Source organism: Urtica dioica, chromosome 6 (assembly GCF_054948205.1).
Source record: "Urtica dioica subsp. dioica isolate 48M chromosome 6, U.dioica_male_clone48M_v1_H2, whole genome shotgun sequence".
NCBI classification, from domain to species: domain Eukaryota; kingdom Viridiplantae; phylum Streptophyta; class Magnoliopsida; order Rosales; family Urticaceae; genus Urtica; species Urtica dioica.
In genome coordinates, this window is record NC_142761.1 from 13,592,891 (window position 1) to 13,664,979 (window position 72,089).

General features: G+C 44.4%; 1 long non-coding RNA gene and 3 other non-coding genes across 4 annotated transcripts; 3 read left to right on the plus strand and 1 right to left on the minus strand.

Annotated features, from left to right (window-relative positions):
- Window positions 1-13,241: 13,241 nt before the first annotated feature.
- Window positions 13,242-13,345, plus strand: LOC149393419 (small nucleolar RNA R71). Its single transcript, XR_016299972.1, has one exon. It is a non-coding gene; the product is annotated as a small nucleolar RNA R71 (small nucleolar RNA).
- An 11,883-nt stretch (window positions 13,346-25,228) lies between these two features.
- LOC149393420 (uncharacterized) lies at window positions 25,229-26,370 on the minus strand. The gene is made up of 2 exons (XR_016299760.1): window positions 25,926-26,370; window positions 25,229-25,624 (listed from the first exon to the last, which is right to left on the minus strand). It is a non-coding gene; the product is annotated as an uncharacterized LOC149393420 (long non-coding RNA).
- Window positions 26,371-27,866: 1,496 nt separating this feature from the next.
- On the plus strand, window positions 27,867-27,970 carry LOC149393421 (small nucleolar RNA R71). The gene has a single exon (XR_016299966.1). It is a non-coding gene; the product is annotated as a small nucleolar RNA R71 (small nucleolar RNA).
- Window positions 27,971-69,900: 41,930 nt separating this feature from the next.
- Window positions 69,901-70,004, plus strand: LOC149393422 (small nucleolar RNA R71). Its single transcript, XR_016299980.1, has one exon. It is a non-coding gene; the product is annotated as a small nucleolar RNA R71 (small nucleolar RNA).
- The last annotated feature ends 2,085 nt before the right edge of the window (window positions 70,005-72,089 follow it).

The window sequence follows — 72,089 nt, forward strand, 5'->3', positions numbered from 1 at the left end:
TGACTCCGCTGCTACTAACCATATTTGTTGTTCCTTGACTAGTTTCAAGAAAACCATAAGCTTAGAGGAACGCGACTTCTGTTTTAAATGGGGTGATGGGAGCCTGGTGTCTACGAAGGCTGTGGGATCTATGACGATGTCTTTTGAAGATCGCTCTTTAAATTTGAATAATGTTTATTATGTTCCTTCCTTTGGGAAAAACCTAATATCTGTTGCTCAACTTTTCGAGCAAGATTATTGTTTAAAGTTCATTAAGAATGGAATTCGTATTTCGTTTCCTAATAATTCTTTTGTCACTGATGCATGTATGAAGAATGGTCTTTTTTACATTTATCCCACTCAACCTTCTCTTTTAGACACCGAAATAGATAATGATCTAGTTAGGGAGCCAAAGAGGATCAAACTATATGAATCCTCTGATCTAATAAAATCAACATATGTCTGGCACTTAAGACTTGGTCATATCAGTCTAGACATGATTAAGAGACTTGTGAGGGACGGTCCACTCCAAGCCTCTGCAATAGGTTCACTACCTACTTGTGAATCTTGCATAGAAGGAAAAATGACCAAGCGACCTTTCTCTGATAAGGGTCGAAGAGTCACTGAGTTGCTGGAACTAGTACATTCTGATGTATGTGGTCCGCTCAGTCAACAGGCACGTGGTGGATACGAATACTTCGTTACATTCACTGACGATTATGTTGGGGAATCAAGCGCGTATCAGACACGAACAATCGTTCTGATATTACTCGTTGGAGATGATTCTACCATATAACCATATTAATGCGGAAAAATAATTAATTACGCTGATCATAAGCTAATTAAATTATGGTTATAATTAACAAGATCTAGTTATGTTTAATTAATTTAATTCACGAGAGCATATTTATCAAGCAAACAATTTGAGCGAAAAACGAATACTTGCATTGATTTTCGGTTTAGCTACAGAACGCTCCTAAACCAATCGCGTACTCCTTGCGTCGTCTTGATGAAGGACTCGAGGATGACACCTTAGTCTTCCGAAACGTAATCTCCGAGACGAATAAGAAAGATGAGTGGACACAGTCTTTATCTCACTAGATGAGAAACATGGTGTTTCAAATATCGCTCTTATTTTACTCAGAATGGAACGAATTTCCGAGGGGAAGAGAGGCAGAAAATTTCGCATGTCCAAGAGGGAGAGCCACAAAATTATTAGGTCAAAATCCTTGATTTTTTCCTTCTCATGAACCCCTATTTATAGTAGTAAAAGGAGATATTCACGGAATCTTCAAGAATATTTTATTTCCTTTTATTGTGTTCACACTGGTGGATTAAATCTAGGCCCTTGGATCTCAACAAGTGAACCCTACTTTTTCTCTCATCCATCAGATCAATATCTATGGGATATTATTCTCTATTTAAATAGAGAATATTTTATTCAATGAGAGAATAAAGGAGAATATATTATTTCCCTTTAAATATATTCTCATATATTCTCCTAAATACTTTCCTTTAAATAAGGAGGAAATAAAAGACAATATCTTATATTATTCTCTCTCCTTTATTTAAACAACTAAAGAGAAAATATTGGTAAATACCAATATTATAAAAGTCTGTTTTTTAGGCACATGGCCAAGGTGATTTGCGTAATTCATAGTTCCAAAAAACCTAGTTCGACTTTTCCATGTGTGCAACGCCCAATTGCTTAAAACCCAATTAATCATTTATTTACTTGGTCCAACAATAAACAAATAATTAATAATTGTTTATTTACTTGATCAAACAATAAATAAATAATTCTACCATAAATCTTTATTTAATTCTGCGAATACCCGTTTTCCAAAATTAATGCTGTCAATCACAATTACAGCAAGTGAGATTAATAATGATAAACATTATTATACGAAAGTTCTTATCCACCTTTATCAGAGCCGAATCGGGGACTATGGACCTAGTAATAGAAGCTTAACAAATCCGATGAAACAGACGAAATAGTCCTTTCTCTTTTTTCATCGATTCGTCTAATCTTGGTCAAATACTCCACTTTGTAAGCCAAGACTGAACTCTCCTTTATACTAGAATTATATTTACTCATCGTGACGAGTGTCCACTGATATAGTCAGTTCGTGATCAAGATCCTCCAGGTTCAACCCATATCAAGAGAAGTCAATTTATTCCGTTATACTTCCCTTGATACATATCAGCCCTAAGCATTGTTGCTTCCCCAGGGAAAGATTCTTTCGAACGTTACTTACTTCGAAAGTGCTAGCAATCTATCGGTTCTGGAATCAACCCTTAGGTGAGAGAACATTAACCTTCTTTCAGGAAGACTGGATTCCGTATCTGTAAATCACTTCCCACTCGAATCATGCTCTGAGAGACTCCCAAGACATAAGCTGTGATTAGCATGGATAGCCTTTTAGCGAATGAGTCAAAGAGCTCAGTAACATGACTCAGTGTCCATGATCACTTCAGGATTCAGATCAAGTCTCACTGTGACCATCATAGCGGCCTCGGTTAGTGTGTCGTAACGATCCTTAAACGACACATCTACAACCAAGACCTGTCCAAGTCGTACACTTACCACAAGTGTAGAATGCTCCCACATAGTGATCAGCCTTTACCTACGTGTTCCACATATATGACTTTAGATATAGCTTTCCAAGCGTATATCAGTCATCGACCTCGTTTTAGCTCACCGCCCGAAACTCAGGTGCCCAGCACGTGACTCAGTTAGATACGGAGGCTATGGAAGATAGTTGTTATTGATTCTAATTGTTTAGAACTCAACCCACTAATCATATAATGCTAATAAAGTAATCTTATTATCGAATTTAGCAATCATTTATTCATTATCTTCAAGTGGGCAATATTCCCAACAATCTCCCACTTTGACCAGAGAAGATAAGTTTCCTTCAGCCAATTTAATTCTTTGCCATCATTATAGACGGTTTAGACCTTGACCCAGGATTGAGATTCCCATCATATGGATTCCCACTTTTATCTATACTCTATCATTTATGTCGATCTGACATATGTCCCATTTTCATATTATTCTAGTTCATGCATTTTTGCAAGTGATCTTTGACTTACCATTTAAGGTAAAAAAAAATTGTTCATAGTAAATAAATTTACTTTAGAACAAATTAACACTTCGCATAACTTTAGATTATACACCAAACTTTATATCTAAAGATAACAAGTCTCCCTATCAAGGTGTACATCCCTTTGGTACCAAAACAGGTTGCACCATTGCATGGTTTGACCTTATCACCACTTACTATAGTGTGATTTATTGAACGTGTTTAAATAAGAACTTTATTGACCTATTTCCATTACTTGGTTATTTATAGTTCATCCTTGTTTGTCGTGTTCATATTCAATATATACACATGACTTTAAGGATCTACTATATTTAAATAAGTATCTCACTATTTCCAGAAATTACAGTGTTTACAACACATGTAGTTATTCTTGGAAATACGACATTGTCTAAGGTCTAATTATTAGTCCTTTTAAAGTCAATGTCAATAGCCTCAACATTGAGCTCATACCTTATATCAATAAGTATGTTTGAGACATAATGGAACGAGCATGTCGTTTCTAAATTTAATTTTAGAAACGGTTAGCTCAGTCAATGTACTTGTGTCATAATGAGGTCTAGAACTATAATAGTAATGACTTTATTCATGACACTTGTTTAGGAGCTACACTTATCGATCATTCTCAAAATATTGATTATAACAAACATCCATGTACAATCATGATTAGTTTGTTAAGTACTTAGGATCTACCTTTCATATTTCAAAAGGTTTAGTAGTATAACTACTTCGATCCATGTCTTTATGTTATTGGAACTTCATCCTCAAAGGACAGTTGATCTTCAATTTTGAAGATCCCAAATGAAGTGGTTCGTGGTATCCAAAAGAAGAGTATCATTGATGATAATGTCTCTCCTTAAGGGCTCAATCCCTTACCTTATAGCTTATTAAAGCTTAAACCATTTCATTAATCCTTTTATAGATCTCTCTATTCCTTTAAGCTAATAGCTTAACAGGTAGATCTATTAAATATGGGCTAATAACTTTCAGACAAGTTATTTTGATCGAGAGTGATATCTCAAGATCATGTCTTTCCATTTAAGGAAAGTTTATTGTTGATAAGAGTGACAAGGATCCATTCTAGGATGCTCCCACTAGGTTATTGATTTTAACGACAAGATAATTCAAAATTATTCTTCCTTTCAATTCATTGATTTATGTGGCAAGGTAATCATTGATTACTCTTCCACTTTAATTATTGAATAATAGCATATACATTCCGGTTAAGGATGCCATCTTCAATGATGGGTTTAATCCTATGAAGGATGTTGCTATTTATTGTACAACAAGTGGCTAGATTTCATTAAAGAAAGCTCCCACTCTTTTTTGAACAATAGTGACTAGAATCCAATTAAGGATGCTCCCACTCAATAATATTGGTTATTTAGTGACTAGGTTCCATTTATGGATGCTCCCACTATGTTAATGAATAAGAGCAGCTAGGTTCCAACTAAGGATGCTCCTACTCGATTATTGAATTTTAGAGTGGCTAGGTTCCAATTAAGGATGCTCCCACTCAATCAATAAATCTAGAGTGGCTAAGTTCCATTCAAGGATGCTCCCACTCAATCAATACGAATATTAGTGACTACGTTCCAATTAAGGAAGCTCCCACTAATTTAATTCATCATCAACACTAACTTTTGGTTGTGTCTCCTTTATTACTTATTATTCGCACAAGTCATTGTCGAATAATGGTAATAATTATTTAGACGCTTTCAAAGCTCTAAATAGTTTTTAAACAATAAAACATATTCAACATAAGAATTTAATGAAGCAATAAAAGCTAATTAAATTTTAACAGAGATAATAACTTAGAAAATATTTATATTTATTTATTGTGCTTCTATATAGCATACGAACGGAAAAAAAAGTGACCTTCATATTCTATACCTTTTTTCATAAGGACATAAGCATTCATGCATATTCAAATATCATAAAAGCTATCAAGGCATTCAATTATAGAAGGAAATATTTAAAGACACAACCATGTGTTCATAAATAATGTAATAAAACATAAAGAAAGAAAGATTCATCCCATGTTCAAAAATAAATCCAAAAATGAAAGTAATAAAACTAGCGGGAAATTCGATCTTCAAACGGAGCATGAGCTTCTCTACAATTCGGGCTTGAATCCGACATTGTTTAGCAAGATCGTCTACACACGTGTGCTCCATCAGATCTGCTCTGCAACAAGAAAAGAAGTATGCTCATGAATAATTATCCTCAAAACATTTTTAGGATATCTTTAATCATGAATTTTAAGGTACCATACCAGCATTCTTCTTGTTTTTCTCAAGCTCAGCCAAGTACAAAGGACAGTGCCTCTTCCAATGGCCTTCAGTGTTGCAGTGGTGGCATTTACCAATGCTTTCTCACTTCTTCTCTTTTCCTTTTTCACTTCTCTTGAAGTTCTTCCTTTCCTTCTTAGCGGGACCTTTCCCCTTTGAAGTATTCGGGCGTGCCTTAGATGACTCAGCACCAGAAGTCAACTTCTTCTTGGTTTTAGGCGAAGAAATCTTGTCAGCATAGAAAGCTGACCCTTTGTTCTTCCCATGTCGAGTGATAGACTCGAAAGTCTGTAGTTCATTCAATAGCTGAGATAGTCCATACGTCAACTTGTTCATGATGTAGTTGGACGTAAACTGTATGAAGTCACTCGAAAGGGAATTCAGGATTATTCCCACCCGAGTAACCTCATCCATCTGTGCCCCATGGAGTTCAGCTTCGGTGAAGTAGTTAGTCATCTTCATGACGTGATCCCTCACCGGAGTTCCCGCAGTCATCCTAATGCTAGTGCACTTACGGGTGAGCTCAATACGGGCTTGCTCGCTTTCCATCCCAAACATTTGTTGCAACGAGTCAAGGATCTCCACAGCGGTCTCCTTCCTTTTCGTCTTAGTTCGCAACGCATCAGATATGCTTGCGAGCATGTAGGCCACCGTCTTGTTATTGGCAGTAGTCTACTTGTCATAGTCCTCCCTCAAGTTCTTGGAGGCACCATGAGCAGGAAGAGGAGGTCTGTCTTCAGTGAGGATAAAGCGAATGCTTTCACTCACAAGCACAATGTTGAGATTCGACTTCCACTTAGGAAAGTTATCTCCAGTCAGGACGTCTTTCGACAACAGGGCCATAATAGGGTTCGACATGATTACTAAAAACATAAAAGTACATTTACTAGCAATATGAAAAGAAACAACCATCAATATAATTTAGGAAATAAAAACTATAATGCAAACATGCACGGGATAAAATACTAATCAAAAGAACCCAATTTTTATATTCCAAGGTAATTCGACTAATAGCCACAGTCCATTTCACTCTGGTGACGTAACGGAGTGCACCTAGTGAAAACGAGAACCATCTCAGATTAGTGAGCAATCATAGTACATGCACCTTAATAACTATGCTCACTAACTACCAATTTTATAGGAATCTTTGGCCACATGAGCAACCACCAGTTGGTTCATGCATGAGTCAACCCAACATTCACTACTACAAATGTTGGATTATACAACCCACTTTCTACAACGCTTATGACAAGCGTTGTAGAAACTATGGATTCTACAACGCTTATGACAAGCGTTGCAGAAACTTGGTGTTTCTACAACGCTTATGGATAAGCGTTGTAGAAACACCAAATTTCTACAACGCATATGGTTAAGCGTTGTAGAAACTTGGAGATTCTACAAAGCATATAGTTAAGCGCTGTAGAAACCTGGTGTTTCAGATTTCCCACAACGCTTCAACAATCCGTTGTAGAATCCCCGCCTCGGCGCCATGTATTTTATGCCGCGGCGAGAACTTACTACAACGCACAGTAAAAGCGTTGTTGAAAAATGTAATCCACCGCGGCGAAATTCCTCTATCGCCGCGGCGGGTGGTTTCTACAACACTAAACAAAGGCGTTGTAGAAACTACCCGCCGCGGCGAGGTATATATCTCGCCGCGGCTAGAAATATTATCCGCCGCGGCGAGTTGGATACCGTGGCCAAGCAGGTTTTTAAGAAACTGTCTCGCCGCAGCGAGACGTTCCTACAACGGTTATTATAACCGTTGTAGGAACGTCTCGCCGCGGCGAGGTTTTTTAGGTTTTCACTATAAAAGGCCGTTTTCAGTTTTTTTTCTCATTTTTTCCAATACCCACACACGAGACAACCATTTTCGGCCGCATCTTTCCAGTTTTTCTTTTCCAAAATCCCTCGCCACGTCCTCGCCGCCCAAAAATCTCGCTGTCGCCTTGTCCTCGCCGCCAACTCTCTCTCGCCTTGTCCTCGCCGCCATTTTTCTCTCGCCGACTCCTCGCCGTGCTTCCACTCGCGCCTCTCTCTCTCTCTCTTGCCGCCTCATTGTAAGGTATGATTTTAAAAGTTTTTTAAGGTGGTTTATTGATTTAATTTCGTGTTGTTGATATGGATTTCTTGTTGTTTACCCGAATTGCATATAGTTTCATTTTTTTAATTCACAAATTTAGGGTTTTGTTTGATTTTCTCTTTTTAGAACAAGAAATTAGGGTTTAGGTTAGTGGAATTTGAATGAGTGAATTTAGGTTAGTGGAATTTGAATGAGTGAATTTAGTGAAATTATGGTTTTGTTGATATGAATGAATTTGTATGAGAATTTGAGTTAAATTGAAATGTCCGGATTGTGTTTGACATATTGTTACATAGGTTAGTGGTTAAAATGGTTATGTATATTAATGTTGAGATTGAATTGTTTATGAATTTGTGATTGATCGAATTGTTCATGAATTTGTGATTGGTCGAATTGTTTATGAATTATTTGTGATTGTTGGAATTGTTTTAATTTGTCATGTTTAAATATATATTCTTGGAATTGATATATAATTTGTTATATGTTAATTGTAGAATTGTTTATGATTATGTTTTGTAGGAGCTTGAAAATGCGTCGAACTAAAAACACGGCGGTCCCCAAGGCTCCGATCTCTTCCAGAGGTCAGAGTAAAGGAAAAGGCAAGCGACCTCGTCAACAGTCTCCCGAAGAGGAATACAACTCGAGTATCTTTACTAGCAAGGTCGCGGAGGAACGCTACGACAAAATCTTGCCGCGTAACATTATCCATGAGAGAGGATTCAATGTAAGCAATACGTCGGATATACGAAAGCAAATCCGCAACAGCATAGTTGGTCATGATTGGTGGAGGTACTGTGATGTACCCAAGTTCGATTCGAACGTCAACTTCGTGTACGAATTCTACGCAAACTTGCCGGACTCCCAAGGTGATGTTGTGACGGTCCGTGGGAAACCGGTCGATATGAGTATCGAAGCTATCAACGATCTTCTTGGGACCCCACATGTGCCTTTCGAGAACGAGGGCTATCGAGAATGGCTAAGAAGTTGCAGCCATCAGGAGATGTCGCGGGTGTTGTGCATTCCGGGAGAGGATTGGGTCACTGAAAAAGGAAAAAGGGTACTCAAGCGTGACCAACTCACGAGGATCGCTAAAGCGTGGATTTACTTTGTTTGCGCTCATCTCTATCCGATCAAGCACTTCACCACTCTCGACGAGGATCGTATCCAGGTGTTGTTCTGCATTGTTAAAGGCCTTTCCATTAACGTCGGCCGATTCATCTATAATTGGATGAAGAAACTCGACTATACTAACGAACAACACGGTTTGCCATATCCGTCGATCATTACCGGCCTTTGTACAAATGCGGGGGTACCACGCTCGAAAAGGGATACGATCAACAGTCCAATGGGGCCTATTACGGATTCCATTATCGAGCGGTACAAGATTAGGGAGGATCCACAAGCGGAGGAAGCGGAGGAAGAGGGGGAAGAGGGGGAAGCGGAGCCACTATTGCGCTTACATTAATCGACCCCGCCACCATCGACTACATTGCTCATTGCTCCAACTATCTCGTCGGCGGGTTCCAACACACGCAACAGTACATGCACCAACAAGCGGAGTATGGCGCCTCTCACATCAACCAATTGAACGATCTCCACTCTCGGTGGGACATCAACCAAGAGAATCAGTTGTTATTTCCTCCATATCCTCAGTACTCTGACTATCCGTACCCACCACCACAGTGGCCACCGCATATGGCACCTCCTCAATATCCGGCGAACCCACCACCACCACCACCGAATGACGAGTAAATTTCAAGAACCAACAACAACGACTCTTCCATATAAATTTCAAACTCTTTTTAAATTTAAGTTTCAGTTTAAGACTCGCTTGGTTTGTTTATGTTTATGACTAGATTACTATGTTTTATTTGTGTGTTTTTAGACTTCAGTCATTGTTTGAGACTCGTTTGGTGTGTTTTGTTTCATATATGTTTGAAACTTGATGTTATATGTTTAAGACTAGTTTGGTTTGATTTATTGATTGTAGAAATTTTAATTGAATGATCATTTGTAGTTGGAGAACAGGTAAAATATTGGAAAAAAAAGTGAATGATTAGGTGGTAGAGTGCTTCTTCGCCGCGGCTAGGTACATTTCTCGCCGCGGCGTGACTATTCTCGCCGCGGCACCGTATAGTCCCCGCCGCGGCGAGTGCTCTACGCCGCGGCTAAAATATTACTTCGCCGCGGCGAGGTTTTGATTTTTTTAATACCGTGAGTCTGTGTTTTTTAAGAACTTGTCTCGCCGCGGCGAGGTGATATTCCCGCCGCGGCGAACTAACCTCGCCGCGGCATGGACTATACGTTGCCGCGGCGAGGTTTCTACAACGCTTGTTTAAGCGTTGTAGAAAGCCTCTCGCCGCGGCAGGATTTGTATACTGCCGCGGCGAGAATTTGTTTTTTTATACCGAGACTCTGGGGTTTTTAAGAAGTTGTCTCGCCGCGGCAAGGTGATATTCCCGCCGCGGCGAACTTTAGATAAGGAGAAAATAAAAGACAATATCTTATATTATTCTCTCTCCTTTATTTAAACAACTAAAGAGAAAATATTGGTAAATACCAATATTATAAAAGTCGGTTTTTTAGGCACACGGCCAAGGTGATTTGCGCAATTCATAGTGCCAAAAAACCTAATTCGACTTTTTCATGTGTGCAAGGCCCAATTGCTTAAAACCCAATTAATCATTTATTTACTTGGTCCAACAATAAATAAATAATTAATAATTGTTTATTTACTTGATCAAACAATAAATAAACAATTCTACCATAAATATTTATTTAATTCTACGAATACCCGTTTTCCAGTATTAATGCTGTCAATCACAATTACAACAAGTGAGATTAATAATGATAAACATTATACGAAAGTTCTTATCCGCCTTTATCAGAGCCGAATCGGGGACTATGGACCTAGTAATAGAAGCTTAACAAATCCGATGAAACAGACGAAATAGTCATTTCTCTTTTTTCATCGATTCGTCTAATCTTGGTCAAATACTCCACTTTGCAAGCCAAGACTGAACTCTCCTTTATACTAGAATTATATTTACTCATCGTGACGAGTGTCCACTGATATAGTCAGTTCGTGATCAAGATCCTCCAGGTTCAACCCATATCAAGAGAAGTCAATTTATTCCGTTATACTTCCCTTGATACATATCAGCCCTAAGCATTGTTGCTTCCCCAGGGAAAGATTCTTTCGAACGTTACTTACTTCGAAAGTGCTAGCAATCTATCGGTTCTGGAATCAACCCTTAGGTGAGAGAACATTAACCTTCTTTCAGGAAGGCTGGATTCCGTATCAGTAAATCACTTCCCACTCGAATCATGCTCTGAGAGACTCCCAAGACATAAGCTGTGATTAGCATGGATAGCCTTTTAGCGAATGAGTCAAAGAGCTCAGTAACATGACTCAGTGTCCATGATCACTTCAAGATTCAGATCAAGTCTCACTGTGACCATCATAGCGGCCTCAATTAGTGTGTCGTAACAGTCCTTAAACGACACATCTACAACCAAGACCTATCCAAGTCGTACACTTACCACAAGTGTAGAATGCTCCCACATAGTGATCAGCCTTCACCTACGTGTTCAACATATGTGACTTTAGATATAGCTTTCCAGGCATATATCAGTCATCGACCTCGTTTTAGCTCACCGCCCGAACTCAGGTGCCCAGCACGTGACTCAGTTAGATACGGAGGCTATGGAAGATAGTTGTTATTGATTCTAATTTTTTAGAACTCAACCCACTAATCATATAATGCTAATAAAGTAATCTTATTATCGAATTTAGCAATCTTTTATTCATTATCTTCAAGTGGGCAATATTCCCAACAGATTACTTAAGATACGATTTTGTCTATTTGCTCAAACACAAATCCGAGACCTTTAACGTATTTAAGGTCTTTAGGGATTTAGTGGAAAAGCAAACTGGTAAAGTGATCAAAACCCTTCGATCCGATCGAGGTGGTGAGTATATGTCTGGAGAGTTTGATGACTTTCATAAAGAAGAAGGTATTGCTTCTCAGCTTACCGCACCTGGCACACCTCAACAAAACAGTGTGTCAGAGAGAAGAAATCGAACTCTTATGGAGATGGTTAGATCAATGATGAGTTACTCATTACTCCCTCTTTCCTTTTGGGGATATGCCCTCGAAACAGCCGCTTACATTCTGAACCAAGTTCCGTCTAAAACGGTTAGATCAATGATGAGTTACTCAAAATTTAGTGGAATGAGGTTTGATGTTCCCTCACTCCGCATGCACCTTCAAAACAGAGAAAATGACACACAAAGTTAGGAAACGCGTAACGAATTCAAATGGAAAAGTAGATTATTTTTCGACGCTATTGTAAAAAGTCCCCGGCAACGGCGCCAAAAACTTGTTGCGATATTTTTATAACTAGCACGCAAGCAGACGTATCGAACAAGAAATAATATTACATAAGTAACGGATATCGATCCCACAGAGACTAGTTACTATAGCGACGTTAAACAACCTAAAGTGAATTGATTTAACAGTATGAAAGTGGGTGGTGCAGGAATTGACTACAATTAAACTAACAAAAACAGAAACGAAAATGTAACACAAAAAGTGGTACGCGTGGAGAGTGGTACGCGGGTGCCTTACGGTCCGATCTGCTAGTTGGAGAGTGGTACGCGTGGGCTTTAGCTCACCCACCCCGAGTTTGTTGAAGATGGCAGAAGGTATAAGGTATATGCCCGAACCTGGATCACATAAAGCGTTCTCGATGAAGATGTCTCCAATAGTGCACGACAATGTGAACTTGCCCGGGTCTTCTAACTTTGGCGGGAGCTCTTGTTTTAGTAGTGCGCTACATTCAGCGGAAAGCGCCACCATGAGCTTTTGCGAGAACTGGAGTGGTGGCTTATATGTATGGACCAGCGAAGGCGGCTTGGGAGCTTTAGTGACAAGGGAAGCCTCTTCTTCTTCTTCTTCCTTCGAGCTCTCGATAACTGCGACGTGTTGATGTGAAATGGCATTGCAGTGCTCCCTTGGATTTACTTCGGAAGTGCTTGGAAGTGTGTCTTGGGATCGTGTGTGGATGGCGGTGGCGAGTTGCCCCACTTGCGTCTCGAGATTCTGAATTTGAGCCGATTGGTTCGAGAGAGACGTCTTCATTTTGTGCATGAATTATGTGGTGGAATTTATGACGGCGGTTGTTGACGTGGCCAAGTTGGCGATGAGCTCCTTTAGGTTGATCTCGCCCTTGTACACCCGAAATGGAGGAGCTTGGTATGGCGGTGGTCGGGGCTGATTCTGTGGTCGACGAGGCTAGGCTTGAGGCGAGGGTTGCATCGGCATGTTGTTTTGGGGACCTCTCCATCCCCCATTATGGTAGTTTTTCCTTGGGCCTTGATTGTAGTTGTCCTAGGGCGGCCTGTTCTTGATGAAGTTGGCCTGTTGGCCATTGTCCCCATAAGCGCACTCGTCACTATTGTGCTGCCCGTTACACCAGAAACAGACCTCAGGGGTGTGCACGGCTTGAACGGAGGCCTTCTGTCCCTAGACTGACTTTGTGAGATCCGCCACCTGTGCCGCCAGTGCCTTCATCAGCTCCATCTCGGGAGTGACTAGCATATTCTTCAAGATGCGCCGCTCGGACGGGCATTGTTCGTTGTTGTAAGCCAGCTCCTCGAGAATGCTGTGAGCTTACTCCTCCATCTTATGAAAGAACGACCCTCCAGCGGCCGTGTTGACTAGGGTGCGAGATGATGGTGAGAGACCTCCATAGAAAATCTGCACCATCATCCACCCTTGGATGCCATGATTGGGGAATCTCCACTCTAATTCCTTGAAGCGCCCCCATGCTTCAATTAAGGACTCCTCGTCGTACTAAGCAAACGAGTGGATCTCGTTGCGTCTCTTGTGCATCTTCTCGAACGGGATGAACTTTTAGATGAACCCAGCGGAAGGGAGTTGAGCCACATCTTGGCTCAGTCCCGTAGTGAGAATGGGAAGGGGCAGAAGCGGATGGCTTCGTAGGACACGTTATGGAGCTTGAACGTGTTTGCGATCTCGACGAAGTTTGTCAGATGGTCTTGCGGGTCTTCGGCAGGTGATCCAGAGAATTGGTTCCCTTGGACCATATGTATTATGCCGGTCTTGATTTTGAAATTCTAGTTACCCGCAAGAGCCGGGAGAGCAATTGCCGATTGCACGGCGTCAGCTGGTGGTAACCCATATTGAAATAGGGTCTTTGGCTCTTCGTTCGCCGCATTGTTCGTTCTTTCTCTCATTGCTCGTTCCTTTGATTGCTTTCTTTTCGTCTTGCAGAATTTTTCGATCTCAAGATTTAGTGGAACGAGGTTTGATGTTCTCTCACTCCGCATGCACCTTCAAAACAGAGAAAATGACACGCAAAGTTAGGAAACGCGTAACGAAATCAAATGGAAAAGCATATTATTTTTCGACGCTATTGTAAAAAGTCTCCGGCAACGGCGCCAAAAACTTGTTGCGATATTTTTATAACTAGGACGCAAGCGGACATATCGAACAAGTAATAGTGTTACGTAAGTAACGGATATCGATCCCACAGAGACTAGTTACTATAGCGACGTTAAACAACCTAAAGCGAATTGATTTCACAGTAAAGTGGGTGGTGCAGGAATTGACTACAATTAAACTAACAAAAACAGCAACGGAAATGTAACACGAAACTTTGAATAAGAGAAAATGGGGGTTACGACTTCACCGGAAAATTAAGCCTCGGGGGTTTCAGGTTCGAACAACTTGACCTACTCTACTCACGCTAATCTCTTTCTCCCTGTGATATTACTAGCCTCTCTCGAGTGATCTAGCAACCTACGTAATTGACAGATATATCCTCACGGCCTCTAATCCTATTAAAACAATTACGAGCAATAAACACGAGAATTCAAACGATTATATTAAGCTTAAGCCGTCTAGCAACCTAAGAACAAAACGAAGCATGCATTATGAGCGTGAGTTTTCGCCCTCTCTCGAGTGACAGAAAACTCCTTAAAATAATCCTAGAGATGGCCAATCTAAACAACGCATTAAGAACACATCCACACAAGCATGAATAATTAAATAAATCAAAGCATAATTTCACCCTAACGAACCCCCCAATCCAATTCAATCCGGCTACATCGCAACCCCGCTAAAAACCTAGCCTCTAACGGAATCCTTATTCAATAACATAATGATCAAGACAAGAATCAACATAACCATAAATAAGCGAAACACTTTGAAATTCATGACGGGAAGAATGAAACTATCAATTAATGAAAATTCGAGTAATAGAGAATAAGGGAAAGAAGGAAAAACTATTAAAAACGGGAGTTCACGGTTGCTTGTTCATCGGATCTTCGACTCAACTTCGCTCCCAAGCAAAAGCTCTCAAAGAAAAAGTGCAAAAAAGTAGAAAGTAAATTCTCCAAAAACTAGAATGAGTTAATTAGGTTACAAGAGGTGTTTTTAGCCCTGAATGTGTGTTTTTCGGAGTTATCTGAGCCTTCCAATTCAATCCAAGGGTCAATAATCTTCAAAAAACATTAATTTCCTATTCCAGCAATCCGGTGGTCGATGCGCGGCACGCGGACCACACTCCAGGTTACGCGCGCTTCGCGCATAAGACTCTCTGCGTTTTCACGGTTTGTGCCCCCATTTGCGCGGCGCGCGACAAGAAGCCCGCGGCGCACGGTCTCGAAGTCTGTCTTTGCGCGGCGCGCGTAGTCTCCAATTTTCTTGCTTATCGCTTTTTTACTCTATTTCGACCGTTTTGTCTCCAAATCCCGTCCTCTTTCCACGAAATTGATTGTAGACGCTCTATTGGTCCTCTGAACCTGAAACTACTAAAAAACCTACTAAAAACCATTATAATACTTGAGGACTCATCGGTTTTTGGTTCGGAAAATAGGAGTTTTACGCGTGATTAACGCACCTATCAAATCCCCCAAACTTAAACCGTTACTTGCCCTCAAGTAACAAAAGAAACATAGAAACATAAAATCACACAAAAGAAGTTATCCAAACTGAAATTGGTAAATTTCGATGCCTTGACTACCTTGATCGACTCATGCTTGCCTCAACCTCAATCCTCTAGACTTACATCGACATAGGCATCTGTGGTTTTAAACTCCAAGTCAACTACCAAGTTTAAAAGAATCTTTACAAATTCGTGTTAGCCCTAGCCGTTTGCAATGTTCTTTTGTCTCGATTAACGTTTTCTTCCTAAGTCTCGTGACCTTCCCAATCCTAAGACGCAACCACAAGAATCGTTTCTTTTGTCTTGACGATTTCTTCGATTCGAAACATCATAAGCCTTCTCTTCCCCCTTGATCTCCACTAATGCGCACATGTCATTCCTAGCTTGTCAATAGGTCTTAAAGGCTTGTAATGTTCAGGCTTAGGTTCGGGTGAGGAAAGGAATTTTTAGTGGTTTAACATTAACCTTAGCGACTCCATCCTCACCAAAACATCACCCTATTTCTTCACTCACTCATTTTTTTTCAATGTTCTTGGCTTTGAAAATGCCTTTCGAGAACATCTTACTTCTTTAGCCTTTCTTCCCAAAATCCCCCCGAACTTTGACTCAACAACGACCACACTCCTCAAAAGAACATAGACCACCACGTCATAACTACAAACACCTCATTTAGGCACGTTTATGAGTTTTTTTTACGAGATATAACCAGGTAAATCACCGGCGTGGTGTCTAAAAAAAACTAACAAACACAGAGAGTGTGGTCATAGTACATATCACACAATTGGAAGAATTCACTCAAATACGTCACTCAAGAGTCGCTAAAGTTAATTGGGTTCTTTGTGGGATTTCAAACTTATTGGCTCGGCTTTTTCTGACTAAGTATCGAGAGAGGACAAATTTTTCGGCTTTTTGTGAGTGGGTTCTACTTGATACATATTTCTGGGTTGGCTTTTTGGCTTGAAGGGTTATTCCTAATGCCTATATCACTCTCTCCAGATCAGCATGCGCTCAATTTCGCCTCCACTAGGGGTCCGAAGAGGTTCTTAGTGTGTTCGGTGGTCACTTTTTAGGACTAGTTAGACTACTACTCAAGGTCATCTAAGCATCGAGACAAACATTATTCGGGCTTTAGGCTATACACAGAAATCAACAAGATTCTTTTTCACTTAGGAATTCATAGATCTTTTCAAATATCTATAGCTCAAGACTATCCATATCATCGGCAAACATTTATCAAGTCAATCAAAGCAGTCAAAACACTGATTCCTACCAATTATCCTAAAATACACAAAAACCTAGAAAATTAACTACTAGTATATGAAAAACAACCCCCGCAAGACAAACAAAACTCCCCAAACTCAAAACTTACATTGACCTCAATGTATCTATGCCAAACAGTGTGGAGGAACATACCTTGTGGGGGTGGTCGAGCGCCCCTACTCGTCGCCGCCGTGCTCAGGCAGCGGTGGATCTTCTTTTACACGCTCTTTCTTCCTCCATACCTCTTTGAATGGTTTCGGCCAATGTCCTCGCCATGGCTTGAATGAAGACTTCAGCTTTGTACTCTTGCTCGCAGTTTTTGTTGATTTTTCTGGAGGAACACGTGGCGGAGGTGTGGGTGGTGGAGTAGTGACTTCGTTAGTCTCGAGGACATAGATCTCTTCTTTTTCCGTCTTGCGCTTTCGGGCATTGAAGATTCTGAACGTCTCTTCCTCGTTCTTCATGCGCGTCTTTAGCTCACCTTTTTGCACGACTATGCGAACACCACAAGTGGCCAAGAAAGCTCTTCCAAAGAGAATGGGAATATCACGATCTTCGTCCATGTCGATGACGTAGAAATCAGCCAAAAAAGTGAATGTTCCGACTCCAACGATGAGGTCCTCCACAAGGCCGCGCGGGTGCCTTACGGTCCGATCTGCTAGTTGGAGAGTGGTACGCGTGGGCTTTATCTCACCCACCCCGAGTTTGTTCAAGATGGCCGAAGGTATGATGTCACGACCCGCGAGCCTTAGCTCGCCCGCGAGCCGCGGCAGATTTCTCCGTATCTTACTTGACATAAATAAAATTCATAAAAACTTTGGTGGAAGCGCTTCCTGAAAACATTTTCTAGAAAAACTTTTAAAATATTTACATAAACGTCTCAAAACTATGGGCGAATTTTTCGTTTTTTCTACAACATACTATTTAAAATTTTACAAACAAAAAGACTCGTCTCTTTTTAAAAACAAAACAGACTCAATCGCCCTTGACTTAGCCACAGGTCGGCAGCCGTACATACACACGCCTACTTACTTACCGGTTTCGCTGATGCTCTGCTCAGTCTTCTTTGGCCTTTCCTTTATCTACAATATCAAGATAATAACTGTGAGTCGAAAGACTCAGTAAGCGGATATCTACATATCTAATGCACAATGCACATAACACATAAACAATACATAACATGAGTTCATATCTTTTCATAACTTGCGGAAGTATCGGCTTAGGTCCCGATAAATCCACCTTACTTGAGAATCAATCGGCTTAGGTCCCGATAGATTCATCTTACTTAAGAACCAATCGGCTTAGGTCCCGATAGATTCATCTGCTTAGGAATCACTCAGCTTAGGTCCCGAGAGATCCCCCTTACTTAAGAATTCACCAGCTTAGGTCCCGGTGATTCACATCATAAACATACTTGCTTTAATCATAACTATGGAATTACCAGCTTAGGTCCCGGTAACTCCTCTTACTTGAGAATATGCCAGCTTAGGTCCCGGCAATTCCCATCATACAATACATTTCCTGCTCGGGATCCCTTAATGATATCCGCACGACACATGTCTTATTGGCGCCAGACAGGAGGGTGCACAGTCTCCTGCCTAATCCCCATGTGGTACCAGCACGAAGCATAATAGGTACCTGCTAACAAGGGGTATATGTCGGAGGCGGTACCATTCTATGTTTTCTCTTTAATTAACTTAACATGAGAGACTGCTTAATTCGGGTTTAATCCCGATCTTAACATATATTCTTTTCGCTTATTAACTCGTGAATTATAAGATCTTGAGATGCGACTCCCAAAGATCCTATCATAATATTCTCGCTTTTGAATACGAGTCTTAGCTTCAGTCTCTCATAATCCAGTTCACTAGGACTGGATCTCTGGAAGGTGGCTAACTAAACACATAGCAAAGGCTCGGGTTCCTAGTTACCTCTAGCCATTTTTGTTAGCCGGACTAATTCCGTTTCTCAATTCGTTAGCGGCTTAAAGCCCTTAATCTTGATAGTGAATTGTCTTTTGGTTTATCTTACTCTTGCTTACTAGAAAGCATATAGAAAATGCACGTACAATATATGTATATATATAAAGATATATATAATATTTCTTGATATTGTAGGTGCCTATAATCCACTTACCTGGTTAACGATTCTTTCGAATCCTGAGATCTTCTCTTCCAGATAAAAGGGTTCTTCTTAACTTCACGTACAACCCAGTCCTCGTAAGCTTCTCCTGCTAATCCTTATAGCAATCTGGACGTATCTATGGAAGAGAAAGATCGAACATCAAGCATACTCAGTATCTCGTCCATTGATCTACTAACGTACACACTTCTACTAAAAGAAAGCTCATAAGGAACGTATTCAAAACGTCCTCCTAGTCACGCTACTCAGAGCGTCTAAAAAAAAACAAACATCGGGGAATACGTGACAGAACAGAGACGGGAAAGAATCGACGCCTAAGAACAAGGCCTTAACAACTTCCCTAATCTAGGCTAAGAAACGCCCCGCTATTCGACCACCTATTCTTTTGACGGGACAAAGCCCATTGCTTAGGATAGGTTCCCGAAGGTCGAAACTAAAAGAAAAGAACGTATAAAGAAACTCTTACTAACAATCTATAGAATACGTAAGTTATATGAAAATAACTCAAACCGACACTTCTCAAATGTGGTTTAGAAAATCTTTTATGACTTGTCTCTTTTTATTGACAAGTTATAACGTTTGAGAACGTAAATAAAACATTTCTCGTTGATATTCGTTTTCCAAATTAAAAGAGTCGAGCTTATAGTCGAACTCGATTTTTAAACATAATTAAGATAAATATACTAAATAATTACGTGAATTATCAACGAGTTTGATAACGATACATATTAATTTATTTTTCTATTAAACGAGCTTGACTATAAAACATAATAATAATAACGTAGGATAACTCAAACGAGACTACTTGAACAACATAATAATTAGTGAACCGTAAAAACATAATAGTACTTATACATCACGACACATAAACTAAAAAAAACGGTTCGCGACTAGAGTCGAGACTCGGGAAATTTCTCGACTTGCTAACACTAAACCGAGACTTCGCGAGTCTCCGAACGAAAACCCGACGGCCGTTAATAGCCCTCGAGAGCCGCCACAGCGTCACTGCCGTCCCCGGCCCAACAGCTCGTCCCAACCGAGCCGATGAACCTCGCTGACCAGCCCCGCTCCGTCGTCATTCGCGCAGCAGCTCTACCACTCTTGGACAGCGCCCTCGCCGTCCCGAACCGCTGCCCCGAGACCTGTGCCGCCCACCTAGACCGAGTCTAACACTCGACACAAACTCGCAACCAAAAAAAAACAACTTAACAAATCACACACACAAGAACGAGAGCATCGAGCGCAACCCGACACCAAAACATACTCAACGAGCACACTCAGCCAGAAAGAACGAACATCAGAACCAAATCAACACAAACACGAGCTCAGTTTCGTTTAACATTACATCTCACTATCAAAATCATCATCGAATCAACCTTCAGAACCGTTAAATCCGAACAATAATCTCACTCACGGAAAAACCCCCAAAATCCAAAACTAAAAACCCTAACTTCCAGATTCGAAATTGGGGTAAAACGTCTCACCTTGTTTCTGGAGGAATTGAACCATCCAACGTCCTCTCTAGCTCGCGGCAGCTCAATCTTCACGGCGGTCGCGCGCGCAGCGAGGCTCAGTGGTCGGCTGGATGGCGCGCGCACGGAGCTGGGGTCTCGGGCTGGTGCTGGTGGTCGCGCGTCCTCTCCCTCGGTCGCTCTCCTTCTCAGTCTCGCTCACTCGCTCTCTCGCTCTCTTCTGCTCTCTCTCGGCCTTTCTCTTCCCCGAGCTCTCTCTCTCTCCCTCGGTCTCTCACTCTTTCTCTTCTCTTCTTCTGTTCTTCTTTTTTTTTTTTTTTTCTCGCGTGACTTGTTTTTTTTTCCCCGTGGGTTTGTTTATTTCGGCTGGAGAGACTTGATAGCAAAGTAAATGATGAAGATAAGTGTTGGGTTGGCAATGATAGAAGCGTGACACATGTGTGATGACTAGGCAAGGCTTAACAATTATCCTTTTATTCTCAAACCAATTTCTTTTTCTTGTTTTCTTTCAAATGGGTCCCTTAAAATTGTTACAACCACGTCTTTTTCATATAATTATTTAATTAAATCCATCACCGAACGGATTATAATTATATGATTTGAACCGAGAATTTTCTCGTTCGTTCTCGAATAATTTAAATATATTTAAGGTTTCTCGGAATTAATTCTCATCCTTGAGAATTTATTTCTTAAATTAATTTCCGAAATGTTTCCTCGGAATTAATTTATTAATCAAGATAAACTCGATAATTCCTTTACTCATTCCGAGATTTCCATAACCTTAACATATTTAAAATTAATTCGATAAATCCATTGGAGTATAATTCACTCGAGAATTTAGTTGTAACAACGGAAACTCGTTATTTACTTCCAAATCTCCAAATACGAGTGACGCAGAAACTTGTCCTTACAATCCCTACCCCCTTAAGTTAGTTTCGTCCTCGAAACTTAAAGAAAAGCAGGGTACTCCTTTTGCATCACACTATTGAGTTTCCAGATAATTTTCCATCTTCAGAAAAGAAGAGAGGATATAACTTCCTCTAAACATGTCATCGCCTAATGAACAGCAGATTGATTCTGGTCTTAAGATAGTCACTTCCTAACCGTTAGATATAACTAACCAGGAATCTACTCCATCATCTACCAAGATCAAGAACTTGACTAGGACACAACAAACGAACATGCATAGTTCCCACATACAGGAATGCATAACTGAAGAGTAAAGGATAGGAATCTAACCGGTTCTTCCAGACGATGACTCCTTTACTTCTTCTCCATAGATGCTAAAGACGCGAGCTTTGGCCTTAGGTTGATTCTTCAGGTAAGCGATCTTCTCTTCTGAAACGTGACAATCCCGTGCAAAATGACCTTCTAAGCCACACCGGTAGCAGCTTGAGGTTCCTATGCGACACTCGCCTGAGTGCTTTCTGCCGCACTTGTTGCACGTAGGGAAATCATTAACCCTTGGCCTCTTGTACTTGTTCTCGCTTTGATTTCCTCTGTAGCTTCCTTCATTTCCCTGCGCCCTAGACCTGGAGTTTCTATCCCAACTCTTTTTCTTCTTGTCGATGAAGTTCTTCTTCTCGACTTCCGCTACAGATTCCTGTAGGATGGTCATTGACTCGCTAGCTGGATTGACTTGTGCTATACGCCAACCGTCAATCCTTAATGCCCTTTGAACGGCATTCGCATAAGTTCGTGGCCCAACGTCGCCACTATCAACCTGACGCACAATTTCCACATTGAGTCCATGCATAAACTTCATCTTGCGCGACTGATCCGTCGGTACCATAGAGGGCGAAAACTTTGCAAGCTCATCAAACTTGGCTATATACTCAGCTACAGAGAGCTTCCCTTGCTTAAGATCCATAAACTCTCGTACCTTACCCGAGAGATTAGCTTCACCCAGGTACTTCTCATAAAATAGGTTGATAAAACGATTCCATGTAATATGAGAAACATCATCATAGAGTGCGATTACTTCCCACCAACTTCGAGCTTCAAGTTCCAGCTGGTTCACAGCACATGCAACCCTCTCAGCATCTGTAAGTTGCATGTACGTGAAGATCTGTTGGATCCTTTTAATCCAATTTTCCGCAAGGGAAGGATCAGAATCTCCATTGAAAGTCGGTGGTTTCTGCTTACGAAAACGCTCATATACAGGCTCCCCGACAGTCGGTGCCATTATCGGAATCTGGAACAGCGGAACCTCATCTGGCGCCATAGCTTGAGCTTGTGGTGGCGCTTGTACATTCTGACCATCTGGATTCCTATTCATATTTGGCACGTGCTCACCTTGTCCTCCAGGTTGTTCTGGTCGATGCGCCTGGGGTTCAGGGTCTTGTTGTCCCTGTGGAGGTTGCTGCTCATTCATTCGTGCAATAAGTTGCGTGATCAACCTGTTCTGCTCTTCTATTTGAGCATCCCTTTGACGAGCATCTTCTGCTTGGCGCTCTAAAGCCCTGCTAATCTCAGTCATTTCTTGTGAAAGATTCGTCTGCGTTTGCTTCTTAGGTCCCATTCTTAATCTCTACTTCACCTATAAGTAGGAATGGGTAAGCACACGGTTATCCTAATATAACCACTATCTTTCACAAAGACTCAACAAGATATTATAGATAAGGCTATCTTGGACATCAACTGACTTATAAGTAAGTAAGATAGTGTATGTACGACCACAAGTCTACAGAAACGGCTCAACCTGGGCTCTGATACCAAAAATTCTGTCACGACCCGCGAGCCTTAGCTCGCCCGCGAGCCGCGGCAGATTTCTCCGTATCTTACTTGACATAAATAAAATTCATAAAAACTTTGGTGGAAGCGCTTCCTGAAAACATTTTCTAGAAAAACTTTTAAAATATTTACATAAACGTCTCAAAACTATGGGCGAATTTTTCGTTTTTTCTACAACATACTATTTAAAATTTTACAAACAAAAAGACTCGTCTCTTTTTAAAAACAAAACAGACTCATTCGCCCTTGACTTAGCCACAGGTCGGCAGCCGTACATACACACGCCTACTTACTTACCGGTTTCGCTGATGCTCTGCTCAGTCTTCTTTGGCCTTTCCTTTATCTACAATATCAAGATAATAACTGTGAGTCGAAAGACTCAGTAAGCGGATATCTACATATCTAATGCACAATGCACATAACACATAAACAATACATAACATGAGTTCATATCTTTTCATAACTTGCGGAAGTATCGGCTTAGGTCCCGATAAATCCACCTTACTTGAGAATCAATCGGCTTAGGTCCCGACAGATTCATCTTACTTAAGAACCAATCGGCTTAGGTCCCGATAGATTCATCTGCTTAGGAATCACTCAGCTTAGGTCCCGAGAGATCCCCCTTACTTAAGAATTCACCAGCTTAGGTCCCGGTGATTCACATCATAAACATACTTGCTTTAATCATAACTATGGAATTACCAGCTTAGGTCCCGGTAACTCCTCTTACTTGAGAATATGCCAGCTTAGGTCCCGGCAATTCCCATCATACAATACATTTCCTGCTCGGGATCCCTTAATGATATCCGCACGACACATGTCTTATTGGCGCCAGACAGGAGGGTGCACAGTCTCCTGCCTAATCCCCATGTGGTACCAGCACGAAGCATAATAGGTACCTGCTAACAAGGGGTATATGTCGGAGGCGGTACCATTCTATGTTTTCTCTTTAATTAACTTAACATGAGAGACTGCTTAATTCGGGTTTAATCCCGATCTTAACATATATTCTTTTCGCTTATTAACTCGTGAATTATAAGATCTTGAGATGCGACTCCCAAAGATCCTATCATAATATTCTCGCTTTTGAATACGAGTCTTAGCTTCAGTCTCTCATAATCCAGTTCACTAGGACTGGATCTCTGGAAGGTGGCTAACTAAACACATAGCAAAGGCTCGGGTTCCTAGTTACCTCTAGCCATTTTTGTTAGCCGGACTAATTCCGTTTCTCAATTCGTTAGCGGCTTAAAGCCCTTAATCTTGATAGTGAATTGTCTTTTGGTTTATCTTACTCTTGCTTACTAGAAAGCATATAGAAAATGCACGTACAATATATGTATATATATAAAGATATATATAATATTTCTTGATATTGTAGGTGCCTATAATCCACTTACCTGGTTAACGATTCTTTCGAATCCTGAGATCTTCTCTTCCAGATAAAAGGGTTCTTCTTAACTTCACGTACAACCCAGTCCTCGTAAGCTTCTCCTGCTAATCCTTATAGCAATCTGGACGTATCTATGGAAGAGAAAGATCGAACATCAAGCATACTCAGTATCTCGTCCATTGATCTACTAACGTACACACTTCTACTAAAAGAAAGCTCATAAAGAACGTATTCAAAACGTCCTCCTAGTCACGCTACTCAGAGCGTCTAAAAAAAAACAAACATCGGGGAATACGTGACAGAACAGAGACGGGAAAGAATCGACGCCTAAGAACAAGGCCTTAACAACTTCCCTAATCTAGGCTAAGAAACGCCCCGCTATTCGACCACCTATTCTTTTGACGGGACAAAGCCCATTGCTTAGGATAGGTTCCCGAAGGTCGAAACTAAAAGAAAAGAACGTATAAAGAAACTCTTACTAACAATCTATAGAATACGTAAGTTATATGAAAATAACTCAAACCGACACTTCTCAAATGTGGTTTAGAAAATCTTTTATGACTTGTCTCTTTTTATTGACAAGTTATAACGTTTGAGAACGTAAATAAAACATTTCTCGTTGATATTCGTTTTCCAAATTAAAAGAGTCGAGCTTATAGTCGAACTCGATTTTTAAACATAATTAAGATAAATATACTAAATAATTACGTGAATTATCAACGAGTTTGATAACGATACATATTAATTTATTTTTCTATTAAACGAGCTTGACTATAAAACATAATAATAATAACGTAGGATAACTCAAACGAGACTACTTGAACAATATAATAATTAGTGAACCGTAAAAACATAATAGTACTTATACATCACGACACATAAACTAAAAAAAACGGTTCGCGACTAGAGTCGAGACTCGGGAAATTTCTCGACTTGCTAACACTAAACCGAGACTTCGCGAGTCTCCGAACGAAAACCCGACGGCCGTTAATAGCCCTCGAGAGCCGCCACAACGTCACTGCCGTCCCCGGCCCAACAGCTCGTCCCAACCGAGCCGATGAACCTCGCTGACCAGCCCCGCTCCGTCGTCATTCGCGCAGCAGCTCTACCACTCTTGGACAGCGCCCTCGCCGTCCCGAACCGCTGCCCCGAGACCTGTGCCGCCCACCTAGACCGAGTCTAACACTCGACACAAACTCGCAACCAAAAAAAAACAACTTAACAAATCACACACACAAGAACGAGAGCATCGAGCGCAACCCGACACCAAAACATACTCAACGAGCACACTCAGCCAGAAAGAACGAACATCAGAACCAAATCAACACAAACACGAGCTCAGTTTCGTTTAACATTACATCTCACTATCAAAATCATCATCGAATCAACCTTCAGAACCGTTAAATCCGAACAATAATCTCACTCACGGAAAAACCCCCAAAATCCAAAACTAAAAACCCTAACTTCCAGATTCGAAATTGGGGTAAAACGTCTCACCTTGTTTCTGGAGGAATTGAACCATCCAACGTCCTCTCTAGCTCGCGGCAGCTCAATCTTCACGGCGGTCGCGCGCGCAGCGAGGCTCAGTGGTCGGCTGGATGGCGCGCGCACGGAGCTGGGGTCTCGGGCTGGTGCTGGTGGTCGCGCGTCCTCTCCCTCGGTCGCTCTCCTTCTCAGTCTCGCTCACTCGCTCTCTCGCTCTCTTCTGCTCTCTCTCGGCCTTTCTCTTCCCCGAGCTCTCTCTCTCTCCCTCGGTCTCTCACTCTTTCTCTTCTCTTCTTCTGTTCTTCTTTTTTTTTTTTTTTTCTCGCGTGACTTGTTTTTTTTTCCCCGTGGGTTTGTTTATTTCGGCTGGAGAGACTTGATAGCAAAGTAAATGATGAAGATAAGTGTTGGGTTGGCAATGATAGAAGCGTGACACATGTGTGATGACTAGGCAAGGCTTAACAATTATCCTTTTATTCTCAAACCAATTTCTTTTTCTTGTTTTCTTTCAAATGGGTCCCTTAAAATTGTTACAACCACGTCTTTTTCATATAATTATTTAATTAAATCCATCACTGAACGGATTATAATTATATGATTTGAACCGAGAATTTTCTCGTTCGTTCTCGAATAATTTAAATATATTTAAGGTTTCTCGGAATTAATTCTCATCCTTGAGAATTTATTTCTTAAATTAATTTCCGGAATGTTTCCTCGGAATTAATTTATTAATCAAGATAAACTCGATAATTCCTTTACTCATTCCGAGATTTCCATAACCTTAACATATTTAAAATTAATTCGATAAATCCATTGGAGTATAATTCACTCGAGAATTTAGTTGTAACAACGGAAACTCGTTATTTACTTCCAAATCTCCAAATACGAGTGACGCAGAAACTTGTCCTTACATATGAGGTTGATGCCCGAACCTAGATCACATAAAGCGTTCTCGATGAAGATGTCTCCAATAGTGCACGGCAATGTGAACTTGCCCGGGTCTTCTAACTTTGGCGGGAGCTCTTATTTTAGTAATGCGCTACATTCAGCGGGAGTGGTGGCTTATATGTATGGACCAGCGAGGGCGGCTTGGGAGCTTTAGTGACCAGGGAAGGCTCTTCTTCTTCTTCCTTCGAGCTCTCGATAACTGCGACGTATTGATGTGAAATGGCATTGTAGTGCTCCCTTGGATTTACTTCGGAAGTGCTTGGAAGTGTGCCTTGGGGTCGTGTGTGGATGGCGGTGGCAAGTTGCCCCACTTACGTCTCGAGATTCTGAATTTGAGCCGATTGGTTCGAGAGAGACGTCTTCGTTTCGTGCATGAATTCTGTGGTGGAATTTATGACGGCGGTTGTTGACGTGGCCAAGTTGGCGATGAGCTCCTCTAGGTTGGTCTCGCCCTTGTACGCCCGAAATGGAGGAGCTTGGTATGGCGGTGGTCGGGGCTGATTCTGTGGTGGACGAGGCTAGGCTTGAGGCGCGGGTTGCATCGGCATGTTGTTTTGGGGACCTCTCCATCCCTCATTCTGGTAGTTTTTCCTTAGGCCTTGATTGTAGTTGTCCTGGGGCGGCCTGTTGTTGATGAAGTTGGCCTATTGCCCGTTGTCCCCATAAGCGCACTCGTCACTATTGTGCTGCCAGTTACACCAGAAACAGACCTCAAGGGTGTGCACGGCTTGAACGGAGGCCTTCTGTCCCTAGACTGACTTTGTGAGATCCGCCACCTGTGCCGCCAGTGCCTTCATCAGCTCCATCTCGGGAGTGACTGGCATATTCTTCAAGATGCGCCGCTCGGACGGGCATTGTTCGTTGTTGTAAGCCAGCTCCTCGAGAATTCTGTGGGCTTCCTCCTCCGTCTTCTGAAAGAACGACCCTCCAGCGGCCGTGTTGACCAGGGTGCGAGATGATGGTGAGAGACCTCCATAGAAAATCTGCACCATCATCCACCCTTGGATGCCATGATTGGGGCACCTCCACTCTAATTCCTTGAAGGGCCCCCATGCTTCAAATAAGGACTCCCCGTCGTACTGAGCAAACGAGTGGATCTCGTTGCGTCTTTTGTGCATCTTCTCGAACCGGAAGAACTTTGAGATGAATTTGTTGTCAATGGTGCCCACAAGAAGAGTTGTAGTCTTTATTTTGTACATTTGATGTAATAAAGTCTCATGAAGACTCTTGCTTGTAATTGCCTATCTATTCATTAATAAAGTGGAAACGTTCATTCATTCTTTCTTTGTTTGAAGCTTTATGATAAAACCTTAGTCTTTTAGTCCATAAACAAACTTAACAACTTACGAAGAGACAAATGTAGATTTGCATGAACAAACTCTTCGTAGTTTGCTTAAAACGATATATTCGCAATCTTAGGGTCAAAGGACTATTGACCTTAGTATGATTGTTAGAAGAATCTATGATGTCTGGTTATGAGGCATTGAGAGTTGGGGACTCTATAGTTCTTCTAGGTATCTTCCGAAGGTACTGAATTGACCAGTGCATTTCTAGAGACAATATAAGAACAAACCATTTAACCTCTTATGTCTCGAAGTCACTATGTATGAATTGCATCATGCTTACCTTAATCCTGAAATGAGACATGCCATTTTACACCTTAGTATTCTCATTTGAGAAAGTCAAAGTTCGGACTCACTATGTGATTCCGAACAAGGCCTATTGGTGAAGTACTAAGTTGTGAGTCTGTCATGAGTAACTTTGTGAAGTTCTCATAGATATGGAATTCATGTACAAGATTGCTGAAATGCAATGTATGTCACCTCATGCTTTGTTCCTTGGAGTGTGAATAAATGAACTGGCCAGTGTCCAAATTGAGTCCTGACTCTTTTGGATGAAACAATGTGACTTGTTAGCTCCTCGTCAATACATTGTTTCTATCTTATTCACAAGCGACAAAGGAGTTGAGGAAATAACAGCTAGAAGGGTAAAATGGTAATTTAGTAAATCCCGACTAGCTGATGACATTCATGAAGGGTAAACATAGATAATATTCAGTGGATCCGCTCATCATAATTAGGTGAATTCTTGAGTAGAAAATAAATTCATTTGAACCGAGAGATTTTCAGTGTCAACTCTTTAGTGGAGTCAGTTGGCATTAAGCTAAACTTGGAAAAGGTTTGTGAACTTTTGAGTCCAAGTGTTTAGCTCAAGCTTTGTTCATTTGGGTCCATGAGGTCACTGTCACGAATCACATCGATAGGAATAGTTAAACTGGAAGCTAAGTCAAAACGAGAACGAAAATTATCAAAAGGGTATTTTTGTCTTTTGAGACATATGATGAAATGAATGTCAATAAATTTTTTGACAAGTTCATTTGATGACTTAATGTCACTCGGCCATAACTTGATTATTGGGCCTTGTGAATTAATTTCATTTCATAAGAATTTTATTGAAAATTCTTAATGGGCTTTTCTCATGTTGTCATGAACAAATAAAGAAGCTTCTAGAAGCTCCTTCTAGATGAGAGATGGGCGCCCAAAATACCCAAGAGAAAGATAATATTTTGTGCATAAATGTATCAAGATACTTGCCAAAAGAAAAAGAGAAAACAAATTTCCTATGCTTGCCATAAGGAAATTCGGCCAACACAAGCAAAGAAGAGGAAACAAATTAGGAAACAAATCCCTTAAAGGGAATGAGATGTTGGGCGCATATGGAGAAAAGGGCAATAAGAGATTGCTCATGAATGCTTGGAAAAAAGAGGAAACTCCCATTTCTAAGGCTAACCCTTCTCCTATAAATAGGGCCCTCATTCTCATTGTTTTCTCATTCCACATAAGTTAGAGATTGAGAGCTTCTCTCTCTAGACCTTGTGGTGGCCGAACTCCTCTCTCTCTCTCTCTTTCTAGTTTATTTTCGATTTTTCTTGTTTTGGCACCTAGGTCCTCACTCGACCTAGTGTTTAGCTCTGCGACTTCGAGACTCGTTCTTAAGTCGTAGTGTTAAAAAGTGCCCACTCACTGATTCCTTCTTTTCGAGTGATTTAGTGATAGAAACTTTCGTGGTTGCTCGAGGTGCCGAGGAAAGGAAGTGAGACGTGCTGCGAGGGGAGACGAGCGTTGCAAACTTTCCACAAGCTTCTTCATAGTTCAAGCTTCAAGAAAGGTTAGTAAACTTCTAGCTCATATTGGTTTTTAATTACATGTACTTGCACTTGTCTAGGTTAGTAAAAACTGTTTTACTTGTAAAAGAAAATTTTTAAAATTCCGCCGCTTACCGAAGCGTTAATTATTTTCTCAAACCCTAGATCGATTCCAACAAATGGTATCAGAGCTATGGTCAAAGAGATGCATGTACATGTTTTTAAAATTATGAGCTTGAAAATCGTTTTCGAAAGTTTACTAATTTTGTGACAAGTTAGAATTGTAATCTTAGAATTTTTTTAATTTAATGCTCTTGTCTTTAAATTAAAAAGCATGTTGATTTTCTATGAGTTTGGGATGTTTTTAAAGCACATTAGAATCAGTTCTAAAAGTTTTTAATTTTTTATATTGAAAAACGTGTTTTAAAGGTTTGAGAAATTTCGGTAAATTTTGTGACTAGTTACTTTGTCTTTCTAGTTTCTTTTATTTACCGTATTCGTTTTATGCTTGTTGTTATTTCTTTTATTCTATGTTATTACGCTGCTAATAAAACACAAATAAAAGCTTTAAACAACATCTTAAAACGTTCCGTTACACTTGATTCTTTTTCGCACCTAAATAGGACCAAGCTTTAATTTATTTCTTTTTTCTTCGAGCTGGAGTAAACCCGCATTAAAAGTGGCATAACTCTCTGCTAAGAAATCGAAATTTAATGATTCTTTAATCAAATTAAAGCTCTGTCTGTCCTCTGTCCAATGCCACCGGTTTCGGCTCAAAAGGACATCGGAGCCGCCAGATATGGCGATTTTACTCCGAGGTGCGCGGCTGTCTGAAACTCCAGTTTTTTAGAAATCCGGATTTTTAAACCCCACTACCATGAGTTATAGAACTCTAATGAGAAAATTTTCTTGAGCAAAAATGTTTTTCATATGATTATAAACATGATGTGTAAGATTAAAATTTTTTGATTTTTGGAAGTTTAATTGAAATTGAATTTTTACGAAACTAGTTTGAATTTTGAAAAACCGTTTTCACTTTCAAACTTGAAAATATTTTGTCATCCAAATCAAATAAATTTTCAAAATGTTTTCAAAACTATATCTATATCACATATGTTCAAAATCTATATGCTCTTGAAAATTTAAGTGGGAGGTCTCTTTGTAGACAAGCCGAAAAATAAAAAGATGTGTAATCTCAAACTTTCAAGTGTTCGAGTGAGTTGAAGTTCACACTTCCCTCACGCACTTTCCCGAAATAGAAAATAGGAAAAGATCGAGTATGTACCTTGTGCCTTTATGCACTAATACTGCTCTGAACATGTCGATCTAGGATTCTCTTCTAGTTGTCCGCTCTGTCGCTCTCTAACTAGGAAATTTGTTTCCGAAATTTTAAGAATCGATGAACCAACTCCAAAAACTAAGTGGGAGGGTTATATTCATTGTTTGTAACCCACGATCCCCAACACTAATGAAAGATGCAATAACGTGGGACTAAGAGCCGCTCTTGCGACCCTCACTTAAATGTGAGTACTCCAAGGCGTTATTGCTTCGATCATTGCTCAATGAGCTACGTCCGAGAGTGATGCAATGATGGCAAGGCCTCCCCTTGGGGGATTGTTTTTCAAAGCTGATCTTTTGGACTAAGTGGTTGGTTGCACGCTTAGGCTCAATCCCTAGTATCCTCCCTTGAGGCCCTACGAAAGGATGTGAGTGATCAAACCAATTTAAAAGGTGGCTAGTCAAAATAGATGTATTGACATCTTGGCTTAGCATTAATGATGTGTCATTTACTTATAAATGGAGATTTTTTGCGGCCTTCTCTTGAGGGAGTAAATTATCGTTTGGTTTATAACACCTTTGGATTTTACAAAAGTCTTAATAAAACTTAAATCCTAAACCAAAGACTAATCATAAACTTGTTTCAACTTTTATAGGCAATATGTCTCTCAACCCTCTCTCTACAATTCTTTCCTCGAATAAACTCGAAGGCGACAATTACGTCGACTGGAAACGTAACCTCGACATAGTCCTTACTGTCGACAAGCACAAATGGGTTCTCACCACCCCCTGTCCTCAAACGAATGAAGATTCGACGCAAGAGGAGAAAGACGCCCTGGCGGCCTGGCTTCGATCCGATGAGATTGCGAGATGCTATATTTTGGCATCGATGAACAATGTGTTGCAACAACAACATCGTGATTATGAAACTGCCACCGATATGCTCTACAATCTCCATGAGATGTTTGGAGGGCAAGGACGTCAAGCTAGGCAACAAGCGGTCCGACAATTCATGAACTGTCGTATGAAGGCTGGAACTCCCGTTAGAGATCATATGATGCTGATCATTAGCTATCTCAACGAGATGGAGATTCTTGGATCTGAGATTGATGGGGAGACTAAAATAGATATGATCTTGGAAACTCTCCCCGAAACCTTTGATACCTTCAAGTTGAATTATTCCATGAACAATCTGGAGTACACTGTTACCGAGCTCATGAAGGAACTTCAAACCGCTGAGGCACTCACTAAGAAAAAGAGGGCTCAAGGAGAAGTACATGCTACTGCCTCCACCTCTGGATCTAAGAAGAGACCTCGCAATGCCGAGAAGAAGAACCAACCTAAGGTTCACACGAAGAAGAAGGCGCCAAAGGCTCCGAAGGTGGACAAGTCTAACGACAAGTGCCACCACTGCAACGAGCCTGGTCACTGGCGTAGGAACTGTCCTGCCTACCTCAAAACCAAAGCAAAAGGTATTGTACTTGTTACTGAAGCCTGTTTAGTAGCTGATAATGTATCATCGTGGATTATTGACTCCGCTGCTAATAACCATATTTGCTGCTCCTTGACTTGTTTTAGGAAAAGCAAAAGTTTAGAGGATGGCGACTTCTGCTTCAAGTGGGGTGATGAGAGCGTGGTGTCTGCGAAGGCTGTGGGATCCGTGACGCTGTCTTTTGAAGATCGAACTTTAAATTTGAATAATGTTTATTATGTTCCTTCCTTTGGGAAAAACCTAGTATCTGTTGCTCAACTTTTCGAGCAAGATTATTATTTAAAGTTTATAAAGAATGGAATTCGTATTTCTTTTTCTAATTCTTTTGTCACTGATGCATGTATGAAGAATGGTCTTTTTTACATCTATCCCACTCAACCTTCTCTTTTAGACACCGAAATAGATAACGATCTAATTAGGGAGCCAAAGAGGATCAAACTTTCTGAATCCTCCGATCTAACAAAATCAACATACCTCTGGCACTTATGACTTGGTCATATCAGTCTAGATAGGATTAAGAGACTTGTGAGGGATGGTCCACTCCAAGCCTCTGCAATAGGTTCACTACCTACTTGTGAATCCTGTATAGAAGGAAAAATGACTAAGCGACCTTTCTCCGATAAGGGTCGAAGAGCCACTGAGTTGCTGGAACTAATACATTCTGATGTATGTGGTCCGCTCAACCAACAGGCACGTGGAGGATACGAATACTTCGTTACCTTCACTGATGATTACTCAAGATATGGGTTTGTCTATTTGCTTAAACACAAATCCGAGACCTTTAACGTATTTAAGGTCTTTAGGGCTTTAGTGGAAAAGCAAACTGGCAAAGTGATCAAAACCCTTCGATCTGATCGAGGTGGTGAGTATATGTCTAGAGAGTTCGATGACTTTCTTAAAGAAGAAGGTATCGCTTCTCAGCTTACCGCACCTGGCACACCTCAACAAAACGGAGTGTCAGAGAGAAGAAACCGAACTCTTATGGAGATGGTTAGATCAATGATGAGTTACTCGTCACTCCCGCTTTCCTTTTGGGGATATGCCCTCGAAACAGCCGCCTACATTCTGAACCAAGTTCCGTCCAAAACGGTTCCTGGTACTCCTTATGAACGATGGACTGGCCGTAAAGTGAATCTTGGCCGCATCCGAATTTGGGGTTGCCCTGCACACGTGCTGAGGCAAAAGACTAGCAAGTTGGCTAGTAGGTCAGAATTGTGCCTGTTTGTAGGATATCCGAAGGAAACCAAAGGTTTTACTTTCTATAGTCCCGAGGACGATAAGACTTTCGTTAGCACGAATGCTCGTTTCCTTGAGGAGGACTTTATGAAGGATGCGAAACCTAGAAGCAAAATTGTGCTTGAAGAAAAGTTGGGTGAGGAAGCTTCTACCTCATCTGTAAGAACTGTTCTTACCCCAACTGAACCACAACCTAACTCATCAGAATCTCGTCAAGTAGTACTTCGACGTAGTGGGAGGGCTGTTCAACAGCCTGACAGGTACATGTCTTATGGAGACTCTCTTGTAGCCGTCTCCGACATGGATGACCCTGTTTCCTATAGCCAAGCGATGGCTTGTTCTGAATCAAACCTTTGGCTTGACGCCATGAAAGTTGAAATGCACTCGATGTATGTCAACAAAGTCTGGAAACTTGTAGACCTTCCTGAAGGGATTAAACCCGTAGGGTGTAAGTGGATATACAAGAAGAAAAGGGGTCCTGATGGGAACGTCGAGACGTTTAAAGCACGACTTGTGGCGAAGGGTTATACCCAACAAGAAGGGATTGACTATGAAGAAACCTTCTCGCCAGTCGCGATGCTTAAATCCATCCGCATACTCCTATCCATAGCTGCAGCTCTCGACTATGAGATCTGGCAAATGGATGTCAAGACAGCCTTTCTGAATGGCAATCTTGACGAGCGCATTTACATGGCTCAACCAGACGGTTTCGTGGATAAAGGTCAAGAGACCAAGGTTTGTGAGTTGCTTAAATCCATTTATGGACTAAAGCAAGCATCTAGGTCATGGAATATTAGATTCGATGAAACTGTAAAAAGCTTTGGCTTTGAACAGTCGATAGATGAGCCTTGTGTTTACAAGTTAATACACGAAGGAAAAGTTGTGTTTCTGGTACTATATGTCGATGATATACTACTCATTGGTAATGACGTGGGTAAGTTATCTGAGGTTAAGGTCTGGCTGGCAAAGCAATTCGATATGAAGGATCTAGGAGAAGCCGCATACATTCTGGGAATCCAAATCTTTCGAGATAGGAAAAACCGGACCCTGTCGCTCTCTCAAGCATCTTATATTGATAAGGTGATGGATCGCTTCTCGATGCAAGACTGCAAGAGGGGTCAAACACCCTTTAGGCATGGAGTTTCACTCTCTAAGGACCAGTCTCCCAAGACTGCACAAGAGATTGAAGACATGAGGAAGATTCCTTACGCCTCTGCCGTAGGAAGCCTCATGTATGCCATGCTTTGCACTAGACCTGACATCTGTTTCACCGTTGGCGTAGTTAGCCGTTTCCAATCCAACCCTGGACCCAAGCACTGGATTGCTGTTAAGCATGTTCTTAAGTATCTTCGAAGAACTAGGAACTTGATGCTTACATACTCAGGTACTGACCTGACTATGACGGGATATACCGACTCCGACTTTCAAGCGGATAAGGATTCCAGGAAATCCACTTCGGGATCTGTGTTCATCCTTAATGGTGGAGCTGTTGTGTGGAGAAGTATTAAGCAATCTTGCATTGCTGACTCCACAATGGAAGCAGAATATGTGGCTGCTTGTGAAGCATCCAAAGAGGCTGTATGGCTTAGAAAGTATTTGGAAGTTGTTCCAAACGTCGACGAGCCCATGACCCTTTATTGTGATAATAGTGGGGCTGTCGCTAACTCAAAGGAACCTAGAAGCCATAAGCACTCTAAGCATATTGAGAGGAAATACCATTTGATTCGAGAGATCGCGCAACGCGGAGACGTGGAGGTGAAGTAAATCTCTGGCAGATCTATTCACCAAGGCCCTAGCGAACAAGGTCTTCGACCAACATCGTGAGGGATTAGGCATGAAAGACTACACACATCTTCTTTGAGTCAAGTGGGAGTTTGTTGTCAATGGTGCCCACAAGAAGAGTTGTAGTCTTTATTTTGTACATTTGATGTAATAAAGTCTCATGAAGACTCTTGCTTGTAATTGCCTATCTATTCATTAATAAAGTTGAAACGTTCATTCATTCTTTCTTTGTTTGAAGCTTTATGATAAAACCTTAGTCTTTTAGTCCATAAACAAACTTAACAACTTACGAAGAGACAAATGTAGATTTGCATGAACAAACTCTTCGTAGTTTGCTTAAAACGATATATTCGCAATCTTAGGGTCAAAGGACTATTGACCTCAGTATGATTGTTAGAAGAATCTATGATGTCTGGTTATGAGGCATTGAGAGTTGGGGACTCTATAGTTCTTCTAGGTATCTTCCGAAGGTACTGAATTGACCAGTGCACTTCTAGAGACAATATAAGAACAAACCATTTAACCTCTTATGTCTCGAAGTCACTATGTATGAATTGCATCATGCTTACCTTAATCCTGAAATGAGACATGCCATTTCACACCTTAGTATTCTCATTTGAGAAAGTCAAAGTTCCGACTCACTATGTGATTCCGAACAAGGCCTATTGGTGAAGTACTAAGTTGTGAGTCTGTCATGAGTAACTTTGTGAAGTTCTCATAGATATGGAATTCATGTACAAGATTGCTGAAATGCAATGTATGTCACCTCATGCTTTGTTCCTTGGAGTGTGAATAAATGAACTGGCCAGTGTCCAAAATGAGTCCTGACTCTTTTGGATGAAACAATGTGACTTGTTAGCTCCTCGTCAATACATTGTTTCTAACTTATTCACAAGCGACAAAGGAGTTGAGGAAATAACAGCTAGAAGGGTAAAATGGTAATTTAGTAAATCCCGACTAGCTGATGACATTCATGAAGGGTAAACATAGATAATATTCAGTGGATCCGCTCATCATAATTAGGTCGAATTCTTGAGTAGAAAACAAATTCATTTGAACCGAGAGATTTTCAGTGTCAGCTCTTTAGTGGAGTCAGTTGGCATTAAGCTAAACTTGGAAAAGGTTTGTGAACTTTTGAGTCCAAGTTTTTAGCTCAAGCTTTGTTCATTTGGGTCCATGAGGTCACTGTCACGAATCACATCGATAGGAATAGTTAAACTGGAAGCTAAGTCAAAACGAGAACGAAAATTATCAAAAGGGTATTTTTGTCTTTTGAGACATATGATGAAATGAATGTCAATAAATTTTTTGACAAGTTCATTTGATGACTTAATGTCACTCGGCCATAACTTGATTATTGGGCCTTGTGAATTAATTTCATTTCATAAGAATTTTATTGAAAATTCTTAATGGGCTTTTCTCATGTTGTCATGAACAAATAAAGAAGCTTCTAGAAGCTCCTTCTAGATGAGAGATGGGCGCCCAAAATACCCAAGAGAAAGATAATATTTTGTGCATAAATGTATCAAGATACTTGCCAAAAGAAAAAGAGAAAACAAATTTCCTATGCTTGCCATAAGGAAATTCGGCCAACACAAGCAAAGAAGAGGAAACAAATTAGGAAACAAATCCCTTAAAGGGAATGAGATGTTGGGCGCATATGGAGAAAAGGGCAATAAGAGATTGCTCATGAATGCTTGGAAAAAAGAGGAAACTCCCATTTCTAAGGCTAACCCTTCTCCTATAAATAGGGCCCTCATTCTCATTGTTTTCTCATTCCACATAAGTTAGAGATTGAGAGCTTCTCTCTCTAGACCTTGTGGTGGCCGAACTCCTCTCTCTCTCTCTCTTTCTAGTTTATTTTCGATTTTTCTTGTTTTGGCACCTAGGTCCTCACTCGACCTAGTGTTTAGCTCTGCGACTTCGAGACTCGTTCTTAAGTCGTAGTGTTTAAAAGTGCCCACTCACTGATTCCTTCTTTTCGAGTGATTTAGTGATAGAAACTTTCGTGGTTGCTCGAGGTGCCGAGGAAAGGAAGAGAGACGTGCTGCGAGGGGAGACGAGCGTTGCAAAATTTCCACAAGCTTCTTCAAAGTTCAAGCTTCAAGAAAGGTTAGTAAACTTCTAGCTCATATTGGTTTTTAATTACATGTACTTGCACTTGTCTAGGTTAGTAAAAACTGTTTTACTTGTAAAAGAAAATTTTTAAAATTCCGCCGCTTACCGAAGCGTTAATTATTTTCTCAAACCCTAGATCGATTCCAACAGAATTTGATGCGCAAGTCGGCCTAAGAGGTGATGGAACCCGGTGGAAGGGAGTTGAGCCATGTCTTGGCTCAGTCCCGTAGTGAGAATGGGAAGAGGCAGAAGCGGATGGCTTCGTAGGACACGTTATGGAGCTTGAACGTGTTTGCGATCTCGACGAAGTTCGTCAGATGGTCTTGCGGGTCTTCGGCAGGTGATCCAGAGAATTGGTTCGCTTGGACCATATATATTATGCCGGTCTTGATTTTGAAATTATGGTTACCCGCAAGAGCCGGGAGAGCGATTGCCGATTGCGCGGCGTCAGCTGGTGGTAACCCATATTGAAATAGGGTCTTTGGCTCTTCGTTCGCCGCATTGTTTGTTCTTTCTCTCATTGCTCGTTCCTTTGATTGCTTTCTGTTCGTCTTGCATAATTTTTCGATCTCAAGATTTAGTGGAACGAGGTTTGATGTTCTCTCACTCCGCATGCACCTTCAAAATAGAGAAAATGACACGCAAAGTTAGGAAACACGTAGCGAAATCAAATGGAAAACATATTATTTTTCGACGCTATTGTAAAAAGTCCCCGGCAACGGCGCCAAAAACTTGTTGCGATATTTTTATAACTAGCACGCAAGCGGACGTATCGAACAAGTAATAGTGTTACGTAATTAACAGATATCGATCCCACATAGACTAGTTACTATAGCGACGTTAAACAACCTAAAGCGAATTGATTTCACAGTATTAAAGTGGGTGGTGCAGGAATTGACTACAATTAAACTAACAAAAACAGCAACGGAAATGTAACACGAAACTTTGAATAAGAGAAAATGGGGGTTACGACTTCACCGGAAAATTAAGACTCGGGGGTTTCAGGTTCGAACAACTTGACCTACTCTACTCACGCTAATCTCATTCTCCCTGTGATATTACTAGCCTCTCTCGAGTGTTCTAGAAACCTACGTAATTGACGGATTATATATCCTCTCGGCCTCTAATCCTATTAAAACAATTACGAGCAATAAACACGAGCATTCAAACGATTACATTAAGCTTAAGCCGTCTAGCAACCTAAGAACAAAACGAAGCATGAATCATGACGGGAAGAATGAAACTGTCAATTAATGAAAATTAGAGTAATAGAGAATAAGGGAAAGAAGGAAAAACTATTAATAACGGGAGTTCACGGTTGCTTGTTCATCGGATCTTCGACTCAACTTCGCTCCCAAGCAAAAGCTCTCAAAGAAAAAGTGCAAAAAAGTAGAAAGTAAACTCTCCAAAAACTAGAATGAGTTAATTAGGTTACAAGAGGTGTTTTTAGCCCCGAATGTGCGTTTTCGGAGTTATCTGAGCCTTCCAATTCAATCCAAGGGTCAAAAATCTTCAGAAAACGTTAATTTCCTATTCCAGCAATCCGGTGGTCGATGCGCGGCGCGCGGACCACACTCCAGGTTACGCGCGCTTCGCGCATAAGACTCTCTGCGTTTTCACGGTTTGTGCCCCCATTTGCGCGGCGCGCGACAAGAAGCCCGCGGCGCGCGGTCTCGAAGTCTGTCTTTCCGCGACGCGCGTAGTCGGCAATTTTCTTGCTTATCGCTTTTTGACTATATTTCGACCGTTTTATCTCCAAATCCCGTCCTCTTTCCACGAAATTGACTGTAGACGCTCTATTGCTCCTCTAAACCTGAAACTACTCAAAAATCTACTAAAAACCATTAAAATACTTGAGGACTCGTCGGTTTTTGGTTCGGAAAATAGGAGTTTTATGCGTGATTAACGCACCTATCAGATATTCCCTCGAAACAGCCGCTTACATTCTGAACCAAGTTCCGTCCAAAACGGTTCCTGGTACTCCTTATGAACGATGGACTGGCCGTAAAATAAATCTTGGCCGCATCAAAATTTGGGGTGGCCCCGCACACGTGCTGAGAACAAAAGACTAGCAAGTTGGCTAGTAGGTCAGAATTGTGTCTGTTCGTTGGATATCCAAAGGAAACCAAAGGTTTTACTTTCTATAGTCCCGAGAACGATAAGACTTTCGTTAGCATGAATGCTCATTTCCTTGAGGAGGACTTCATGAAAGATGTGAAACCTAGAAGCAAAATTGTGCTTGAAGAAAAGTTGGATGAGGAAGCTTCTACCTCATCTGTAAGAACTGTTCTTACCCCAACTGAAACACAACCTAACTCATCAGAATCTCGTCAAGTAGTACTTCGACGTAGTGGGAGGGCTACTCAAAAGCCTGACAGGTACATGTCCTATGGAGACACTCTCGTAGCCGTCTCTGACATGGATGACCCTGTTTCCTATAGCCAAGCAATGGCTTGTTCTGAATCAAACATTTGGCTTGACGCCATGAAAGTTGAAATGCACTAGATGTATATCAACAAAGTCTGGAAACTTGTAGACCTTCTTGAAGGGATTAAACCCGTAGGGTGTAAGTGGATATACAAGAAGAAAAGAGGTCCTGATGGGAACGTCGAGACGTTCAAAGCACGACTTGTGACTAAGGGTTATACCCTACAAGAAGGGATTGACTATGAAGAAACCTTCTCGCCATTCGCTATGCTTAAATCCATCCTCATAATTCTATCCATAGCTGCAGCTCTCGACTATGAGATCTGGCAAATGGATGTCAAAACTGACAACCTGAATGGCAATCTTGACGAGCGCATTTATATGGCTCAACTAGACGGTTTCGTGGAAGAAGGTGTTGTCGGTCGTTTTCGGAAAACCCGAGACGCCAAGAAGACACGCCGTTCAAAGTGCCGATGGTCAGGCCGGAGGTCCTGAAGAGCGGCAAGCATTCTGTCACGATGACCCGCGCACCGCGCCCCCTGCCCCGCGCATCCCGCCCCACGCCAGATGACCCGCGCGCCGCGCGTTGTGCGCCGCCACTTGACAGCACGCGCGCCCCTAGTCCCACATGGACGAAAAAGGGACCTTCTAAGACCATCAAACACGTATAAATACCTCCTCTTATTGAGGGGAAATCGATCCCTTCATCTCCTATCGATACGCTCGATTTCCCACTCTCCTCTGCTTCTTTTGATGCCATATCTGGCCTAAAGCATTCTCGCAAGTTCTTTCGTTCTCAGAGGTTCCGACGCACTCACGGGGACTTCCCGGACGTCGCTCCCTCTAACCGAACGCCCCCCGGCGCTCAAAGCACGCCCCTAGGGTTCTCAACTAGAGTCCCTCTGCGCGTCTAAAACGCTAGACGCGTACGCGATCTCTGAAGTTCTGAGACGCCGCCGAGGACTCCTCCGCGCCTCGTCTCCTTCGTTGAGCACGCTTCTCCACCAAGGCCCCACGCCTCATACTGCGTTACATACACTTGAACTACATTCTGACCTGATCCCACACACGGGTACATAGGCAGCCGACACCCAAGGCACGGTCACTCCTCCTCACCCCCTCCCTCCTCTGAGAGGTGGGGTTGATCGAAGAGGAACCTAGCTCGAGACTTTCGAGTTCACACTCTTGGCCCGGGTGCGATCACTTGGTCCGGCCTTGGATCGAACCGCCCGAGGTTTACAATAGTTGTTCATTTTCGTGCGACAACATTTTGGCGCTAGAAGGAGGGGACTTCCCGACCTGTTCAGCCCGAAATCCCTTTTGTTCATCTTCTTCTTTTCTTCTGAAAACTCTACTTTCTCGGACTTGAGAAAAGATGAGTAGTCAGCCTCCCGTACGTTCTGAGCGCGTTAACAACCCCGATAACGTCACTGGGACTAAAAAATACTTCTTGCGCTCCCGAGCGCATGGTGACGAAGAGTCACTCCACGAAGAGAGCTTGACCCGCTCACCATCTCCATCTCCAGATAGCAGGGACGACCGCATCATGGAGTTGGAGGAGAATATCTGCCAACTAAAGGCGAAGAACGTGAGGTACCACAGCCGACTGGCTGCGAAGCAACCCGCGCATGACACAATGACCCCCAACGGGGATCCTGAGAACCTCAACGAGGAAAGCCGCGATCGCGACCCTGATTACGAGGGTACTGGCGATTCGGAAGATATCGAGACTTCTCTCACGATGGACGGGGAACACCCCGCCGTGTTTGAAGCCGGTCCTTCGAATCCCCTACCCCGGACAGGCGACGCGCCGGATGCTTCTCAAGAGGGAAATTCCCGACGTTCGGCCCTCGACCGACTAGGTCAAAGGGAGAATGTTGCGGAGAGTCAGGGCACGCGGAGAGCGCGCCATCGCAGACGGAGCCTGCGCCTCTGTACGACCACCCTTGATCTTAGGGACCATCTCACTGCTCAACGCATCGAGCGTGGCGATGACCTAAGAGAGCGACTAAGCTCTCGGCCAAACATCCCCGTAGCAGCCCCAACTAACGGGAACCGCCGCACGGGTCAAGGGTCTAATGAGAGGCGGCAGGTAACTCCTCCCGAACAGGGAGTTACTCCGACCACCGATCTTGATGTGATCACTATGATCCACAATCTTCGAAATGAAGTACGAGATCTCCGAGAATACGGAATAGGCGGAAGTGCCTATGGGGTCGTTGAGGAGAATTCCTCGCCTTTCACAGCCCAGATATTGGCCGAGGTATGCACGGGAAATTTCAAGCTCCAAAACCTCGCCCCCTATGATGGAAAAGCGGATCCCGCTTACCATATCCAGCACTATGAAACCTGGATGACGATGCAAGGTGTCTCTCCTGGCGCCATGTGCCAAGCTTTTAGTCTTACCCTCGCCGGACCGGGCTTCGAGTGGTTCAAGAACTTAAGGCCGGGAAGCATCCGATCGTTCAAAGACCTGAAGGACATGTTCCTAGCACGCTTCGCTACATCTATTGTCCAAAAGAAGACCAAGATGTACCTTTGGTCAATCAGGCAAGAGAGTGGCGAGTCTCTTAGACGATACCTCGCCCGATTCACTGAAGAATCGAATAAGGTCGACCGCTTTGACGACAAAGACGCAATCACTGCCATCATTGAAGGATTGCGCACAAGTGACTTCCTTAAGTCCATCGTCGGCCGTGTCCCTTCTACCATGGCCGAGTTAATGACTCGAGCCAAGACCTTCATGGGAGTCGAAGATTACCTCGATGGCCGCAAGGGCAATAATCAAAGCCCTCACCGCCGAGACGAGCCTAGCAACGAGCAAGGCAACTCCCGTAAAAGACAAAATACAGGGGGTCAGACTTCTAATAGCCGACCTCCGATGCCCCAAAAGCCGCGACTTACGGAAGACTTTAAGGGCTACTCGTCGTTCACACCGTTGAACACAACGCCGGATCAAATCCTAGCCTTGGCACGTGACAAATTCACTCCCCCGGCTCCAATGAGCAAAGATCCCGCGACTCGCGATCGATCTAAATATTGCGAGTTCCATCAGGAATACGGTCACTTGACCTTCGAATGTCATAGTCTTAAAAGGCAGATTGACGCATTGATCCAACGGGGTGAGCTAAAAGAGTTCCTGTTACGCATGATTAGCGCTGCGGGCCCCACCTCGAACAGACCACAGTCTGGCAAGGGAGGAGGAACAGCCGCTTCTGCCGACCGAACCACAGCTACTGTCGACGCCGATCCGCAGCTCCACGTTGTAACCACCATACTGGGTGGCCCACAAGATGGAGATTCAGCCCGACAACGGAAAAAATTCCTAAGGGTCGTGGCTCAAAAAGATGCTGCTATGCACGTCAACCTAACCTATGAAGAACCTCCGTCCATGCCTCACGAGATGATGTACTTCACCAACGAAGAGGCCAAGCGTGTTGTGCATCCGCATAATGACGCAATTGTGCTCAAAGCCCAAGTGGCCAATAACTTGGTGAAAAGAGTTCTCATCGATAACGGCAGTGCTGCCGACATAATTTTCAAGTCCACCTTAGAGCACATGAAGCTCGGGGGGCTACGCCCAACTCCGACCCAAACGCCTCTGTTGTTGGCCCGTCCCGGGTCAACAGCGCCCGCGGGGGCCCGAGGAAACCCCCCCCCTCCCTGGCGCAACGGCCGGGCCATGGCCGAGAGGCCAAAACACGGTCCTCCAGGGCTCGGCCTCCACTCGGCCTCATGAGCTCGACATCCACTCGACCTCCGCTCGGCCTCATGAGCTCGACATCCACTCGGCCTCATGAGCTCGACCTCCACTCGGCCTCATGAGCTCGACATCCGCTCGGCCTCACGAGCTCGACATCCGCTCGGCCTCACGAGCTCGACCTCCACTCGGCCTCACGAGCTCGACCTCCACTCGGCCTCACGAGCTCGACCTCCACTCGGCCTCATGAGCTCGACCTCCACTCGGCCTCATGAGCTCGACATCCACTCGGCCTCGTGAGCTCGACATCCACTCGGCCTCATGAGCTCGACATCCGCTCGGCCTCATGAGCTCGACCTCCACTCGGCCTCATGAGCTCGACCTCCACTCAGCCTCATGAGCTCGACCTTCACTCGGCCTCATTAGCTCGACATCCGCTCGGCCTCACGAGCTCGACCTCCACTCGGCCGCCCGAGCTCGGCCACCACTCGGCCGCCCGGGCTCAACCTCTGCTCGCCCTCCCGAGCTCAACCTCTGCTCGGCCGCCCGAGCTTGACCTCAACGCGGCCCTAGAGCCAGCCTCGGCCAATGGCCGGCCCAAACAGCCTCGGCCATTGGCCGGCCCTAGAGCCAGCCTCGGCCAATGGCCGGCCCAAATGGCCTCGGCCATTGACCGGCCCTAGGGCCAGCCGCGGCCAATGGCCGGCTCAAATAGCCTCGGCCATTGGCCGGCCCTAGAGCCAGCCTTGGCCAATGGCCGGCCCTAGGGCCAGCCTCGGCCAATGGCTGGCTCAAATAGCCTCGGCCATTGGCCGACCCTAGAGCCAGCCTCGGCCAATGGCCGGCTCAAATAGCCTCGGCCATTGGCCGGCCCAAGGGCCAGCCTCGGCCAATGGCCGAGCCAAGGCTATCCCTCGGCCAAGGGGATGCCCAAAATGCCCCTTGGTCGCCTATAAATAGCGGGGTCCCTCCCCCGGTCCAGGTAATCCATTCTTGAGTACTGAAACGCTGTCGAACTCGCACCTCGCTCGTTTCTCTCAAGTCTCGGCCTCTAAACACTCAAACCCTCTATATTCCACCTCAATCCTACTAATGTTGAGCGTCAGAGAGGTAAACAGAGGCACCCCCTCTGTTTCCCCTTTGTAGTTCACACCTATTTTCTTACTTTTTCAGGTGCTTGGACGAGATTGACACCACCGACAGCTAAAGGATGACTTGGGCTACCAAGTCTGACACGCTCGAGTCAAGGCGAGGTCACTTAGTCCGGCCTTGGGTCTAACCGCCTTTAGCTCCTAAATCGTTGTCCGAAAAACAGCAACAACATTTTGGCGCTAGAAGGAGGGGATCTCTCGACCTTGGCGACACATTCCCTCTACCACTCTTCTTCATCCTTCAACGGCAAAACTCTCGATAGATGAGTCAATTGCCCGTCACCTCCGCGGGTACTCGAGCGACGAGCTCGAGATACGGTCTCCGACGCCTCGCGCACCGTCTTGAAGGGCAACCTCCCGATAGCGAGAGCCAGCCCCAAGACCCGGTGAATGACCCCGAGGCCGAGCTCCGAGAGGACACGGCCCGACGGCTTGCGGAGCTCCTTGACCGTCCCGGCGTCGACGGCTCGCTCATCGCCAATCTCCCCGGCTACGACGTCGAGGATCGATCCGCCCGAGACGACTCCGACCCCGACTACGTGGGGGGAGTCAAGGACCGATGAGGCAAGTCCTAGCCTCGCTCATTCACGGCCCGAGAGATCCAATAGTGCTTTGGCCGATCCTTCGCACCCGGTGCAATGGCAAGCACGGTCACATTCTCGGGGACTCGCCCCCTCGGTTTCAAGAGGTGGCCGGACACGGCCCTTCGCCGGGGAGAGAGCGACTCTGGTGGATGATGGGGCCGATAGCCGAAGCGCTCGCCGAACGGTCCGGCTGAGGGCGACCTCGCCCCGCGACGCGCCGAGTGTGGACCTTAGAGAGCGCTTGACGGCGCAGAGAAACTCCCGAGGGGAGAATCTCCGCCAGAGGCTCAACTCTCGGAGGGACGCGCTCCCCGCCACAACTCTCGGCCGACCTCAGGCCAACGCCGGAGACCAAGCGTCCGACGAGCGCCAACAGGCGACTCACGCGGTCCCGGCAGTCAGCCCCACGAACGGGCTCGACATGTTGACAATGATTGAAAGCCTCCAGAACCAAATCATCGATATGAGGGAGTCGGGGAGGCAAAGGCCTTATGGAGGGATCGAGGAGTCGTACTCTCCCTTCGCCGCTCAAATCTTCGCGCAGCCTTGCGTGGGGAACTTCAAACTGCCATCTATCCCCCCCTACGACGGACGGACGGACCCGAACTTCCACACCCAGCACTACGAGACATGGATGACGATGCAGGGACAGTCAGACGCCACCCTGTGTCAAGCCTTCAGCCTGACTCTCGCAGGGTCGGGATTTGAATGGTTCCGGAGTCTGAGACCAGGGAGCATCTCGTCCTTCCAGGTTTTGCGAGGAGCTTTCCTTGCTCGTTTTGCCACTCTCGTGGCACAAAAGAAGTCGAAGACCTACCTCTTGTCTATCCGACAAGGGAGAGACGAGAGCTTGAGACAATAGCTCGCTCGCTTTACCGAGGAGTCTCACAAGGTCGAAGGGTTCGACGATAAGGACGCCATCACGGCGATCACCGAGGGAGCTCGCACGGGCGACTTCCTCAAATCTATTGTTGGAAAGGTCTCGCGGGACATAGCGGAGCTAATGTCGAGAGCCCGCACCTACATGGGAATCGAGGACTACGTCGACGGCCGAAATGGCCGGAGGACGGAGGGGCAGAGTAGTCACCGCCGTGACAATCAAGACGAAGATCGTCCCGACCCTCGAAATAGGAGGAACAAGGGAGGCCAGGCCCCTAGCGGTCACTCCCTCCCGGGTCCTAGACCCCCACACGTCGATAGCTTCCGACAGTTCTCGGCGTTTACCCTTCTGAACACTTCGCGAGAGCGGATCCTAGCTTTGCCCCGCGACGAACTAGGAAGCCCCGCTCCACTCACAAAGGATCCTGCGAAGCGGGACCGAAGCAAGTTCTGTGAGTACCACCAAGACCATGGGCACCTGACGTCCGAGTGTTACCAGCTCAAGCGCCAGATCGAAGCCCTCATCCAGGACGGGAAGTTAAAAGATATGTCCTTAGAACGATCGGGACGGCCGCGGCGCACGGAGAGCGCCCGCGGCAGGAAAAGAAAGGCTCGGCGACGGTGACTGTCACGGATCGAGCTGCGGTCGAAGGACCGGAGAGCTCGCAATTGCACATCGTGGGCTCGATCTTGGGCAGCCCGGAGTTAGGGGACTCAAGCACGCAAAGAAAGAAATACGTGCGAGAAGTCTCCCAAGGGAAGATAGCGCACTACATCAACCACACGTACGAGGCTCTTCCTCCTGCCCCGTTCGAGTCCATGTTCTTCACCGGCCAAGAGGCGACACGTGTGCTCCACCCGCACAACGACGCGATAGTTGTCTCTGCCCCGGTCGCCAACAACCTTGTCCGGAGAATCCTAATCGACAATGGAAGCTCCGCCGACATAATCTTCAAATCAGCGCTGGGCAGGATGAAGCTATCCGGAATGAGACCGGCCCCGGTCTCGACCCCACTCTTCGGCTTCTCCGGGGAGAGGGTCATGACGGAGGGAACCATCGACCTCCCGGTCACCTTCGGAACGCCGGGGGGGCTCGAGGTCACTCACATCGTATCCTTCCTAGTTGTGGACCAGCCCTCGGCGTACAACATCATCATCGGCCGCCCGACTCTCAACCGGTTGAAGGCCATAACGTCCACCTATCACCTGATGATGAAGTTCCCGACTGAGAAGGGGATTGCCATCATGTTGGGAGACCAGTCGATGGCGAGGATGTGCTACATCCAAGGCGTGGACGGGAAAGGGAAGGAAAAGATGGTGAGCACCATCCTCTAGCTCGGTCAAGCTGCGGAAGCTGGCACTACAGTAGAAGCCCGCTCCCGTTCTCATTATGTCATTTTATTTCCGGTTTTAAGACAATTTCAAATTTCAATAAGGCCAATGGCCTGGGAATGTAATTTTTGACTATTTCGACATGGTAATTAGATTACATTTCGCCTCGAAGCCTTTATCTTGTTGCATTATAATTTCTAGTCTCCTCTACGAGTACACAAGAAACTCGGGGGGCTAATGGGAAACAATACTCATCAAAACAACTCAAAAACAAAAAACAAATAAAAGGATAACAAAGTCTCAAGGGGCCGATGGTTAGGCTGGAGGTCCCAGAGAGAGACGGTCTACACATTTCTCCTCGAGTTGAGTTCATTCCTCGAATCGAGTACCGAGTCCACGAGTCGACAAGCCACTCCTCATGCCGACTCTACATTTCTCCTCGAGTTGAGTTCATTCCTCGAGTCGAGTACCGAGTCCACGAGTCGACTAGCTACTCCTCGTGCCAACTCTACATTTCTCCTCGAGTTGAGTTCATTCCTCGAGTCGAGTACCAAGTCCACAAGTCGACTAGCTACTCCTCGTGCCGACTCTACATTTCTCCTCGAGTCAAGTACCGAATCCACGAGTCGACTAACTACTCCTCGTTCTGGCTCTACATTACTCCTCGAGTTGAGATCACTCCTCGAGGATAGGTCCAGGTCCACGAGTCGACTGATAAGTCTACGTGCCAGCTCTATACCTTACTGGCCCTCGAGTCGACCTTACGTGTAACTCCTCGAGTCGAGTCTATTCCTCAAGTCAAGTCCCAAAACCCACGAATCAACTTGAAAGTCCTCGTGTCAAAAATCTACAACTTCCTGAGTCACCAGTCAACGATAGACTCACAAGATTCAATGATAAATCTAAATGCTCTCACGCAAGCAACAAAAATCACCCCTAAACGGTAAACCAAAATTCACTCCACGACGCTCTCGTGAGAGAAAGAATGGGCCAATTGAGTCCCCAGGCATGTCGCGCACGCCATGGCGTCGCATTCACAAGGGCACAAGACTCGACCCAAGAGACTCAACCCGAAAACGCGACTAGTGCACTAAGGTGCCACACTCGCCGGGGAATCAAGTCTACACCTAACCCCGCCTATCGCACGACACGCGCACCCAAGGGTGCCACGCTCGTGAGGTGGAATGGCCACACGAATGTGGCACCGCGCTCGCCGCCCAGCTCGTGAGTCGATAGGCAGCGAGTTACAAATGGGTTTCAAAGGCTTGCGTCCGCCGGGCGTATCTGGTCTAGCCAGCGTCCACGGGAAACCTGGCCACACGAATGTGGCACCACGCTCGCCGCCCAGCTCGTGAGCCGATAGGCCGCGAGTTACAAATGGGTTTCAAAGGCTTGCGTCCACCGGGTGTATCTGGTCTAGCCAGCGTCCACGGGAAACCTGGCCACGCGAATGTGGCACCACGCTCGCCACCCAGCTCGTGAGCCGATAGGCAGCGAGTTACAAATGGGTTTCAAAGGCTTGCGTCCGCCGGGCGTATCTGGTCTAGCCAGCGTCCACGTCGCCGCCCAGCTCGTGAGCCGATAGGCAGCGAGTTACAAATGGGTTTCAAAGGCTTGTGTCCGCCGAGCGTATCTGGTCTAGTCAGCGTCCACGGGAAACCTGGCCACACAAATGTGGCACCGCGCTGGCCGCCCAGCTCGTGAGCCGATAGGCAGCGAGTTACAAATGGGTTTCAAAGGCTTGCGTCCGCCGGGCGTATCTGGTCTAGCCAACGTCCACGGGAAACCTGGCCACACGAATGTGGCACCACGCTCTCCGCCCAGCTCGTGAGCCGATAGGCAGCGAGTTACAAATGGGTTTCAAAGGCTTGCGTCTGCCGGACGTATCTGGTCTACCCAGCGTCCACGGGAAACCCGGCCACACAAATGTGGCACCGCGCTCGCCGCCCAGCTCGTGAGCCGAAAGGCAGCGAGTCACAAATGGGTTTCAAAGGCTTGCGTCCGCCGGACGTATCTGGTCTAGCCAGCGTCCACCAAAAACCCGGCCACGTAAACGTGACACCGGGACCCCCCGAGGCCCGAGTCGCGCAAATTGATTACGCCTTCACTAGTATGTCGAGAACACAAGACACGCCAAAAGTCGTCCCTCGTGACGCACCAAAGGCCGCCCCTCGTGATGTACCGCACGAAAGCGCAAGTTTTGAGTTTCCACTCGACCTACGCTCGACCGGAAACTCGGGGGGCTAATGTTGTCGGCCCGTCACGGGTCGACAGCGCCCGCGGGGGCCCGAGGAAATCCACCCCCCCCCCCCCCCCCCCGGCCAACGGCCGGGCCATGGCCGAGAGGCCAAAACACGGTCCTCCAGGGCTCGGCCTCCACTCGGCCTCATGAGCTCGACATCCACTCGACCTCCACTCGGCCTCATGAGCTCGACATCCACTCGGCCTCATGAGCTCAACCTCCACTCGACCTCATGAGCTAGACATCCGCTGGGCCTCACGAGCTCGACCTCCACTCGGCCTCATGAGCTCGACCTCCACTCGGCCTCATGAGCTCGACCTCCACTCAGCCTCATGAGCTCGACATCCACTCGGCCTCATGAGCTCGACATCCACTCGGCCTCATGAGCTCGACATCCGCTCGGCCTTATGAGCTCGACCTCCACTCGGCCTCATGAGCTCGACCTCCACTCGGCCTCATGAGTTCGACCTTCACTCGGCCTCATGACCTCGACATCCGCTCGGCCTCACGAGCTCGACCTCCACTCGACCGCCCGAGCTCGGCCTCCACTCGGCCGCCCGGGCTCAACCTCTGCTCGCCCTCCCGAGCTCAACCTCTACTAGGCCGCCCGAGCTCGACCTCAACGCGGCCCTAGAGCCAGCCTCGGTCAATGGCAGGCCCAAACAGCCCCCGCCATTGGGCGGCCCTAAAGCCAGCCTCGGCCAATGGCCGGCCCAAATGGCCTCGGCCATTGGCCGGCCCTAGGGCCAACCTCGACCAATGGCCAGCTCAAATAGCCTCGGCCATTGGCCGACCCAAGAGCCTGCCTCGGCCAATGGCCGGCTCAAATAGCCTCGGCCATTGGCCGGCCCTAGAGCCAGCCTCTGCCAATGGCCTCGGCCATTGGCCGGCCCTAGGGCCAGCCTCGGCCAATGGCCGGCTCAAATAGCCTCGGCCATTGGCCGACCCTAGATCCAGCCTCGGCCAATGGCTGGCTCAAATAGCCTCGGCCATTGGCCGGCCCAAGGGCCAGCATCGGCCAATGGCCGAGCCAAGGCTATCCCTCGGCCAAGGGGATGCCCAAAATGCCCCTTGGTCGCCTATAAATACCGGGGTCCCTCCCCCGGTCCAGGTAATCCATTCTTGAGTCCTGAAACGCTGTCGAACTCGCACCTCGCTCGTTTTGCTCAAGTCTCGGCCTCTAAACACTCAAACCCTCTATATTCCACCTCAATCCTACTAATGTTGAGCGTCGGAGAGGTAAACAGAGGCACCCTCTCTGTTTCCCCTTTGTAGTTCACACCTCTTTTCTTACTTTTTCAGGTGCTTGGACGAGATTGACACCACCGACAGCTAAGGGATGACTTGGGCTACCAAGTCCGACACGCCCGAGTCAAGGCGAGGCCACTTGGTCCGGCCTTGGGTCTAACTGCCTTTGACTCCTAAATCGTTGTCCGTAAAACAGCGACAACAGCCTCTATTCGGGTTCACTGGGGAGAGAGTCATGACCGAAGGCATCATCGATCTACCGGTCACCTTCGGAACTCCCGGAGGCATTGAAGTCGTTCACATGGTCCCATTCCTAGTGGTCGATCAAGAGTCGCCCTACAATGTAATCATTGGGCGACCCACGCTGAATCGACTAAGGGCCATTACTTCAACATACCACCTACTGGTGAAGTTCCCTACCGAGGATGGAATCGGCATCATGGCTGGAGGCCAATCCCAAGCTAGAATATGCTACATCCAAGGAATCGATGGAAAGACCGCTAGAAAGACGGTTAACACGATCTCCCAATTCAGAAATAGTGTCGAGTCGACCAAGGTCCTCCGCGAAATCCACGAAGACCTCTGCATGACACCCAAGTGCAAGGTGCCGGCGTCCTCATCCCAAGCAGAGATGGACCCTGCAGCGTCCTCCAAGTCATACATGACGGGACCTACTACATCAAATACACAAACGAAACACCGATCTGTCGCATGTGGAATGCGGAACACTTGAGGCAGTACTACCAGTAGCCAGCGCTTTCCCCCATTTTATTTCTTTGCTTTCCAACATTCAATAAGGCCTACGAGCCAATGTTTTAGGATTTCAATTTTTTGCAATATTTATAAAGTTCGAGATTTTTCTTTCAAAATCCACTTTTTCAAAGATTTTCGGTCATCAAAATACGATCGCAAACCCAAAAACTCGGGAGGCTAGTGACATAGGCAACGACAAGTACACTCAAAATCCTCAAGAAAGTACGCTCCACAAAAAGAAAGCACGCTCCACCAAAACAAAACACCCGAACATAAACGGGACGAGCGTGCACTTAAGACGCCTCCACAGCGCACCGTAAGACATCCATGAGATGCAGGCTGAAGACGCCTCCGCGGCGTGTCATAAGACATCCCAGAGATGCAGGCTGAAGACGCCTCCGCGGCGCGCCATAAGACGTCCAAGAGATGCAGGCTGAAGACGCCTCCGCGGCGCGCCATAAGACATCCCAGAGATGCAGGCTAAAGACGCCTCTGCGGCGCGCCATAAGACATCCCAGAGATGCAGGCAAAGACGCCTCCGCGGCGCGCCATAAGACATCCCTGAGAAGCAGGCTTAAGACGCCTCCGCGGCGCGCCATAAGACATCCTTTAGATGCAGGCTGAAGACGCCTCCGCGGCGCGCCATAAGACATCCCAGAGATGCAGGCTGAAGACGCCTCCGCGGCGCGCCGTAAGACATCCTAGAGATGCAGGCTAAAGTCGTCCCTCGCGACGCGCTTAAGACGCCTACATGGCGCACCGAAGCCGCCTACATGGCGCACAGAAGACGCCTACATGGCGCACCTAAGCCGCCTACATGGCGCACCTAAGACGCCTACATCGCGCACGTAAGACGCCTACATGGCGCAACCAAGTCGTCCCTCGCGACGCACCCAAGTCGTCCCTCGCGACGCACCTAAGACGCCTACATGGCGCACCTAAGACGCCTACATGGCGCGCTTAAGACGCCTACATGGCACAACCAAGTCGTCCCTCGCGACTCACCTAAGTAGCCACCTTGGCGCATCTAGGCCATCCATCGCGACGTGTCCAAAATGCCTAAAACAACGCACACAGCCATCTCTAACGACGCGCTCTGAGTCACCACAAGGCGATGCGTATGATGACTAATCGCAACGCACCTGAACCGCCAGACTAGGCGCAGTTCATGCCATCTTTGCGACCACCAACTAAGCACGATCACACTCGCCTTGGGAGACTCCCCATTCCATGTGAGCTAACTGAAGCTGCTCCCAAAGACTCGCGAACTCCGCCTCTGAGCAAGAACTTCGCTCGGCCTGAGCTAGCTGAGACTTCGCTCGAGCAAGCTCCTCCTGGAAGACTCCCAGTCCACGAATGAGGTCGTGTAAAATCTCCTCGAGTTAAGCCTTGCTCCTCGAGTCGAGTCATTCTCCTCAGGTCGAGCTTCGCTCCTCGAGTCGAGTCACTCTCCTCAAGTCGAGTTTCGCTCCCCGAGTCGAGTCATTCTCCTCGAGTCGAGTCATTCTCCTCAAGTCGAGCATTGCTCCTCGGGTCGAGTCATTCTCCTCGAGTCGAGCTTGGCTCCTCGGGTCGAGTCATTCTTCTCGAGTCAAGCCTTGCTCCTCGAGTCGAGTCATTCCCCTCGAGTCGAGCCTTGCTCCTCGAGTCGAGTCATCCTCCTCGAGTCGAGCCTTGCTCCTCGAGTCAAGTCATTCTCCTCGAATCGAGACTCGCTCCTCGAGTCGAGTCATTCTCCTCGAGTCAAGCCTTGCTCCTCGAGTCGAGTCATTCTCCTCAGGTCGAGCTTCACTCCTCGAGTCGAGTCACTCTCCTCAAGTCGAGCTTCGCTCCCTGAGTCGAGTCATTATCCTCGAGTCAAGCCTCACTCCTCGAGTCGAGTCATTCTCCTCGAGTCGAGCCTTGCTCCTTGGGTCAAGTCAATCTCCTCGAGTCGAGCCTGGCTCCTCGGGTCGAGTCATTCTCCTCGAGTCAAGCCTTGCTCCTCGAGTCTAGTCATCCTCCTCGAGTCGAGCCTTGCTCCTCGAGTCAAATCATTCTCCACGAATCGAGCCTCGCTCCTCGAGTCGAGTCATTCTCCTCGAGTCAAGTCTTGCTCCTCAAGTCGAGTCACCCTCCTCAAGTCGAGCCTTGCTCCTCGAGTCGAGTGACTCTCCTCGAGTCGAGCTTTGCTCCTCGAGTTGAGTCATTCTCCTCGAGTCGAGCTTCGCTCCTCGAGTCGAGTTGCTCTCCTCGAGTCGGGCTTCGCTCCTTGAGCCGAGTCATCCTCCTCGAGTCGAGCCTCGCTCCTCGAGTCGAGTCATTCCCCTCGAGTCGAGCCTCGCTCCTCGAGTCGAGCCTCGTTCCTCGAGTCGAGTCATCTTCCTTGAGTCGAGCTTCGCTCCTCGAGCCGAGTCATCCTCCTCGAGTCGAGCTTCGCTTCTCGAGTCGAGTCATTCTCCTTGAGTCGAGCTTTGCTCCTCGAGCCTCGTTCCTCGAGTCGAGCCTCGAGTTGTTATCCTCGAATCGAGCCTTGAGTTGTTATCCTCGAGTCGAGCCTTGAGTCGTGCTCCTCGAGTCGAGCCTCGAGTCGCTCTTCGAGTCGAGCCTTGAGTCGTTCTCCTCGAGTCGAGTCCCGCTCCTCGAACAAGCACCTGAAACGATTTGAAGAACAGGCTAGCCAAAGCGAGACTATTGTAAAACAAAACAACCAAACAAACAGAGGAAAACTTGCCCCCTGTGCGTCAAAAATGCCATGGCAAAAGAAGTCCGCGTCACTACTCGTTACGACGTCCCTCTGCATCTTTAACAGAGACTCTATAGTTCTTCTAGGTATCTTCCGAAGGTACTGAATTGATCAGTGCACTTCTAGAGACAAGATAAGAACAAACCATTTAACCTCTTATGTCTCGAAATCACTACGTATGAATTGCATCATGCTTACCTTAATCCTGAAATGAGACATGCCATTTCACAGCTTACGTATTCTCATTTGAGAAAGTCAGAGTTCGGACTCACTATGTGATTCTGAATAGGACCTATTGGCGAAGCACTAAGTTGTGAAGATGTCATGAGTAACAATGTGAAGTTCTCATAGATATGGAATTCATGTACAAGATTGTTGAAATGCAATGTATATCACCTCATGCTTTGTTCCTTGGAATGTGAATAAAGAACTGGCCAGTGTCCAAATTGAGTCTTGACTCTTTTGGATGAAACAATGTGACTTGTTAGCTCGTCGTCAATACATTGTTTCTAACTTATTCACAAGCGACAAAGGAGTTGAGAAAATAACAGCTAGAAGGGTAAAATGGTAATTTTATAAATCCCGACTAGCTGATGATATTCATGAAGGGTAAACATAGATAATATTCAGTGGATCCACTCTTCACAATTAGTTGAATTCTTGAGTAGAAAATAAATTCATTTGAACCGAGAGATTCTCAGTGTCAACTCTTTAGTGGAGTCAGTTGACATTAAGCTAAACTTGGAAAAGGTTTGTGAACTTTTGAGTCCAAGTATTTTAGCTCAAGCTTTGTTCATTTGGATCCATGAGGTCACTATTACAAATCATATCGAGTAGGAATAGTTAAACTAGAAGCTAAGTTTCATTTCATGGAATTTTGCTTGAAAATTCTAAATGGGCTTTTCTTATGTTGTCATGAACAAATGAAGAAAAATCTAGAAGCTCCTTCTAGAAGCCTTGCACGTCCAACCTAAGGAAAATAAGGCTGAATTTCGTTCATGCCATAGTGTGAAAGAGAGTTTTTTTGTGCATTAATGTATGAAGATACTTGCCAAAAGAAAAAGAGGAAACAAATTTGCTTCTAGAAGCAAATAGAATTTCGGCCAACTAAGGAACAAGTAAATGAGGAAACAAATCCAAGATGTCATGTGAACATCTTGGACATGCAACATAGTGGGAAAAGAGGAAATAACATTTTCTCATGAATATGTGATATTCTATAGAAAAGAAGAAACTACCTTTTGAAGGTAATCATCCTCCTATAAATACCCCACCTCATTCTCATTGTTTCTCATCCCACATAAGTTAGAGTTTGAGAGACTCTCTCTCTAGACCTTGTGGCCGCCCCTCTCTTTCTCTCTCTAGTTATTTTTCGTTTTTGTTTTGGCACCTAGGTCCACATTTGACCTAGTTTTTAGCTCTTCGACTCTAAGACTTGTTCTTGAGTTGTCGTGTTTAAAAGTGCCCACTCACTAATTCCTTTTTTCTCGAGTGATTTTAGTGATAAAAACTTTCGTGGTTGCTCAAGTTCCCGAGGACAGAAGAGAGACGTGCTGCGAGGGAAGACGAACGTTTATACCTTCCGAAGGCTCCTCAGCGTTCAAGCTTCTCAAATGTTAGTAAATTATTTAATGGTCATTAATCTTTTAAATTATATGTACTTGCTCTTTGTCTAGATTAGTAAAATCGTTTTACTTGTTTTAAAGAAAAATTTTAAATTCTGCCGCTTGCTCGAAGCGTTAAACTGTTGGAATTGATCTAGGGTTTAAGAAAAAGTTTAACGCTTCGTTAAGCGGCGGAATTTTAAAAATTTTCTTTTTCAAGTAAAACAGTTTTTACTAACCTAGACAAAGTGCAAGCACATGTAAATAAAAACAATTATGAGCATAGAAGTTTACTAACCTTTTTAGACGCTTGAACGTTGAGAAGCTTTTGGAAAAAGGTTGCAACGTTCGTCTACCCTCGTAGCACGTCTCTCTTCCTTCCTCGGCAACTCGAGCAACCACGAAAGTTTCTACCACTAAATCACTCGAGAAAAAAGGAATTAGTGAGTGGGCACCTTTAAACACTACGACTTAAGAACGAGTCTTGAAGTCGTAGAGCTAAACACTAGGTCAAATGAGGACCTAGGTGCCAAAACAATAAAAACGAAATTGACTAGAGAGAGAGAGAGAGAGAGAAGTCGACCACAATGTCTAGAGAGAGAGTCTCTCAATCTCTAACTTGTGTGGAATGATTAGAATGAGAGGGATGAGGGTCCTATTTATAGGAGAAGGGTTGGCCTTGGAAAGAAGTAGTTTCCTCTTATTTTCCAAGCCTTTATGAGCAATCTTTTATTGCCCATTCCCATCCAAGATAGGCGCCCACTTCATGCAAATCCCTAAGGGATTAGTTTCCTCTTTTGTTTCTCTCTTGGTTGCCTTGGCCGATTCTCTTTGTTTCTCTTAGAGGAAATTTGTTTCCTCTTTTTCTTTTGGCAAGTATCTTGATACATTTATGCACAAAATATTCTCTCTTTCTTTGGGTATGTTGGGCTCCTATAGCCTTCTAGAAAGGGCTTCTAGAAGCTTTTCCATTTGTTCATGACAACATGAAAAAGGCCCATTAAGAATTTTCAATAAAATTCTTAATTGAAAATTCTTATGAAATGAAAATAATTCACAAGGCCCATTGATCAAGTCATGTCCGAGTATTATTGAGTCATCAAATGACCATGTCAAAAAATTTATTGACATTCATTTCATCCTATGTCTCAAAAGACAAAAATACCCTTTTGACAATTTTCGTTCTTGTTTTGACTTAGCTTCCAGTTTAACTATTCCTACTCGATGTGATTGGTGGTAGTGACCTCATGGATCCAAATGAACAAAGCTTGAGCTAAATACTTGGACTCAAAAGTTCAAAAACCTTTTCCAAGTTTAGCTTAATGTCAACTGACTCCACTAAAGAGTTGACACTGAAAATCTCTCGGTTCAAATGAATTTAATTTCTACTCAAGAATTCAACCTAATTGTAATGAGCGGACCACAGAATATTATCAGTGTTTACCCTTCATGAATATCATCAGCTAGTCGGGATTTACAAAATTACCATTTTACCCTTCTAGCTGTTATTTCCTCAACTCCTTTGTCGCTTGTGAATAAGTTAGAAACAATGTATTGACGAGGAGCTAACAAGTCACGTTGTTTCATCCAGAAGAGTCAAGACTCAATTTGGACACTGGCCAGTTCATTTATTCACACTCCAAGGAACAAAGCATGAGGTGATATACATTGCATTTCAGCAATCTTGTTCATGAATTCCATATCTATGAGATCTTCACAAAGTTACTCATGACATTCTCACAACTTAGTGATTCCGAACTCTGACTTTTTCAAATGAGAATACTAAGGTGTGAAATGACATGTCTCATTTCAGGATTAAGGTAAGCACGATACAATTCATACGTAGTGACTTCGAGACATAAGAGGTTAAATGGTTTGTTCTTATCTTGTCTCTAGAAGTGCACTGGTCAATTCAGTACCTTCGGAAGATACCTAGAAGAACTATAGAGTCTCCAACTCTCAATGCCTCATAACCAGACATCATAGATTCTTCTAACAATCATATTGAGGTCAATAGTCCTTTGACCCTTAGATTGCGAATATATCGTTTTATACAAACTACGAAGAGTTTGTTCATGCAAATCTACATTTGTCTCTTCGTAAGTTGTTTAGTTTCTTTATGGACTAAAGACTAATGTTTTATCATAAAGCTTCAAACAGACACGGAAGAATGAATGAACGTTTCAACTTTTTATTAATAAATAAGCAATTACAAGCAAGAGTCGTCATGGGACTTTATTACATCAAATGTACAATATAAAGATTACAACTCTTCTTGTGGGCACCATTGACAACAAACTCCCACTTGACTCAAAGAAGATGTGTGTAGTCCTTCATGCCTAATCCCTCTCGATGTTGGTCGAAGACCTTGTTCGCTAGGGCCTTTGTGAATGGATCTGCTAGGTTGTCCACTGTTGACATCTTCTTCACTTCCACGTCTCCGCGCTGCACGATCTCTCGAATCAAATGGTATTTCCTCTCAATATGCTTCGAATGCTTATGGCTTCGTGGTTCCTTTGAGTTAGCGACAGCCCCACTATTATCACAATAAAGGGTCATGGGCTCGTCGACATTTGGAACAACTTCCAAATACTTAAGGAATTTTCTAAGCCATACAGCTTCTTTGGATGCTTCACAAGCAGCCACATATTCTGCTTTCATGGTGGAGTCAGCAATGCAAGATTGCTTAATACTCCTCCACACAACAGCTCCACCATTAAGGATGAACACAGATCCCGAAGTGGATTTCCTGGAATCCTTATCCGCTTGAAAATCGGAGTCGGTATATCCCGTCATAGTCAGGTCAGTACCTGAGTATGTAAGCACCAAGTTCCTAGTTCTTCGAAGATACTTAAGAACATGCTTAACAGCAATCCAGTGCTCGGGTCTAGGGTTGGATTGGAAACGGCTAACTACGCTAACGGCGAAACAGATGTCAGGTCTAGTGCAAAGCATAGCATACATGAGGCTTTCTACGGCAGAGGCGTAAGGAATTTTCCTCATGTCTTCAATCTCTTGTGCAGTCTTGGGAGACTGGTCCTTAGAGAGTGAAACTCCATGCTTAAAGGGTGTTTGGCCCTTCTTGGAGTCTTGCATCGAGAAGCGATCCATCACCTTATCAATATAAGACGCTTGAGAGAGCGACAGGGTCCAGTTTTTCCTATCTCGAAAGATTTGGATCCCCAGAATGTACGCGGCTTCTCCTAGATCCTTCATATCGAATCGCTTTGCTAACCAGACCTTAACCTCAGATAACTTACCCATGTAATTACCAATGAGTAGTATATCATCGACATATAGTACCAGAAACACAACTTTGCCTTCGTGTATTAACTTGTAAACACAAGGCTCATCTATTGACTGATCAAAGCCGAAGCTCTTTACAGTTTCATCGAATCTAATATTCCATGACCTAGATGCTTGCTTTAATCCATAAATGGACTTAAGCAACTCACAAACCTTGGTCTCTTGACCTTCTTCCACAAAACCGTCTGGTTGAGCCATGTAAATGCCCTCGTCAAGATTGCCATTCAGAAAGGCTGTCTTGACATCCATTTGCCAGATCTCATAGTCGAGAGCTACAGCTATGGATAGGAGTATGCGGATGGATTTAAGCATCGTGACTGGCGAGAAGGTTTCTTCATAGTCAATCCCTTCTTGTTGGGTATAACCCTTCGCCACAAGTCGTGCTTTGAACGTCTCGACGTTCCCATCAGGACCCCTTTTCTTCTTGTATATCCACTTACACCCTACGGGTTTAATCCCTTCAGGAAGGTCTACAAGTTTCCAGACTTTGTTGACATACATCGAGTGCATTTCAACTTTCATGGCGTCAAGCCAAAGGTTTGATTCAGAACAAGCCATCGCTTGGCTATAGGAAACAGGATCATCCATGTCAGAGACGGCTACAAGAGAGTCTCCATAAGACATGTACCTGTCAGGCTTTTGAGTAGCCCTCCCACTACGTCGAAGTACTACTTGACGAGATTCTGATGAGTTAGGTTGTGTTTCAGTTGGGGTAAGAACAGTTCTTACAGATGAGGTAGAAGCTTCCTCACCCAACTTTTCTTCAAGCACAATTTTGCTTCTAGGTTTTGCATCCTTCATAAAGTCCTCCTCAAGGCTCCGAGCATTCGTGCTAACGAAAGTCTTATCATCCTCGGGACTATAGAAGGTAAAACCCTTGGTTTCCTTTGGATATCCAACGAACAGACACAATTCTGACCTACTAGCCAACTTGCTAGTCTTTTGCCTTAGCACGTATGCAGGGCAACCCCAAATTTTGATGCGGCCAAGATTCACTTTACGACCAGTCCATCGTTCATAAGGAGTACCAGGAACCGTCTTGGACGGAACTTGGTTCAGAATATAAGCGGCTGTTTCGAGGGCATATCCCCAAAAGGAAAGAGGGAGTGATGAGTAACTCATCATTGATCTAACCATCTCCATAAGAGTTCGGTTTCTTCTCTCTGACACTCGGTTTGTTGAGGTGTGCCAGGTGCGGTAACCTGAGAAGCGATACCTTCTTCTGTAAGAAAGTCATCGAACTCTCCAGACATATACTCACCACCTCGATCAGATCGAAGGGTTTTGATCACTTTGCCAGTTTGCTTTTCCACTAAAGCCCTAAAGACCTTAAATACGTCAAAGGTCTCGCATTTGTGTTTGAGCAAATAGACAAAACCATATCGTGAGTAATCATCAGTGAAGGTAACGAAGTGTTCGTATCCTCCATGTGCATGTTGGCTGAGCGGACCACATACATCAGAATGTATTAGTTCTAGCAACTCCGTGGCTCTTCGACCCTTATCGGAGAAAGGTCGCTTAGTCATTTTTCCTTCTATGCAGGATTCACAAGTAGGTAGTGAACCTATTGCAGAGGCTTGGAGTGGACCATCCCTCACAAATCTCTTAATCCTATTTAGACTGATGTGACCAAGTCTTAAGTGCCATAGGCATGTTGATTTTGTTAGATCGGAGGATTCAGAAAGTTTGATCCTCTTTGGCTCCCTAATTAGATCATTATCTATTTCGGTGTCTAAAAGAGAAGGTTGAGTGGGATAGATGTAGAAAAGAGCATTCTTCATACATGCATCAGTGACAAAAGAATTATCAGGAAACGAAATACGAATTCCATTCTTAATGAACGTCAAACAATAATCTTGTTCAAGAAGACGAGCAACGGATATTAAGTTCTTCCCAAAGGTAGGAACAAAATAAACATTATTCAAGTTTAAAGTGCGGTCTTCAAAAGACAGCGTCACAGATCCCACAGCCTTTGCAGACACCAGGCTCCCATCACCCCATTTGAAACAGAACTCGCCTTCCTCTAAGCATTTGGTTTTCTTGAAACCATTTAAGGAACAACAAATATGGTTAGTAGCAGCGGAGTCAAGAATCCACGTTGATACATTATCAGCTACTAAGCATGCTTCGGTAACTAGTACAATACTATGTTCCTTTGCTTTGAGATAGGCATGACAGTTCTTTTTATCGGCCTTGTGAGGTCTCCTCTCAGTTCCAGAGGCGGAGGCATTTTGCTCAGTAGCATGTGCCTCTCCTTGATTCCTCTTTCTCTTAGTGAGACCTACAGCAGTGCGAAGTTCCTTCATAAGCTTGGTAACAATGTACTCTAGCTTGTTTATGGAGTAGTTCATCTTGGAGGTATCAAGAGATGCGGGGAGAGTTTCTAAGATCATATCTATGACATTCTTCCCATCAATCTCAGATCCTAGGATTTCCATTTTACTCAGAAAACTAATGATCAATATCATAAAGTCTCTAACAGGAGTCCTAGCCTTCATATGACAGTTCATAAACTGTCGGACTGCTTGTTGCCTTGCTTGACGCCTTTGCCCTCCAACCATCTCATGGAGATTATTGAGCATGTCGGCGGTAGTCTCGATGTCATGATGTTGTTGTTTCAACACATTGTTCATTGATGCTAAGATATAGCATCTCACAATCTCATCGGAGCAGAGCCAGGCCGCCAAGGTCTCTTTGTCCTCTTGTGTCGAATCTTCATTCGTTTGAGGACAGGGGGTGGTGAGAACCCATTTGTGCTTGTCGACAGTAAGGACTATGTCGAGGTTACGTTTCCAGTCGACGTAATTGTCGCCTTCGAGTTTATTCGAGGAAAGAATGGTTGAGAGAGGGTTGAGAGACATATTGCCTATAAAAGTTGAAACAAGTTTATGATTAGTCTTTGGTTTAGGATTTAAGTTTTATTTAAGACTTTGTAAAATCCAAAGGTGTTATAAACCAAACGATAATTTACTCCCTCAAGAGAAGGCCGCAAAAAATCTCCATTTATAAGTAAATGACACATCATTAATGCTTAGCCAAGATGTCAATACACCAATTTTGACTAGCCACCTTTTAAATTGGTTTGATCACTCACATCCTTTCGCAGAGCCTCAAGGGAGGATTACTAGGGATTGAGCCTAAGTGTGCAACCAACCACTTAGTCCAAAATGTCAACTAATAGCCACAGTCCATTTCACTCTGGTGACGTAACGGAGTGCACCTAGTGAAAACGAGAACCATCTCAGATTAGTGAGCAATCATAGTACATGCACCTTAATAACTATGCTCACTAACTACCAATTTTATAGGAATCTTTGGCCACATGAGCAACCACCAGTTGGTTCATGCATGAGTCAACCCAACATTCACTACTACAAATGTTGGATTATACAACCCACTTTCTACAACGCTTATGACAAGCGTTGTAGAAACTATGGATTCTACAACGCTTATGACAAGCGTTGCAGAAACTTGGTGTTTCTACAACGCTTATGGATAAGCGTTGTAGAAACACCAAATTTCTACAACGCATATGGTTAAGCGTTGTAGAAACTTGGAGATTCTACAAAGCATATAGTTAAGCGCTGTAGAAACCTGGTGTTTCAGATTTCCCACAACGCTTCAACAATCCGTTGTAGAATCCCCGCCTCGGCGCCATGTATTTTATGCCGCGGCGAGAACTTACTACAACGCACAGTAAAAGCGTTGTTGAAAAATGTAATCCACCGCGGCGAAATTCCTCTATCGCCGCGGCGGGTGGTTTCTACAACACTAAACAAAGGCGTTGTAGAAACTACCCGCCGCGGCGAGGTATATATCTCGCCGCGGCTAGAAATATTATCCGCCGCGGCGAGTTGGATACCGTGGCCAAGCAGGTTTTTAAGAAACTGTCTCGCCGCAGCGAGACGTTCCTACAACGGTTATTATAACCGTTGTAGGAACGTCTCGCCGCGGCGAGGTTTTTTAGGTTTTCACTATAAAAGGCCGTTTTCAGTTTTTTTTCTCATTTTTTCCAATACCCACACACGAGACAACCATTTTCGGCCGCATCTTTCCAGTTTTTCTTTTCCAAAATCCCTCGCCACGTCCTCGCCGCCCAAAAATCTCGCTGTCGCCTTGTCCTCGCCGCCAACTCTCTCTCGCCTTGTCCTCGCCGCCATTTTTCTCTCGCCGACTCCTCGCCGTGCTTCCACTCGCGCCTCTCTCTCTCTCTCTCTTGCCGCCTCATTGTAAGGTATGATTTTAAAAGTTTTTTAAGGTGGTTTATTGATTTAATTTCGTGTTGTTGATATGGATTTCTTGTTGTTTACCCGAATTGCATATAGTTTGATTTTTTTAATTCACAAATTTAGGGTTTTGTTTGATTTTCTCTTTTTAGAACAAGAAATTAGGGTTTAGGTTAGTGGAATTTGAATGAGTGAATTTAGGTTAGTGGAATTTGAATGAGTGAATTTAGTGAAATTATGGTTTTGTTGATATGAATGAATTTGTATGAGAATTTGAGTTAAATTGAAATGTCCGGATTGTGTTTGACATATTGTTACATAGGTTAGTGGTTAAAATGGTTATGTATATTAATGTTGAGATTGAATTGTTTATGAATTTGTGATTGATCGAATTGTTCATGAATTTGTGATTGGTCGAATTGTTTATGAATTATTTGTGATTGTTGGAATTGTTTTAATTTGTCATGTTTAAATATATATTCTTGGAATTGATATATAATTTGTTATATGTTAATTGTAGAATTGTTTATGATTATGTTTTGTAGGAGCTTGAAAATGCGTCGAACTAAAAACACGGCGGTCCCCAAGGCTCCGATCTCTTCCAGAGGTCAGAGTAAAGGAAAAGGCAAGCGACCTCGTCAACAGTCTCCCGAAGAGGAATACAACTCGAGTATCTTTACTAGCAAGGTCGCGGAGGAACGCTACGACAAAATCTTGCCGCGTAACATTATCCATGAGAGAGGATTCAATGTAAGCAATACGTCGGATATACGAAAGCAAATCCGCAACAGCATAGTTGGTCATGATTGGTGGAGGTACTGTGATGTACCCAAGTTCGATTCGAACGTCAACTTCATGTACGAATTCTACGCAAACTTGCCGGACTCCCAAGGTGATGTTGTGACGGTCCGTGGGAAACCGGTCGATATGAGTATCGAAGCTATCAACGATCTTCTTGGGACCCCACATGTGCCTTTCGAGAACGAGGGCTATCGAGAATGGCTAAGAAGTTGCAGCCATCAGGAGATGTCGCGGGTGTTGTGCATTCCGGGAGAGGATTGGGTCACTGAAAAAGGAAAAAGGGTACTCAAGCGTGACCAACTCACGAGGATCGCTAAAGCGTGGATTTACTTTGTTTGCGCTCATCTCTATCCGATCAAGCACTTCACCACTCTCGACGAGGATCGTATCCAGGTGTTGTTCTGCATTGTTAAAGGCCTTTCCATTAACGTCGGCCGATTCATCTATAATTGGATGAAGAAACTCGACTATACTAACGAACAACACGGTTTGCCATATCCGTCGATCATTACCGCCCTTTGTACAAATGCGGGGGTACCACGCTCGAAAAGGGATACGATCAACAGTCCAATGGGGCCTATTACGGATTCCATTATCGAGCGGTACAAGATTAGGGAGGATCCACAAGCGGAGGAAGCGGAGGAAGAGGGGGAAGAGGGGGAAGCGGAGCCACTATTGCGCTTACATTAATCGACCCCGCCACCATCGACTACATTGCTCATTGCTCCAACTATCTCGTCGGCGGGTTCCAACACACGCAACAGTACATGCACCAACAAGCGGAGTATGGCGCCTCTCACATCAACTAATTGAACGATCTCCACTCTCGGTGGGACATCAACCAAGAGAATCAGTTGTTATTTCCTCCATATCCTCAGTACTCTGACTATCCGTACCCACCACCACAGTGGCCACCGCATATGGCACCTCCTCAATATCCGGCGAACCCACCACCACCACCACCGAATGACGAGTAAATTTCAAGAACCAACAACAACGACTCTTCCATATAAATTTCAAACTCTTTTTAAATTTAAGTTTCAGTTTAAGACTCGCTTGGTTTGTTTATGTTTATGACTAGATTACTATGTTTTATTTGTGTGTTTTTAGACTTCAGTCATTGTTTGAGACTCGTTTGGTGTGTTTTGTTTCATATATGTTTGAAACTTGATGTTATATGTTTAAGACTAGTTTGGTTTGATTTATTGATTGTAGAAATTTTAATTGAATGATCATTTGTAGTTGGAGAACAGGTAAAATATTGGAAAAAAAAAGTGAATGATTAGGTGGTAGAGTGCTTCTTCGCCGCGGCTAGGTACATTTCTCGCCGCAGCGTGACTATTCTCGCCGCGGCACCGTATAGTCCCCGCCGCGGCGAGTGCTCTACGCCGCGGCTAAAATATTACTTCGCCGCGGCGAGGTTTTGATTTTTTTAATACCGTGAGTCTGTGTTTTTTAAGAACTTGTCTCGCCGCGGCAAGGTGATATTCCCGCCGCGGCGAACTAACCTCGCCGCGGCATGGACTATACGTTGCCGCGGCGAGGTTTCTACAACGCTTGTTTAAGCGTTGTAGAAAGCCTCTCGCCGCGGCAGGATTTGTATACTGCCGCGGCGAGAATTTGTTTTTTTATACCGAGACTCTGGGGTTTTTAAGAAGTTGTCTCGCCGCGGCAAGGTGATATTCCCGCCGCGGCGAACTTTAGATAAGGAGAAAATAAAAGACAATATCTTATATTATTCTCTCTCCTTTATTTAAACAACTAAAGAGAAAATATTGGTAAATACCAATATTATAAAAGTCGGTTTTTTAGGCACACGGCCAAGGTGATTTGCGCAATTCATAGTGCCAAAAAACCTAATTCGACTTTTTCATGTGTGCAAGGCCCAATTGCTTAAAACCCAATTAATCATTTATTTACTTGGTCCAACAATAAATAAATAATTAATAATTGTTTATTTACTTGATCAAACAATAAATAAACAATTCTACCATAAATATTTATTTAATTCTACGAATACCCGTTTTCCAGTATTAATGCTGTCAATCACAATTACAACAAGTGAGATTAATAATGATAAACATTATACGAAAGTTCTTATCCGCCTTTATCAGAGCCGAATCGGGGACTATGGACCTAGTAATAGAAGCTTAACAAATCCGATGAAACAGACAAAATAGTCCTTTCTCTTTTTTCATCGATTCGTCTAATCTTGGTCAAATACTCCACTTTGTAAGCCAAGACTGAACTCTCCTTTATACTAGAATTATATTTACTCATCGTGACGAGTGTCCACTGATATAGTCAGTTCGTGATCAAGATCCTCCAGGTTCAACCCATATCAAGAGAAGTCAATTTATTCCGTTATACTTCCCTTGATACATATCAGCCCTAAGCATTGTTGCTTCCCCAGGGAAAGATTCTTTCGAACGTTACTTACTTCGAAAGTGCTAGCAATCTATCGGTTCTGGAATCAACCCTTAGGTGAGAGAACATTAACCTTCTTTCAGGAAGGCTGGATTCCGTATCTGTAAATCACTTCCCACTCGAATCATGCTCTGAGAGACTCCCAAGACATAAGCTGTGATTAGCATGGATAGCCTTTTAGCGAATGAGTCAAAGAGCTCAGTAACATGACTCAGTGTCCATGATCACTTCAAGATTCAGATCAAGTCTCACTGTGACCATCATAGCGGCCTCAATTAGTGTGTCGTAACGGTCCTTAAACGACACATCTACAACCAAGACCTATCCAAGTCGTACACTTACCACAAGTGTAGAATGCTCCCACATAGTGATCAGCCTTCACCTACGTGTTCAACATATGTGACTTTAGATATAGCTTTCCAGGCATATATCAGTCATCGACCTCGTTTTAGCTCACCGCCCGAACTCAGGTGCCCAGCACGTGACTCAGTTAGATACGGAGGCTATGGAAGATAGTTGTTATTGATTCTAATTTTTTAGAACTCAACCCACTAATCATATAATGCTAATAAAGTAATCTTATTATCGAATTTAGCAATCTTTTATTCATTATCTTCAAGTGGGCAATATTCCCAACAGATTACTTAAGATACAATTTTGTCTATTTGCTCAAACACAAATCCGAGACCTTTAACGTATTTAAGGTCTTTAGGGATTTAGTGGAAAAGCAAACTGGTAAAGTGATCAAAACCCTTCGATCCGATCGAGGTGGTGAGTATATGTCTGGAGAGTTTGATGACTTTCATAAAGAAGAAGGTATTGCTTCTCAGCTTACCGCACCTGGCACACCTCAACAAAACAGTGTGTCAGAGAGAAGAAATCGAACTCTTATGGAGATGGTTAGATCAATGATGAGTTACTCATTACTCCCTCTTTCCTTTTGGGGATATGCCCTCGAAACAGCCGCTTACATTCTGAACCAAGTTCCGTCTAAAACGGTTAGATCAATGATGAGTTACTCAAAATTTAGTGGAATGAGGTTTGATGTTCCCTCACTCCGCATGCACCTTCAAAACAGAGAAAATGACACACAAAGTTAGGAAACGCGTAACGAATTCAAATGGAAAAATAGATTATTTTTCGACGCTATTGTAAAAAGTCCCCGGCAACGGCGCCAAAAACTTGTTGCGATATTTTTATAACTAGCACGCAAGCAGACGTATCGAACAAGAAATAATATTACATAAGTAACGGATATCGATCCCACAGAGACTAGTTACTATAGCGACGTTAAACAACCTAAAGTGAATTGATTTAACAGTATGAAAGTGGGTGGTGCAGGAATTGACTACAATTAAACTAACAAAAACAGAAACGAAAATGTAACACAAAAAGTGGTACGCGTGGAGAGTGGTACGCGGGTGCCTTACGGTCCGATCTGCTAGTTGGAGAGTGGTACGCGTGGGCTTTAGCTCACCCACCCCGAGTTTGTTGAAGATGGCAGAAGGTATAAGGTATATGCCCGAACCTGGATCACATAAAGCGTTCTCGATGAAGATGTCTCCAATAGTGCACGACAATGTGAACTTGCCCGGGTCTTCTAACTTTGGCGGGAGCTCTTGTTTTAGTAGTGCGCTACATTCAGCGGAAAGCGCCACCATGAGCTTTTGCGAGAACGGGAGTGGTGGCTTATATGTATGGACCAGCGAAGGCGGCTTGGGAGCTTTAGTGACAAGGGAAGCCTCTTCTTCTTCTTCTTCCTTCGAGCTCTCGATAACTGCGACGTGTTGATGTGAAATGGCATTGCAGTGCTCCCTTGGATTTACTTCGGAAGTGCTTGGAACTGTGCCTTGGGATCGTGTGTGGATGGCGGTGGCGAGTTGCCCCACTTGCGTCTCGAGATTCTGAATTTGAGCCGATTGGTTCGAGAGAGACGTCTTCATTTTGTGCATGAATTATGTGGTGGAATTTATGACGGCGGTTGTTGACGTGGCCAAGTTGGCGATGAGCTCCTTTAGGTTGATCTCGCCCTTGTACACCCGAAATGGAGGAGCTTGGTATGGCGGTGGTCGGGGCTGATTCTGTGGTCGACGAGGCTAGGCTTGAGGCGAGGGTTGCATCGGCATGTTGTTTTGGGGACCTCTCCATCCCCCATTATGGTAGTTTTTCCTTGGGCCTTGATTGTAGTTGTCCTGGGGCGGCCTGTTCTTGATGAAGTTGGCCTGTTGGCCATTGTCCCCATAAGCGCACTCGTCACTATTGTGCTGCCCGTTACACCAGAAACAGACCTCAGGGGTGTGCACGGCTTGAACGGAGGCCTTCTGTCCCTAGACTGACTTTGTGAGATCCGCCACCTGTGCCGCCAGTGCCTTCATCAGCTCCATCTCGGGAGTGACTGGCATATTCTTCAAGATGCGCCGCTCGGACGGGCATTGTTCGTTGTTGTAAGCCAGCTCCTCGAGAATGCTGTGAGCTTACTCCTCCATCTTATGAAAGAACGACCCTCCAGCGGCCGTGTTGACTAGGGTGCGAGATGATGGTGAGAGACCTCCATAGAAAATCTGCACCATCATCCACCCTTGGATGCCATGATTGGGGAATCTCCACTCTAATTCCTTGAAGCGCCCCCATGCTTGAATTAAGGACTCCTCGTCGTACTAAGCAAACGAGTGGATCTCGTTGCGTCTCTTGTGCATCTTCTCGAACGGGATGAACTTTTAGATGAACCCAGCGGAAGGGAGTTGAGCCACATCTTGGCTCAGTCCCGTAGTGAGAATGGGAAGGGGCAGAAGCGGATGGCTTCGTAGGACACGTTATGGAGCTTGAACGTGTTTGCGATCTCGACGAAGTTTGTCAGATGGTCTTGCGGGTCTTCGGAAGGTGATCCAGAGAATTGGTTCCCTTGGACCATATGTATTATGCCGGTCTTGATTTTGAAATTCTAGTTACCCGCAAGAGCCGGGAGAGCAATTGCCGATTGCGCGGCGTCAGCTGGTGGTAACCCATATTGAAATAGGGTCTTTGGCTCTTCGTTCGCCGCATTGTTCGTTCTTTCTCTCATTGCTCGTTCCTTTGATTGCTTTCTTTTCGTCTTGCAGAATTTTTCGATCTCAAGATTTAGTGGAACGAGGTTTGATGTTCTCTCACTCCGCATGCACCTTCAAAACAGAGAAAATGACACGCAAAGTTAGGAAACGCGTAACGAAATCAAATGGAAAAGCATATTATTTTTCGACGCTATTGTAAAAAGTCTCCGGCAACGGCGCCAAAAACTTGTTGCGATATTTTTATAACTAGGACGCAAGCGGACATATCGAACAAGTAATAGTGTTACGTAAGTAACGGATATCGATCCCACAGAGACTAGTTACTATAGCGACGTTAAACAACCTAAAGCGAATTGATTTCACAGTATTAAAGTGGGTGGTGCAGGAATTGACTACAATTAAACTAACAAAAACAGCAACGGAAATGTAACACGAAACTTTGAATAAGAGAAAATGGGGGTTACGACTTCACCGGAAAATTAAGCCTCGGGGGTTTCAGGTTCGAACAACTTGACCTACTCTACTCACGCTAATCTCTTTCTCCTTGTGATATTACTAGCCTCTCTCGAGTGATCTAGCAACCTACGTAATTGACAGATATATCCTCACGGCCTCTAATCCTATTAAAACAATTACGAGCAATAAACACGAGAATTCAAACGATTATATTAAGCTTAAGCCGTCTAGCAACCTAAGAACAAAACGAAGCATGCATTATGAGCGTGAGTTTTCGCCCTCTCTCGAGTGACAGAAAACTCCTTAAAATAATCCTAGAGATGGCCAATCTAAACAACGCATTAAGAACACATCCACACAAGCATGAATAATTAAATGAATCAAAGCATAATTTCACCCTAACGAACCCCCCAATCCAATTCAATCCGGCTACATCGCAACCCCGCTAAAAACCTAGCCTCTAACGGAATCCATATTCAATAACATAATGATCAAGACAAGAATCAACATAATCATAAAAAAGAGAAACACTTTGAAATTCATGACGGGAAGAATGAAACTATCAATTAATGAAAATTCGAGTAATAGAGAATAAGGGAAATAAGGAAAAACTATTAAAAACGGGAGTTCACGGTTGCTTCTTCATCGGATCTTCGACTCAACTTCGCTCCCAAGCAAAAGCTCTCAAAGAAAAAGTGCAAAAAAGTAGAAAGTAAATTCTCCAAAAACTAGAATGAGTTAATTAGGTTACAAAAGGTGTTTTTAGCCCTGAATGTGTGTTTTTCGGAGTTATCTGAGCCTTCCAATTCAATCCAAGGGTCAATAATCTTCAAAAACATTAATTTCCTATTCCAGCAATCCGGTGGTCGATGCGCGGCACGCGGACCACACTCCAGGTTACGCGCGCTTCGCGCATAAGACTCTCTGCGTTTTCACGGTTTGTGCCCCCATTTGCGCGGCGCGCGACAAGAAGCCCGCGGCGCACGGTCTCGAAGTCTGTCTTTGCGCGGCGCGCGTAGTCTCCAATTTTCTTGCTTATCGCTTTTTGACTCTATTTCGACCGTTTTGTCTCCAAATCCCGTCCTCTTTCCACGAAATTGATTGTAGACGCTCTATTGGTCCTCTGAACCTGAAACTACTAAAAAACCTACTAAAAACCATTATAATACTTGAGGACTCATCGGTTTTTGGTTCGGAAAATAGGAGTTTTACGCGTGATTAACGCACCTATCAAATCCCCCAAACTTAAACCGTTACTTGCCCTCAAGT